This window comes from Anser cygnoides, chromosome 1 (genome assembly GCF_040182565.1).
Source record: "Anser cygnoides isolate HZ-2024a breed goose chromosome 1, Taihu_goose_T2T_genome, whole genome shotgun sequence".
Taxonomy (NCBI): Eukaryota; Metazoa; Chordata; class Aves; order Anseriformes; family Anatidae; genus Anser; species Anser cygnoides.
Window position 1 is genome coordinate 181508579 of NC_089873.1, and position 60948 is coordinate 181569526.

General features: G+C 44.6%; 3 protein-coding genes across 3 annotated transcripts; 1 reads left to right on the top strand and 2 right to left on the bottom strand.

The window, feature by feature from the left end:
* Nucleotides 1–10647: 10647 nt before the first annotated feature.
* NUFIP1 (nuclear FMR1 interacting protein 1) lies at nucleotides 10648–34617 on the bottom strand. Its single transcript, XM_048046932.2, has 10 exons — nucleotides 34356–34617; nucleotides 34115–34203; nucleotides 33007–33111; nucleotides 32317–32379; nucleotides 31934–32010; nucleotides 25626–25718; nucleotides 21592–21857; nucleotides 17554–17682; nucleotides 15809–16041; nucleotides 10648–12892 (listed from the first exon to the last, which is right to left on the bottom strand). The coding sequence occupies exons 1-10, from the start codon at nucleotides 34576–34578 to the stop codon at nucleotides 12554–12556; spliced, it is 1617 nt and encodes a 538-aa protein (XP_047902889.1). The 5' UTR covers nucleotides 34579–34617; the 3' UTR covers nucleotides 10648–12553.
* Nucleotides 34618–34740: 123 nt separating this feature from the next.
* On the top strand, nucleotides 34741–46386 carry GPALPP1 (GPALPP motifs containing 1). The gene is made up of 8 exons (XM_048046933.2): nucleotides 34741–34883; nucleotides 36735–36879; nucleotides 37909–38004; nucleotides 41284–41392; nucleotides 42288–42422; nucleotides 42657–42821; nucleotides 43353–43448; nucleotides 45615–46386. The coding sequence occupies exons 1-8, from the start codon at nucleotides 34829–34831 to the stop codon at nucleotides 45831–45833; spliced, it is 1020 nt and encodes a 339-aa protein (XP_047902890.2). The 5' UTR covers nucleotides 34741–34828; the 3' UTR covers nucleotides 45834–46386.
* A 6872-nt stretch (nucleotides 46387–53258) lies between these two features.
* Nucleotides 53259–60706, bottom strand: LOC106035024 (GPALPP motifs-containing protein 1-like). The gene is made up of 5 exons (XM_013179554.3): nucleotides 60495–60706; nucleotides 56535–56669; nucleotides 56170–56320; nucleotides 55491–55596; nucleotides 53259–53299 (listed from the first exon to the last, which is right to left on the bottom strand). Exons 1-4 carry the CDS (start codon nucleotides 60558–60560, stop codon nucleotides 55586–55588), a joined length of 363 nt encoding a protein of 120 aa, XP_013035008.3. The 5' UTR covers nucleotides 60561–60706; the 3' UTR covers nucleotides 53259–53299; nucleotides 55491–55585.
* Between the last annotated feature and the right edge of the window lie 242 nt (nucleotides 60707–60948).

A 60948-nucleotide genomic window follows, 5' to 3' on the forward strand; every position in this document is an offset into this window, starting at 1 on the left:
AGAACCTAAATCCTGACTCCGGTCCTTCTACGGAGGGGGATGGGGCTAAAAAAAAGTGGAGTTTGAAGTAGCCTAGTATCCAGCTGTATTTTATGCTGGTTTTATTGGAGCTCCTGTCGTTATATATCGGTGCAAATCCAAAGGACTCTCCTAAAAGCTTTATTTGCTTTGCGGTGAATTCTTTATCCTGCAGAAGACCAAACTAAGAACAATGCTAAGTGAACTACCCAGTCTTTCCCAAGACATACCACGGGCATTTTCAGCTTCAGTATCCACAAGTGTAGTGTGATGCTTTTGCCTTTTAATTAACCTAAGCTAGAGGAAGTGAAGATCTGAGCTCCTGCTCTGATCTCTGATGGGAGAGACCAAGAGCTGAGGCAGAGCTGCTGCCACCTGCCATACCCCCAGCCATCAAGTCCCCATCACCATGAAAAAGAATGTGCTTTCTTGCCATCAGTGGGCGAAATCAGAGCCCTCGTGCAATTTCTGCCAACAATTACTTGATCACCCTGTTTCCGTGAAGGTCTGATGATTGCAGAGCAGCGCCTCTGCCAGGGGATTAACCTCTTCCTTAAAAACAGAATGCAACAGCTAAGAAAAAAAAGGTGAATAAAAACACCTTAGAAGTACATGATTTGTTTTTATATCCGAGTACTAAAATTGCTTCGTATCGAACAAGCCAGGCTAATAGATATGGCAAATTAAATGCTAAGTCAAGGCTGCCTTGGACCGCTGCTGCAGCTGTTAGTCTGGTTTTTGAAGCCACCAGCTTGCGGGGCCGGACGAACACAGTTTGCTGGATGCTCTCACGGCTCGTGGTGCAATGTAAGCACAACACTTGGAATATAATCCACCAGTGTCCCCACGCCAGATCCCATAACCTACTTCCTAGGCCTGCTGCCAGTGTTGTGCTATGAGTCACGAAGAGAAACAAACACAAGGAATGTCAAATTAAATAGGACACAAGGCTTTCGCAGTATTTAAAAGCGGAGCAGTTGTGCCGCAGCGTACAAACCTCCCTGGACTCCTCTTGGACCGATTCTCATCTGGGTAATAAGAAACATCCCTTTAATTAGTTCCACCTAATGAAATTCATAAGACAGGGAGTGGGAGTTTTGCTCCTGGGTAGAAACCGAAAACTTCTCTCCGCTCGAGCTGCCCGTTTTCTGCAGCAGTCATTAGCAAATTTTATCAAATCTCTGTGTTAAACAGTAACAACTATTGTTTGCCCAGAACACAAGTCCATTTATGAGCTGCAACACGACACATCGTGGAAACCCCAGACTGAAAGGCACTTCTTAAAAAAAAAAAAAATAGGACTGGCAAGAAAAAGTAGTTTCAAATTGTCAAGAACAAACAATGGAGAAACTTCTACCTGACCTTTCAGGTTACTGTGATCGGAGAGCTTCCTGTATCTTTGTGGGGTGGGGAAAAATAATTTACTTATTCCTCCTTCCTGCCAGTTAAGGGGCAACCGTTGCCTCTCCAGCTGAAGCTCTGGGTGGTTCGTGCTTGTGGCACCGAGGCCAAGCAGAAGAAATCAAGGAAGCCTCAGGACTCCCATTTGCTCCTATGGAAATATTGACCCACAAGGGTCCATTTAAATCCACTTTGGTTACGTCTCTCATGTCAAAGTAATATCCATGGCTACAAAGAATTTCACTGCAGGAGAGAGAGTGCGTCCAGAAAGAGCATGCAATCGTGGCTTATTGATGACCGAAAGCCCGAAAGAACAAAGTTTGGACTTTCGGGTGCAACACCAGCACCCTGCAGAACACCAGAGTCCTTTATCAGGATGCTGCTTTGCAAGTGCGGATCACAGAAGACAGGGAAATCGAAGCCCTGCCAGCTGTTTTCCTTTCCAAACTCTTTTGCAAGGTGTCATGGCTCACCGTGCATTTGTGGTTGCCCTTCAAGAAGGTAGCAGAGGAGGGGGAGAAGGAAGGAGCGGATTCTCAGCTACCTTTGGAGACAGCAAAAGCACAAAACACCATAGAGACAAACCATCGGGATGACCAGGATTCCAGTACCAACTCTTTTCAGCGCCCGCTGAGGCCCCTTGCGTGCTTTCCTCGAAGCGGCCGCTGACCGACACGTTCATCCTGTTGTTCCACGCTGGGGCCCGTAATTACAGAGCCTGACTTACAGGGTTAGTTATAGCTACTATTATGGGAAACTGCGACGCTGGGCACAGCTGCAGCGCTCGCTGATGGGGGAAGGAGGGAGGAAGACGCACACTGCAGCCTCTCTGCCGGTGCATGAACACGCGCTGCACGGGGCAATGCTAACGGAGGAAAAGGAGGAAGCCACAGCCCCCCAGGGTCTTCCCCAGACTCCTTCCCACTTATAAAGCCACCATTGATTTGGGCTGCGAGGAGTAATTTTCCATTTTAGGGCTGCGGGGTAATTTTTTCAGAAAGTTCAGCAGCAGCTCAACCCCTGCTCTCAGGACCTGCTGGAGAAAGGCACTGGCACAGAGCGTATCTCCCCGTGGTCCCGCAGGATCTAAAGGACTGCTTTGCAAGCAAGTTATCGATGAATCCTAACTCACGAGGCTCTTACCATGACCTGAATCCCTGCTGCCTGCTAGGACTTGCTTTGCTCTCCAGCCTCCTTACTCCTGTCTCCACGCTGTTGAGATAAAAAGCTCCCGGCAGCATTGCTCAGGGCCTCCAAGACAAACTTCCTGGGGCTTTGGAGTCCTCCTACCTTCAAACCGGACCCAGCACTCGCTTTTAGCCTCGAACACCTGCAGAGGGCGGTTACGGGGGAGCACAAGGGTCCCAAGGCTAAATTTTGAAGGAAGCGTTTTGATGCAGTGACCTGCCTAAAACACCACGCAGCCCCATGCAAATGATTTGATCGATTACAAGTTGCGTCAGCCCCACCCCACTGGACATTTCTGCCTGCAGTGGTGCTGACAGAGCACCCGTCAGCTTCATTTCTGAGAACCCATAAATGCAAGAGCTAAAAGGTCATCGCCCTCATAGGGGAAAGGAGGGAGCCTATTTTTGAAGGCCAAAGTGGCTCTGTTATCAAAATCAAGGTACTCAAAGGAGCATACGCTATCCCCTAAAGTATAGGACAGAGTGGTTATGGGATTTTCTGCCTCGGAGATCATTACGTGGCACCTGGACGGGGTCCTGGGCACCCTGTGCCGGAGGGCCCTGTTGGAGCAGGGCTTGGGGCCGGGGACCTGCAGAGCTCCCTGACAGCCTCAGCCGTGCTGTGGTGCTGTGACACCTCCTGCAGAAAGGTCTCGGGGTGAGACTTCCTGCAGGGGTCTCCATTTCAGCTGCACCAGAGGGTGGCCCCTGGCTCTGCAGCAGCCGTGATGTATTTATTACCCACCCAGGTACTGACCAGCCTCCGCGCATCAGCTTATCTGCCAAGGTCTGCTCCCATGACCCTTTGTCCCTGTTAGCCTGCTGAATTTATGTGCTTTCTCTGATGTATCGCTACATGAAACTGAAGGTGGGGTTTTTTTGTTGTTTTTTTTTGTTTTTTGTCATTGCAGTTAAAACCATTAAAAAAAAAAGGCAGAACTGTCTCGCTTGACCAAGGACAGGTGAGATGCAACCTTACTCTCTGGTTTGGAATATATCACATATCAGTTGATCAAAGCGGCTTTAGGAGCTGCGTTTTTAATATAAATTTGGAAGAGCTATAGGGAAAAGTCAGTGCTGTCTCAGGGGACGCTGGCCTGAATTTAAAGAGACCTTTCAGTTATTGGAGCTCAACTACCTGAGTCACAATGAAAATCTCTACTTCAGTGATTCTCAGTAGGTTTAAAAAAAAAAGCAATATCAAAGTAGGTTTTTATTATGGTTAACCCTTTTGAGGCTTGCAGCTGGAATTATGGATTTAGGCATATGTTTAGATACAGTTGCTGGCTGCTGGTATAAACAGCATTATTTTTTTTGAGTCCAGAAACTGATGGCTGGTTGCCATCTGCCTCTGGGGTCCTTTCTCCCAAGAAAGAGCAGGTATTTATAAGCCAGCACCCGCTCATCTGCTTGCCCTTAATAGGGCAACACACTCCCAAGCCCATATATCAGAGCTGGGCTGGCTACAGAAACCAAGCCACCTCCTTCTCCTGCATCACACCCCATAACGTCTCCCTCAGCGGTGGCCAAGATCCCGCTGAAGCAGCCCAAATTTCAGGCTACTCAGCAGCCCCAGCTCTCAGGGGAGCACAAGACGTGGGCTGGAGAAGCCTTTTCTCTTGTTTCTCCCCGGAGCTGTTAAGAACCAAGACGCAGTTTTGCAAGAGGGCAGCTCTTCTCTGGTTATATCCCCACCACCCCGACCCCGAGCAGAAATCCCAGGCCCATAAAATTAAGTAAGCCTCTCCCACCGGGCACCCTTGGACCCCACGCTGGGATGCTCTCAGTGAAAACAAGAGGCTCAGAACAATCCCTGTACAAATGCAAGCACTGAGGTTCCCCGGTCCCAATTTTCTCCTAGCTGCAAGACGAGCTGCACCGGCTGCGGGCGTAGCACAGTAACCTATTGAACCAGATCACAGCAGCTAACTACAGAGAAGCCTAGCAGACCGTTGGAAATTAAGCTAAATATAGCCACACATTAAAAAAGAATGGTAATTTAAAGCTCTGAGCCTAATTCATCAGAGAGTAGAGAGGCGTAACGCATGGGATGTCCTCCAGATGATGCAACTGTGAACCGTGGAGCTTTAACCAGCTCTCTCCAGAGCTACAGAGAGGAACGAAGGGCCTTCACTGGCCCGAAGGACATTTCTGCTGGGGACCCTACCTACCAGATACAAAACGGGACCCTCACAGTGGTCCCACAAGGTTAAATTAGTTTGCACAAAGACTTGGGGGGTCACAAGCGATCCTCCCTTTCCAACCCCTCTATACTGTGTGAATTTCCTTCCCGTGATAAGGACTGAATTACTCTGGGAAACTTCAAAGCCATCACAGAGCTCGTGTTTGTTGATGTTTGTGTGCTTTGAGTGGATTTTTCGCTGCTTTTCCCAGTCACCACACGACAGTCAATTAAAAGGCACTGCTCTGTGTAGCCTCTGCTGCAGCATGAAGTTTATTGTCCTATTTATCACCATCGCGCTGCTTTGGGCTGAATTATTTATAGCACTGAAAAAGATGAATTCAGTGGTAAATCCAAACTGGGTCACGCGGATGTCTTCTCAGCCTTGTGCTTCGGAAGTCTGGGCTTCGCTGGCTTAACTGGGTGGAGCACAACCAACCTCACCCCCAGCTAAACCTACAGCTGCGTGCACCCAGAGCGATCCCTTCCTGCCCATCCCTGGCACTGGGTTGGATGTGTAGGAAGCAGATCGTCCCCACAGACGACTTGCCCTTGTGTTTTTACCCATGCAGACTAAAATATTGGGATGCAGGAGGTCACTGCAGCACCCTCAGCAAGAAGCAGGGGTGCAGAGCAGCACCGCTAGCACAGGGTATGGCAGTACAGCACGAGCACAGCAGAGGTCAGTGGTGCTGCCAGCACCCCAGATTCAGAAAGCATCCCCACGGCTTGAGACTTTAGTTCTGAGCATAGAAGAAGTGCTACTTAAGTATGGGGTTTTTAAAAGCATTTCCAGCTCTAAATCTTGAGTTTGGTAATCCTCCACCAAGGACAGCCGGTGCTCCACGCCACCTCTACCTTGGAAAATGACAATTCAATTGTTTCAAAAATCAGAAGAGGCGATTTTTACATGCAGGTTTTTCTGCACCACCACACACAAAATGCTCACACCCGGGGGCTCCCCCTGGTTATTTTCCATGCCAGAAAGTGAGGAGCCCTCCTGCGTGCACCACTGCTACCTGGCCACCCTCCTGGAAACGGGGCCATCGATGGCCATCCCATTTACCAAGATGTCTTCATTGCCCCTGCCAGGGAATCTGGAAACCATCTGAAATCCCAGGAGAGGGCATCACTGAAATGCATCCTGGAGACTAAGGCACCAGGTAAGAGCTGGTGAGGTTCCCACGAAGGGCAAAGAAACATTAACCAGGGCTTCAGGTATGAATCATAAATAACGTCAGGGTCAAAATGCACTTTGGGGCATGTGTCAGCAGTGTATTTGGCACACCTTCCTCGCCACTGCTGGGGAAACTGGAAATGTGCAGCAAAGCCTCCTGACCTAAGAGGTGATAAATACCAATTTGTAATGCCAAAAGAGGTTTTATTTTAATTAACCTCTTAAGCATTGAAGTTTTATACTATTTTACCAATATATACATTTGCATGTAATGCATTTAAATTCAGTTCAAAAATACCTGCATGAAGTGAAGCGCTGCTCCCTCCACTCCTTAGAGAGCACTGGACATGCTGACTCTGGTCGTTGTCAGATTTTATTTGGAAGGTATCACAAGGTTTTGGAGCTCTTGTGCACAGACGAAGGTCACAAACAAACGCTGGGTTCTCAGAAACACCCATCTGAAGCTGAAATGGAAAACATGTTCCTTGCCGTGATACCAAGGGGCAATAAAAATGAATCTTTTTCCTGCCCTATTGCCATTTTCTCTCCATGTTGAAAGGGCAAGAGAATTTCATTCTTTTGTAAGAAAATCTGTAGTAACGGCATCATCTAATACAACAAAAGAAAAGACAGGCACAAATTTTATGATGAATTAGCCTATAGAAAAGTTGGGAAACAGCCTCTGATTTTAAAGAAGTGCAATGATGTTTTGTGGCCGTCTGATGCAATCACCTTCGCTCCAACATTGCCTGGTACAACACTGACATCTTGCCCTCAACAGTCAAAATCTCTTGGCTAAGAGACCAAATAGAAATAAAGAGGAGGGTTCGCATTTAAGTACAGCAGGATGAGGAGTTTTAGCAGCAGCAATCTCGCTGAGAAGCATGGTTTGAGTAATCCCACGGCTATTTTCAAATTCAGACTGAAACTACTTAATAGCTGCATCGAACAATGGACTGCAGACCAGATTCACTAACCCAGGCAGCTGAGGCAGCAGCAGACAGCTTTAATTAGCAGTTTAATTGGGCAAAGGTGGTCATCCCAAGGATGTAGACCATGGTCTTCCTGCCCAGGAGCACTCCAAGCAGCACACTTGAGGGGGTCACCTCCTCCCACACCAAGGAGGACATGCTCCATCTCTCTTGGCCTCTGTTTAGGCCTCTGTTTAAAATGGAAGAACATCTTCATGCTAAATCCTAAGATATTGGTGATCTGAAACCAAACCTTCAAAAAATTTTACGCTCTGAAAATAATCTGAGGTTTCTTTACAGTGTCTTATGAATTGGACTACTTCAGGATTCTTCAGGGCTTCACTGTAACTGAAGAAATCCTCCTTGCGCCAGTCCGTCCACGAGCCATTCCCATGGGAAACGCAGATATTTCACCCCACGTGCTTGCAGAAGCAGCAGAGTTAAAAAGGCACCCGGTCCTGAGCCAGTCACAGGACCAGCACAAACAGAGAGCAGCGATTTTCCTTTATCTTCCCCCAAACCAGGGTTACATTTACACCATTCAGGCAGATCAGCAAGTATTTAAGCACTGTCTTGTACTACAAAGTGAAGGAGACTTTTTTTTTTAAACACTGTGCTGAATCCTCTCACCCAAAACAACTTGCTACTGTGACCACTTAGAGTTTCAGCACTTCAGATACTCCTCAACATAAATTTATTTTACTCATCTGGCACTTATTTTGCACAAGAGCCCATGCCCATACATAGTCTATACAACTTCCTTTATGTATACATTAAAGAAAGATGGAAAAAATTAGACCATGCCAAAAAAAGCTGTCTTACTAGACAGGAGCCACTGCCTGAAAGGGTGTATTTAGAAATCGAAGAACAATTTAGGAACGGAGTCACAAACAAAAGCCAGAAGAGTAAGGAGAAGCAGGGAGAGGGGAATTTTCTTGTAGGTATTGAGCACTTCCAGACTGCATCAATAAATAACCAGACGGACACAACTCTTTTTCACCTCCCCAGGTAACAGCAATACCTAACACTTACGTAGCATTTTTCATTCATCTGTCTCAAATTGCATCACAAGGAGGATTAGAGCACTACATTCAGCTTTCCTCCCTGCAAACTGATGCACGGAGCTGAAGCCCAAGGTCATGCAAAGGCAGGCACTAGAAACCAATGTAGGACATGGACTCGAGTCCGTTGTCACAGATGCTGGACCCTGGTGTCTTCTCTTCTACCCCATGAGCGGTCTGTCAACTCCGTGTGGGCAGCAGAAGGGGGTTCCTGCAGAGCAGAGCTTCCAAATCTGTTGTCTACACCAAGAAGGAATTGCAAGCATTGCAGCCACTTCAGCCCATGGTCTCACAGAAGAACTGAGGCCGGCGGGCACCGCTGGGGATCATCCCATCCAGCCTCCTGCTCAGAGCTGGGTCAGCTACAGCAGGTTGCCCAAGACCACATCCAGGCGGTTTTTGGACATCTCCTAGGATGGAGATGCCACCACCACTCTTAACAGCCTGTGCCAGAGTTTGATCGAATTCACAGTTAAAGTTTCTTCTTATGCTTAAGAGAAATGTCCTTTTAGTACCTACTGCCTCCTGGCCTGGCGCTGGGCACCCCTGAAAAGAGCCTGGCTGCGGCCTCTGCCCCCACCTGCGGGGATTCACAGCCCTGGGTGAGATCCCCCTGAGCCTCCTCTTCTCCAGGCTGAGCAGTCCCAGCTCTCCCAGCCTCTGCTCACAGGAGAGGTGCTCCAGGCCCTTCCTCACCTGGGTGGCCCTTTGCAGGGCTCTCTCCAGCATGTCCATGGCTCTCTTGTACTGGGGAGGCCAGAACCAGACCCAGTACTCCAGGTGTGGCCTCACCAGTACTATGCAGAGAGAGAAGATCACCTCCTTCAGTCTAAGGACTGATCCCAACCCTTTGAACTAGCATTTAGTCCACCTCCCCGTCTGCCTACTGGTCCATACCCCATCAGTGATGCTTTCATGGGAGTGTCAAAGGCCTTGTAAAGACACAACAGGCAACATCCACCACCCTTCCTTCAGCCACTCAGCAAATAATCTCCTTGTAGAAGACCATCCAGTTGATCAAGCATTTCTCCTTCATAAATCCATGCTAATTCCAAACACCTTCTTGTCCTTAGTATTAGGAAGGAGTTGCCAGGCTTACCAGTTGCCAGGCTTACCTACCACACCACCTTCCCTGGCATCAAGATGATGTTGACTAGCCTGTAGATCTCCAGATCCTCCTTCCTGAAGATAGAAGTGACATTTGCATTTCTTCCAGTCCTCAGGAACTTACCCAATTTCCACTTGCTTTTAAAGACATTCAAGAGCAGCCTCACACTGACGCTGGTCCACTGCAGGCCAGATACACCTAGATAGCTTGGGGATTGCAATATTCCAGCCCAAACTTCTGCCTTTGACAGAATGACCTGCCCGAGTAGTTTATACTTGTTCCTCAACACCTTTAAAACACGCAAGACCTGCTAAAACTGTATGACTTAATCCTAAATAAGCCAAGTCATGCCATGAAGTCATTAACACAAATGAGGGGAAGCAGAGAGGCACCCAGCTGTGAAGAGCTGACAGGGGATCAGTGCTGACAGCAGGGACAGCACCTCCCTTCTGCACAGGGCCAAACCATCCTCCTCAGGTGCTCCTGATGCACGGATTGCAACATCAACATGTTAAATCAGGCACAAATACCAGGCCTGACCAAGTCATACTGGTTGGGAAAACAAAAACACACCACTTGTTCCTCTTACTCCTCTCAGAGCCACAGACAGGAGTCACTGGGCCATAGCATGACTTTGCACGCAGTAAAGCCTAGATTGCCCAGGTTGCACCATCACCAAAATTGAGTAAAGAGCTATGAAGTCCGATTTTTTCCCCTCTCAACTGTTCTAGCTCAATTGATGAGATGGATTTAAAAAAAAACTAAAAACACAAAGCCCAAGGGTACTGAATTTAAACTAGGCACTCACAACTACATTCTCAGTGGCTAAGTCACAAAAGAAGAAAGGTAAAAATAAAATTTCAGAAGTGTGAAAGTTGTCACTGGAATATTTTTAGCTGAAATGAGTCACAAAGCCTGAGAAGTAGGACTTTTTTTGCAGTGCTAATGGGGGGGAAATTTAAAAAAATCACAACACAAAAACAAAGTTAAAAGCTACAGAGAGCTTAAGACACCTGTTGCTTCTGACATGATGCAAAACCAAGTTCTTTTTACACAGACAGAGGTATCTGAATATAACAGATTAAAAAAAAACCCTTTCAAACCAGAAAAGAACAGGGAAGTCACAGGGACAGGAGAAGCCTGTAGGTATTTGACTGTGCCTAAAAAAGGTTGTCATGGCAGCTTTCCTAACCAAAGGCTGAATTTGAAGTTGAACATCAGGAAGGGCAACATGAAGTCCAAATGTGACCTAGAAGAATAGGAAAATAGAAGTGGGAAACAAGAAGAGAGAACTTCCACTTGTTGACCATGATTGCAGTCCAGGATTTAACAGAGCCACAGCACATCTCCACACATCTGCTGCAAGAAGTGACAGAAAAGGTTCACTCAAAACAAGAGCAATTCTGCATAAACCAATGATTTCCTAAGACCTGTGTTGCATACACGCCAACCTTGTACAGGCCTTGTACAGGCCCCAGAAGAAGCCCACCTCTTCTTACCTACTCAGAAAAAAGGATTAAAAAAAGATTTTCTTCTGACAAAGCTTTTTTTATGTGAAAGTTTAATATCAAAGTCTATGACAATAGTATAAAGAATTCAGATTAAAGGTTTGGTTTTTTTTTTAACACAGGGCAGAGCATACAGTCAAAGAAAGCTCTGCCATCAACTCAACAGGGATAGAAGCACATTCAGGGTTGATTAAAGTGCAGTTTCATGGCAATTCCAAGACCTCCATTTCTTTTTCCTGCATGTGTGCAGTTGTTACCCATGTGTTCAACAGCACTGGTACCAATCCCCTCAGAAATCAGGTTCTGCCCAAGTGCCAAATCTCTGTGGCTGAGTCCTCTGCTGCTATTTCCATGGCAGTAGAGATCTAAGAGCCATATCCAATTCAGTGTGATTGAGATGGCTTGTGGGACCATCATGGGAAGAATGAATCATCTGCCTTGGAAGTATGTTTATGATCACTGCTCCAGTCTATTTACACATTCTTGAGACACGCAACTTTTACAAGGGTGTTGATATTTATATAATTCCATAAATTTAGACAGTGCATTACAAACACAATATGCAGTTGTAGCTACAAATAGCAGAGCAGTGGGACAGAGTTTTCAGCTACTTCTCGTTTTCTATACACCACAAATGAGATGTATGGCACAGGTTAAAAGTTAAGGAACTAGAGGACTGAAAATAGTTATTAAGCAACAAAAAAAGCCACGTGAGTCTCCCTGTTTGAGGTGGTGGAATGGAAGGCTAGACTCTACCCAAAAAACAAATAAAATCAATCCCTGAGAAGGTAATTCATCTCCAACATTTAACCATGACTAAAAGATGAAGTGCAGCAAAACATTTTGAAGTGGAGGATTTGATAATAGATCATGTTCATGACATGGTTTCCATGTCAGTGTGACAAATTAGCACCTGCACAAGGACTCAAATGCAGTGTTAAGACTGAACTCGTTTCTAAGCCTTCGCTGATTGGTTTGCTTTGTTTTGGTTTGTTTTCTAATGTTCACAACCATTCATGTATGTACAGCCACACAGAAGGATGCACAGATTCATGAAAAATTGCTAGATAATGTACAAACATCATAAACATAACAATGTGCCAAGGAAGACTTTTTCCAGACTAATAAATTCCCAAAGTATATTAGAGGGACAAGCAAGTAACTTAGTAAACTTTTCCAACTTAGGTAAGTTAAACTTAGCATTCTCAACACCAAGAGCTTGCTTCAAGAGTTAAATTGGTCTGGTAATGACTATAACAGGGGTTAAGGCCTGTGATTTAACAATGGGTACCCGAGGTCAAACATCAATCTAGCACTGACACAAGCAGTTAGCAGTTGCTATTTTTATTTTTTTATACTTTTTTAAAAGAAAGGTTCTTGCATCAGTCTGCACCCTCATTTCTATTTCTCTGCTCAACTCAATTAGTTCAGAGAAGGGGAGACTCCTGGTGCAAGCAGTACTTTTAGAGCCAGGTCAGTTATCTCTGCATCTATACTTCAGACCAACAACAAGAGAAAATGCAACAGGTACCACTTCAGAAGAACATTCAAATAATTCGAGACACTCAGATACTCAAACACTCTAGGCCATAATTTCACATAAGGAGGATCCACCCTACCCTAACACTGCTTTGGCTCTGGCAATGGACTGATGCTGTCCACAAAGGAAAACAGAGCAATAAAGCTCCAAAGCAGGGATCCACACCTACTCTAGGAAAGATCACTGTCTCACTGCTGCTTTTCAGCCATGGGGAAACGCAAGTACTCAACGCAGCTGCTGTTTTCACAAGGAAATGGTAACCTCAGGCAGAGCAGATCAGAAACATGGTTTTAACGGTTCTCAGTATACACTTTAATAATTATTTTGTTAGACCGATGTCTTTCAGAAGTGTCAGATAGAAAAGCTGAGCCTTTGCTTTATTGTCCAGCACAGTTATCTCCTACAGTGCTTCTTCACACTGAATTGCTGGGGTTTCCCACGTCTCCTCATCTGCTGGGTGAATTATCTGTGATGTCTGATCTACGGGTGCTTCCTCACCATGGGCTATTAATAATTCATCTTTTTCTCCTCCTGCTAACTGAAGGTCAGAGCTACAAGAACGATTAGATCCATCAAGTTTGTCTGTCAAAGTCTCTGCTGTAGTTTTAGAGGGTTGTCCAGTCTCTGTTCCAGCTTCGGGTTCTGCTTTTAAGTGAAGTCCAAACACATCGTTTCGTACAATGTACCGAACACACTGCAGAATAACATTCCTCTCGTGCCGGATGTCCTGGGCCAGTAACTGCAAAGAAACAAAAGACCCGATGACCAGGAGAAAACAAATATGATTAATAGAAGTAACTCAGTCAGGTCTCATGGAGGTTTGTTTTCTTTTGCAAGGGGTGTGTGCACAAGGTAAGAGATGTACTGTCAGCAAAAGGCCCAGCACAGCACACACGAGGTGAGACCAGGCATCTGGAAAGGAGGCAAGGAGGGAGCTGCCCTTTGGGGAAGCAGCAGCAGGTGCTAGAGCAGCACGGGTTGGTCAAACACCACTCCTGCAACAAGAGAGGCTCAGAAGGGCCACTATACTACTGACAAATGTTCCACTGAAATGGATGAAAACACTGAAGCGCCCAAAATGAATGCATTGAAGCGCCATTCATTCAGCACTGTTGATGCACCTGAGGCAGGCTGAACAAGCTGACAAGTCTCCATATATGTTTTGGATTAAGCTGTCGGTCTCAGTTTGCACAGGTGGCATAGAAAAATCAGTGAATATATCTAAATACTTGGAATTTCCTCCATTCTCTCCCAGAGTAGACCCAGATGACGATATTCTCATATTATGGACAAGACGCACCCAAACTAAAGAATGCGTTCCAGGCCATGGGCAGTGCAGCAGGGTAGCAAGTCTGTTGGCATCTCTTAGGCTTTGCAGGTTATACTGTATCTGTAATTTAATAACCCATGCATCTTTTATTAGCTAATACCTATGAGTAAAAGATACTTATAAATACACAGAAAGGGCATTTTTCAACACCTACTAGACTGGGGGGGTTAAGTAGCAGCGACTATTTTGGGATATAATCCACCAACCTAGGTCTAACAGCTTAAACAAGGAGCTAGAAACCTTCCTCATTTCCTTCAGCCTCAGTAAAGTTCATTTCAGCGTTAAAAAACAGCCAGGAGGCTGAAGGACATTTCGTCCCGGTGTCAGAAGAACTAACACTGAATATGCTACAGGTTTAGCTAAATCTGTGGCTACTTGATCATTTGCAAGAGACCTGTATTGCACTTCCTAGCTAGATTGGGCTTGTGAAGTCACAGAGAAGCATGCTGCTGGAAGTTTCAACAATGGCCTAGCCAGGCACTTTACAGTACACATTTGTTTTATTTCTGTTTAGACTATTTATTAAGAGGTGTTGCAAGCAGCTCTCACCAGGTATTACCAGCACTGGCACCCGTAATGAGCTTTCATAAGCCTCCTGCCTCAACCAGTAGCTGCACAGCAGGGCAGGGAAGGGGCAGCGTAATGGGATTCTTTCTGCAGGAGAATGCAGGAGAAAATGTTCCCAAGTGGCCTGATAAAGGCACAGATGGGACACCACCACCCCACCTACTACTTAAATGCATTGATAGATAACACTGGAGCAATGCAATACAGGCCTTATTATTCTGGTAGCATTGCTAAACACGCATTGTTAGCGTGATTATAAAAAACACATTTTAGGAGTGCTCAAATTGACTGTCTAATAAGTGCCAAGACATCTCCACAGCTATTTTCCTACCTTCTACCTCCCCTCTCCTTTTCTTTTTTTAGAGCATCATTTCACTGAGGTGACATCTTTTTCTGAGCCATACTACTACTACACTTTCTGGACACATTTTCAGCAGTGATTCACTATGAAGTTTCAGCCTTGCTTCCTCAAGGTTTTTACGCAGCAAAAGCCTACCCGCAAATCTCAAGCACCCCTCTGTGATTCACAGCCACAGTACACATCCTTTAACAACAATTTTAAACAGTAGAAGGCCAAAAAAATGCTATTTTAAAAGTGGGTTACACTGGCAAGCTACAATTCAGACTTCCTTGTTCTGCCAGCATCTATAATACCTCTCCCAGCATGCAGGACCTTCATATGACTTTTTTCCAGAGTCTTCACTGCTTTGATCACCAACGACTTTGAAGAGCAAGAGATAAAGACAACTGCATGCTTAGGGAGCTACACAAAGGGCAAACACTTCTCTTTTCAGTCGCTAGCAGCTTTAATTCTTGGCAGCAAATGTAGTATGTGCTAAGAGGACTATCAAGGGATTTCTCCCAGATCTGCAGCTTGGGATGTGCCTTCCCCACTATCTCTTGCCTAAACATCCTGTGCTGTATCAGAGCCCTGATGTCAGTGGCACTCTGCTTTCTCCTGAGCTCTGCCCAGAGTTTTCCTTTGGCAGGGAAGCTTTATGCTGGCTATTCACAGGATCACAAGTGTAGCCTACCTCCTCTTGCCCTCCTGGCCAGTATTGCTCTGAGCACTTAAATGCGATAAAAGCTTTAGCTAAGTTTTATCTGTAACAAAGAAAGCCAAAGTTCCGAACAGGGTGCTTCACGCTGTTACTTGGAACAGAACCGTGACACCTCAGAAATCCCCCTACAAGTCTCTTTTGACCCTTCTGACACAGCCTGCTCTTCGAGGCACCCGCACTATCACTTCCTCAGGTTGGTCTCAACATGCCTACACAGAAATCCATGCATGTGCAGGCTGCAGCTCTACAGTTCGAGCCACCACCACCCTTAAGAAGATGTCTGACTGCAGCTGAAGAAACTGTCTCCTCAGTCAGGTGGCTCAATAGCAAAGCTGAGCGCAAAGGGAGAAGGATCAGCATCAATCTGACAGGATCACATACAAACACATTACAGAACATTACCACAGAAAGGGGAGAGGTAAGAAGAAAGGTTTTATCCTTTGTGCAGCTCACTTTAGGCACACGATTAAGTTGCCATCTCTTGCTCACCAAAGCCAGTCGTTACCTGAACGCACACCAGGATACTTGTACAGCTGTTTCAGCATCTACACTTGGAGGGAAACGCTCCCTCGGCTATTTTAAGACAGGGCCTTTGCTCCAGCTAACAGACTGCTCTAACTTCCTGCAGGGGAGAGGAGAACCACTCACAACAGTGCTGCTCTTGTGCAGCAAGCATCGTTTTAGTGCTAAGACTCACCATTTCCAGCAGGGTTGGACGACGCTTTGGAAGGAGAGGTAATGGTTTCTTTGCCCGTTTATCAGGGCCTCTGGGGGAACCTGCATTTGTACTTGAGGTTCTTAACGTTGTGTCCACAGATTCTGGATGTTCTTGATTCAGCTTTGGATTCTGATGAACTTTAGTAGTTTGAGGCGTATTTCTGAGCACAGCCTGGTTTTCCTCAGCTTTTGTTGCAATCTTGACGGAGACTTCTAAAAAACACAACAAAAAACAGTTATCTCCTAGACTTAGCATGCTTATATCCCCACGCACTGGCAGCTCATTAGTACTCCTCTTACTCACATAACCTGATGTAAAATATGTGCAAGGTTTACTTGAAAGAAGGGAGGCTTTTGTTTGGGTTGGATTTTGGTTTTTTGTTTTTGGTGTTTAAATGCAAAGAATAACCTCTAAACAGTCATAGAACAGTAAATGAGATACTTAATACTTGTTTTTTTCAAGGAGGTGTGGTTGACTTTAAGATGTTGAACAAGATTTTCAGCTCTGCCTTGTGGAAGTACATTGCTTCCTCTTCACAGCACAGCTTGCCGCAAGCTTGGCAGTTGAGAAGTCACTACACTGGGGCAGAAAATGCCCAAGTTCAATTCCCTCCTTGCTAGATGCCCTCTGTAACTTCAGGTAGATCATCAGGGGCAAGAAAGGCATGGTAATTAACTGCAGACCAAGGAGCAGCATGTACACACTCAGAGAAGCACAAAATCCAAGCACTACAGAGTGCAAGTCTTACTGCAAAACCCAGAAGCCTTCTGGGAAAAAAGCCCTTAAGGACATGGAAATCAGTTCACTGTGAGTGTATAACAGCACTTTCCTGGCTCTATTCAAACATGATTTGAAGCGAGGCTCAAGACAGGCTGCTCTCCCTCCTCTCCAAGAGCATGCCCCTAGAAGTCCTGGGAAGTTTGATGATACACACCCTAACCAAAGAAATTTTTATGTCCACCCTTCAACCCAGGTCACAGTGCTGAGAAAAGGCAAACAAAGCAGGGAAAGAAACCCACTCAATCTTTCAGGAAGCTCTGCTTGAGACATTCTGAAGAATGCTGTAGGGCTAGAAAAAGGCCAGGAATTAGATGTGGCACAGCCAAAGTGGACAGGGTCACTGCAGTGCACCAAGTGACTGCACAAAGGCCCTGCTCTGTCTGGGTACTTCTCCAAGACCAGGAGTTATCACTATACTCGGGAATTAGTAATGGCTCACACCATAAAGTAACCCATTTAGTGCTCAAACTGGGAGGAAGGAAGAATGGGGAAACAGACTGGGAGGAAAATGACATACGCTTTCACTCCTCCCTGCTTCTTTATGCATGACTTGTACCAGTACTAGCATGCCACCGAAAGCACACTGGAGAGATCTCACAGACTGCAAAAACACCCCTGTGCATAACCTTTAACAAGCTTCTCTCTTTACTTCTGTTGATTTTTAAGCTTATACAAGACAGCTCTGAATTACAGCACCAGCAGACAGACCCAAAAAAAAATCAAGGCAGTTCCGTAAGCAGATGTTTTGGAGATGCAGCCAATGCCACTGATCTAGCATTATATTAACAGGTGGGCCAATGCTTACATGCTGCGTTTTATTCTGCAACACCTATGCTTTATTGAGAAGTTTTTTCAGGAAATTTTGAGTACTCATTGCTTGCAGTTTACACTAGCAACGTAAAGGAAAAGAGGGAAAGAACAGCAGGGTACGAGCATATACACACCTTCAGGCTCACTCTCAGAGGCACTGCCATAGTTGGCTGACAACGAACTCAGGGCTGAGGTGACCTGCTTGGGAACAACAGTCATCCCCAGCTTCCCATCTTCAGCTGCTTCTTCATCCTTGTCAGAGTCTGTGGGGGAAGAAAAGCCAAGAGGGATTTTTCCAAGTTCTCCTGTATGAACAGCCACCTTAACTGATCATGACAGAGTGATAGGCATCATTGCTCAACACTGTGGATTGATACAGAGCATACCTGCATACTCTCCACAGATATTTGGTGGAAAATCTCTCACCACTGATTTACAGTTAGCAGAGCTATAGAAACAAAGAGAAGGTCAAGTTCCCTGAACAACAGCTTGGGTTTTCTTCACACATTAAACATAATTACAGGTTTTATTATAAAGCTCAGGAAAAAAAAAGGGGATTTCATAATGTGTTTTGAAGTTTCGCTGGATTTAGCCCTGTGGAGGCAGGGGTGGGGATGCAGAAAGCCAACAGTTTCACAACAACAATTAGCCTCGTGCAAAGCACAAGCAACAAAAATTCTTGGACAGCAAAAGTTCATAAGGGACATTTAGGGCCTACACCACAAATTGGACAAATGTTTTCAGCAGGACTTCAGACTGATACTTAAATCCCCACAGAGTGTTGTGAGTAAGTGAGGTATTGCAGTCTTACTGTAATATTACTGCTACAAAAAAAGAATACCAGGAAAATAGAAGAGAGGCAAGCAGCACAAAAATGATGAAACGGAGCATAGTAAGAAAATAGAACTACCAAAAAAACATTCTAAAAAATAAACATGCAAAATTGTGATGGCTTTAGTTTAATGCAAAGAGTCTATATGTGTTAAGACCTTGGAAAGACACTCAGTGCTGAGGTTAAGAAAACTAGGAAATGCTTGTCAGTAATACACATTCGGATATATGTAACACTACCACAAACATTTTGAGAAACTAGCCTCTTCGGACTACTGGAAAAGACTGGTTGCAGTCTTATTTTCACAAAAAGTTGTGCCCTCTCCCGCCCCTCATCTGTTTAAGCTTGAATATCACACCCCACAGGAAAGCTGCTCAATATTTTGTAAGCAGATATGCTGTAATAAACACTTTCGAGATCTTTATTTTTAAAATCACAAGTGTTTGGCTATTTTCTTCTAATATATCATCAACAATTGAGCTCCAATAAATCAAACTGACATGTTGTATGGTAGAACAACTTTAGCTAAATACACAGGTGTTTATCTAAAACTACTTATCTGCCTCTTTTCCCTCAGTACTCTTTTTTGAGAGGCTGATTCTCATTAGTTTAGTAGTCACATCAACTCCCAAACATACTGGAAGTTCATGGAAATGCAGCGCATTTTCTTAACAGAGAACATACTGCACTCACATAAATTTAAGCAATTGTAAAGCTCTGACATTTACTCCAAATTATGTTGATTCATAGCTGCTCTCTACTACCACATTCAAACTGGGAAGTGCACACTGGGGTCAGATGCCTTTTTTACACTTTAAGTTTAAAAACTATCTAGTCATACAAGTAAAAATCAGTTTTTAAAGACTTAACATTACGAACTTGGCTTTTTGGCAAATTAGGAAGACACTTACTGCAATATATTGTCTATTTGACAGTACCTACCACACTGGGAGGAAGCATTATGAACTACTAAATAGAGTTGACTGTTCCTGGTCAACAGATGCCCCACAATTTTAGACCTGACAGGCTGATCTTCTTACCTTGTTTCTGTTTATAAATTAAGAGAAAAATGTCCTTTTCTTCATATCATTCAATTTCTTTAGCTTTGAAGGAACTGGATAATGAACAGAACTTCAGCGAATGCATTACGCAAAAAGGCATTGCCTTGAGAGAAAGGGCTGCTGCTGTTTGAAAGGTCTGAATGCTCCAACAAAATGTTTCTATACAGCAAAATCATGGCCTTCAGTGGTATGATTTTAAAAGAAAATGTTTATTCTACTTAGCTGTATAAAAATGCAACTGCTATTAATAACATGTAATAACGCTTTCCTTTTCTACCTATTATACCTAAAGTTACTAACTCTACTTTGGTATAATTCAAATTTCTATCATTAAGCAAAACACAGATGCTGGGGAGAAATGCAGTTCCATTTAATCGCCCTTTGTTTCCTAACTAGCCAAGATTAGTGGAATAAACAAATTGCATAGGGATGCTGAGCTCTTGTTCCCACTAATTGAAGATTATGTTTTCCAGAGGAGAAACTCCGCATCCGAAGTCTTTCCAGGGGATGCATTCTAGCCTTATTGCTAAAAATAGAGTATAAGCCAGCTTACTTGCCATATTCTAAGAGCACTACATCATTGCTGACTATATTATAAATAGTTGAATCAGTGGTGTTTATATTGCTGCCAGCACAGGGAAAACAAAACATGCTCATGAGAAAAAAACCTAAGCAGCAATACTTTAGAAAATATACACACGTGGAAAATAAAGAACTATATAGATAACTTAGCAAAAACTGAAATTAAGGGAAAAACGTTTACATTTTAGTGTCATTTAAATGATTTAACTCATAGAAGGAAAGACATTGTTTTCATGTTCTCAATGTTAAAGGACACAAAGGGATATTAAATAGTCTTTAAAAATGATTGTTTTCACACTGCTTGATGCTTCCAAAACCCTGGCTAGCAGGCAAAACTTTCAGTACCTTAATTCAAAACCAAATCAGATGGTATTGTTTCTCCCCTACCATTGTGCCTAGCTCGTGAGACTCCTCCTCACCCCAAAACATAGGTAGCTAGCCTCCCAGTCTTCACCTTCCCTGAACACCGCAGCAAAAAGAAACTTGTGTCTTCCTAAGAAATCTAGCTCGGACCAAAGACAAGCACCACCAAATGTACAAACACTTCCACACATCATCTTCGACACTGTTCTATCTCCTGATACCAATCCCTATGGTCTCCTTCCCAAAATTACTACAATATCAATTCCTTAAGGCTCAAATTATTTTCCCTTTGCTGCCCTTCCATACTAAGTGTTTTGAACAAAAAGGATTCCTTATCTATGGAGGCTATAGATAGAATAAAATTATGGTCAAGTATTTGTTGGAGACAGAATTGAGGTGTTCCCTTAAGAGCCCAGAAACCCTCTTCAATTTGATAGCTAAATATTGATTTAAAGCTAGTAATGTATTTGAAGATGTGAAGCCAAAATAAATATCCAGCATGGATATTTTCCATATTCAGGACACTCCTACATCCTGTCTCCCCTCTTCAAATTAAGATGTTTTTGATAAAGGAAATCTGATGCTTCAAACATCTCAAAGAAAAAAACACGTAAGAATAACTTGCTAGATTTTCTGTTTATAATATGATTAACATGGCTTGCAAGCAAACTTATGTAGAAGTTCTTAATGCTGGCAGCATCTTAAGCATTGTGTCAGCTTTTCTAAATCAGAATTTTTCACCTTCTTCAAATGACTTCGTATTTTAGGTTCTTTACCAACTAGGCCTGTAACAGGAAAATAGGGCAGAAGCTCCCTGAACTGCAAGATTTGCCCCATTTCCTTTAGATAAAACACAGACCCACTCCATAACATTCACTGTGAGTTTTCTTAGAAGACCACGTCCTGAATCAGGATACATCTGTACAGAAGTGTCCATATAAAAGGAAGTTCTAAATGCAACTTTTAGACACTGGGATGTTGGCCTATATTCAAAGTTACAAAATTTTGACCCTACTGACCCTAGAACTATTTTAGCCACAAAACTGGACTTTTTTTTAATAACAATGAGAAGATAAGTATGACAACAGGCTCTGTGGTATTATTATTGTCCAAACATACTGGAAAACCTTTCATTAGATTTCCTTTCATTAGTTTTCTACTAAGAGAATTTATTATAAACGTGCCCAATTAGCCCTCTTTCCAACAAGGACTAAGTTTGTGTGTGTTTTTTTTTTTTTTGTTAAATCTCCAGTTCCCCCTAGAAGCTGCTAGCTGCACAGAACATTAGTAATCATTTCAACAGTGCTATGTAAAGTTCAAGTTTTTCATCTTACCAACATCACTGTTTGCCAGAAGACTGAGAGGGTCCACGTCCTTCATGCACAGCTGAGCCTCCGAAACAGGCTGCTTTTCATGTTCTTTTTCACACGTGCTGTTTTCCGGTCCATTAGCTTCATTTTGATTTCTTTGTGATGGTACATTGTCATCGCCACCATTTTTCTTAAATTTCTTCCAGAACTGGCGCTTCTGTTTCCTCCTCTGCCTTCCTTGCTGCCCAGGCCTCTCATCTTCTGGAGCTTTCCACATCCCCTTCATTTTGCTGGAAGAGAGAAAGGAAGTTCACAGAAATGACAACCTGCAAGAATAAAGTCACCAAACAGCTCAGGCCCACATTCAAGGTACAACAGCATAGAACAATGCAAGGGACTTCCTCCAGCTCAACAAACACGTGGTAACAGACCACACACGCAGTCACAGCTCATCTCACTGGCAGGATGTGACCAAGCCAGAACCTCAGTGAAGAGTTTGAAGTTGACGAACTTTATCTTTTAACAAATGTAAAGGGCTAAGCAAGCTCCTTGATCATCTACCATGTGAAGACAGGGTTTTCATTTCAGATTACAAAGTCAATAAACATCCACTGCACTTAAACAATGAAGTCACTGAAAACAGGCAGAGCATATATGGAATTAGAAGGTAAGCATCTACTGTTAGCATGCTTCCACTTCTGAAGTATTTCTCCAGTTACAGTTCAGTGAAGAATCAATTGCAATGACTGCCTAACCCTTGCCTCCAACTAACATGCCATTCATCTCTTCCTCCGATGGAAAAGGAAAGAAAACTTTCATCATGACAGTGGGGTTTAAAGCAAGTCCTAAACTACAGAATGAGAACAGCATGCTAGTTCCACTAATCTTCCAGGCTACCCTACAAACCACATTTATAGGAAGGTACCTGGACAGCCTAAAACTCATCAGAATCTGAGACAGAATAGGTGTGGACATCAGAAAAGCAAATATAGAACTGAAAACATAAGCCTCCTGAAGATATTTTTCAAGTAACAGAAACTCAATTAAGCAAAAACCAGACTACAAATAGTCATCAGCACGTTACAACCACAAGAGACACAGAAGATCTGACAGTCTTGAATGAGCCCCATGGTTCGTTTGGCTCAGTGCTCTCTCCCTTAATCTCACCACCAGCATAGCTGAGATCCTGTTAGCTAGGACCTTAGAGTTAGCCCTAGTCACCAGTGTAACACCATGCTCAGTCAAGAGCTTCTTCCTGACACTTCTCCCTGGGTCTTGAGCCGTTTATCTTAAAGGCCAACCCCAAAGGTACCTTTCTAACCTGGCACCTTGTCATTGATAAGCAACCAGCAGAACATCTGGTTTTCTGTGCAAGCAGTCACATTGATCTTTTTCCAGCATTCAGGAATACACTGCTTAGGGACCCTCTCCAACCAGAGATGCTCACCAGACACTAATAGTTGCGTCTCATGCTGTGGGGTGCTGTGTAAAATTTTCAGTTTCCCCAAAGACTTGCAGAAAGGTGTGAATGTTTCGTGAAAAAGAACTTCCTTTGGTTTTCACTCTGATGAATAAAACAGTCATTTGACAACTGCTCTTCCTGGAGTTAGAAGAAACACTGACTATTCTATTTATCTCTTCACACCAATGCAAGTTTTTAAATTGTCATACAACCCTTCTAAGCCACCCACCTCTGTTTGCAAAGAAGTGTTTCCATTTGTAACTCATGCTTCCCTCTTCCATACCTTTTCAGTTATAAGCTCTTCTAGAGAAGGACCAGGCATAGCATTCAAAATTGCTTTATATTGTGACAAAACACTTTATTCTCCCATCATTTCTTGTTTGTCTAGCACTGATTTCTCAGCCGTCACCGATACCATCACCCACCTTAGTTCTCCTGTGATTCAAGAGAAGCCACCACCTTCCTGTGCATCAGCCTCTCATCCACAAAGTGAGGCTAATGTTATCTCCCATAACTCACCTCCATTTAAGACCAAATTGTACAACAGGGCTCTACGTTCAGGATGTTGTATGACATGGGTGCTACTGAGCAAATATAGGCTCAATTAGACATTCCATCCTTAGCCAAGGGTTAAAAAGCCTTGGATTTCCCTGGGGCCTCAAACGCCCAGGAGGAAACCCCAAGGTCACAAATATCCCAACAAACTTAAGTCTGGCATCTGTCTTCCTCTACTGCAAGCTGTACTCTTCACTGCCTGTCCAAAGGGGTGGAAGAGCCACGCTCTATTAATTAGCTGTTGCAAGACACCACGCAGACTGCCAAAGTGGTCCTTCTGCATCTCTAATCTCACACGCAGGGATGCCGAGAATTAGCAGTTGTAAAGCACTTCAGAGAACCACAAATGGTAAGTGCTGCAGAAGTGTTAAGTATCTAATCCTTTCTAAATCTTCCTTAGCTATTTGCTTTAATAGTACAGCTTGCAGAGAACAAGCTCTATTCTATTTTTGCCTCCTGCATCAGTAAGTTTGCCAGATAAGCACCAATTCCAGAATCTTTACTGCTGATGCACCAAGCAGAAACGACAGGTCTTTGGACAGTAGATGAAGCAGACAGGGCTAGCATTTAAGGGGAAAAAATACCAAACTAGTTTCTAAAATCAACCAGAGGTAAAAGTCACTAAGTGGAAGCAAACAGCAACCAAACAGTAGGGTTTTTTTTAGGGCTTTTTTCCTCCCTAACAATTTTCCAGCTATAAAAGTACTGACACATCTAATAGATAAACATGGAATTTCTGACTGACATTTAAGACTACATATGGCATCTGACTCACAGTTCACTAGAAGAGCTACAAGAGTTACCAAATAAACCTGCAGACACCCCACAGTTTATTACTCTGACAAGCAAAACTCATCTCTGCTTACAAGAATCTCCAAACATAATTCCACATTTGTAGCTTTGGCCCCTCGTGTCCAAAGCACTTCTGCACCTTTTTATCTTTTGAAGGAAAAAAGATGCTACTTCAGTCTTTTATAAGCCTTCCCTTCCAGAATCATAAGGCAACTGGTTGGAGGGGGTGGGTAAACATCTGAAGCAAATGCAGCATCAAGGTAACTTGCATTATCATCTTTTAACAAATCATACTAGCCTCGCACAAACCCTATCCTGCACTAGTTCACCTGATTAAAAACGGTGCAAGGTTTTTTATTTTCTTTATTCAAGGAGATATATTCAAGGAGCTTTTTGTCAACAAGCTCCAGCTTCATTTCCACATGGCAGCAAGTTTAATTTAGCAAGTCTCCCTTCGAAGTAGGTCCACTCCTGCCTTCTGGCCCAGTCATTCCAGTTTAAACAAGTAATATAACAATCCACCACTCCTAGATTATCTAAAAGTCTTCCCACAGGCCCTAAAACAGAGCTAATGGAGTTGGCTGTTTCCATATAACACTGACACTGGGGAGAGTAGAAAATGAAGTAATAAAAATAAAGTGAGAAGTAATTCACAGTACGAGAGAAACAAAAATCCAAGAGGACCAAGGACTGGGCCTGTAAGAAAGGTAGCAGGTAGATAATGAAGATGGAGGGTAGAAGAAAAAAGCAACAAAAGCACTGCTTAAGCTATGAAAACAGTTAATTCTTCCTCTGCTCTTCATTTAAAGTTTGATTTATCATCTGAAAGTAGAGAGTTAAGAAGCCAAATGCACTCCTAAAGTCTCCCTGGGCCATTTTCAGGCATAAGAGGATTAGACCACGTAGCTTCATTATGTTCCATCCCCATTATTTCTTTTTCAGAGACCAAGGTTAGGGTGATCTAACAAGTGGCCACTAGAACATGCTTTTCTCAAACAAGCCGGAGTGCAGAATTCAGCAAGAACATCAGGTTTCTAGACCAATTATTGTTTAATTTAACCGAAGTGGACTATGAAGCACTGTAAACAAAGGAACATTACATCTGCAATTTGTCAAGTGACCTGTACCCTGCTAAAGTCAGCTAGATGGTGTGAACAGTGAAAGCACTGAGTACTTGGACACCACAGTAAGAGAGCTTACTTTCTTCTTAAAGAGTTCAGAAGTAACAGCCGTGTTTCGAAATGCTTACCCAAACTGTGGGGTAGTCAGGACTTCTCCCCTTTCTTCCTTCTCCATCTGCATCACCTTCTTCTTCTCAATGTTCGCTAATGTAGGAAAATTTCTAGGAGGAAAAAAAAATCACTTGTTCTTAAAACTTTCACCGTAGTTGGTCAATTCACCCTTTAACAAACCAACATCTGCTATGAGCATAAAAAGGTTTTAAGGTGTTTCATAGAAGGGTAGCAGACTGCTTCCTTCTTCAAAAGGCACGGCAAGGAAAAGAAGCCTGAGTATTTACGCTTAGTTACTTCAATACCAAAAAATCCACTAAATTGTCATTATTAGATTTACCTAACCAAACAAGCTACAGACAAACAGTACAGTCATGCTTCTGGACCCTCTACCTACCCCTACACACAATAGGGCATGATTTAGTCCAGCAATTTCATTTTATGGTGCTTTAATTGTAGTATTTGAAGGATCCTGGGGTATAGCATTCCTTTAGCAAAACAACTGCCCGACTCTTTTGCAAAAAAGGTTACAAGAACAGCTTCTGGGTGCACAATTCCCTTAATAGGATAGATAAGGAAAAAACCCACAAGCTTCCTCAGTACAGTGCTTGCATACTGACCTCTATTACACCAATATTACTGCCCCCTTTTCTTCCAGTTTCAAGAAAAATTGCTAAGTCATGCAGACAAAAAAACAAGCCTACTGTTATAACCATCTCACTAACCACCCCTCTCTTCCCACTCCCCACCTCCCTCACCATTCTTCCCTGCAGATGAACACCACGCTGGTTCTAACATGCAAGGCCTCCTGTAAATTGCTGTCAAAGCCTTAACTGGCTACCCTGGCTGCTCTGTAAACACCAGTTAGCTAAATCCCCGCACTCTGAGATAAAGGTAGGAAATGGGAAACACCCCCACCCATCTCTGGAGAACACCACGGAGGATCAATATTTGATAAGTCTATTAAGCTCCGTGTTATTCCATTTTCAAACAGCTACTTACTATAATGTAGCTATCAAAAGGGACTCCTATCTTTAATTATTTAATCTTATCACACACATCTCCTCCATTTTATAGCAAGAACATTAAGCTTCACACTGATGCAAGACAGCTCCAACCACATACCAAGAGAAAAAGATGAGAAGTATTTTCTGAGACACACCTAAACAGAACTTGTCTCGTTCAAGAGGATTTGAGTATGGGCTGTCAAAGTCTATTTTCATTGGATTTCTCCCAGAAAATTCACCACACAGCTCAAGTGAGCATAGGGACATGATGTTTCTCTGTTCTTCCTCATTAGCTACATTTCTTCATCCACCTTATAAAACTCCCAGCAAACAGCAGGTGTGGAATGAATTATTTAATCTCGAGAGTTTCACATTCACAAAGACCCCTGTGCTTGGCAGCTCTCCACAGTTTTAGGATAAAACTTAAGATGCTTTCCTTCACAGGAGTAAGGTCCACAGGAAAAGAGCTATTTAAATGAGTTACCTATGCTCAGAAGAACCCCAAGCTTGTCTTTTGTCTTAGGCACATTTTTATTTACAAGGACATAAGGGAAGACCCTTAATTCTGGGGAAAAAAAGAAGTCTTCCAAGTGCTCCTGTAGTTATGCTGATTGAAGACATATTCAGACACGCTCTCAAAACGTGGTTTGAGACATGACTGCCTCCCACTCTCATTCCTCTGAGTTACCACTCCCTCCACTGAGCCACCATAAAGAACTCCGTAAACGCTTTCAGTTCGATTCAGTGCCAAGACAGACAAATTTCTCTTAGAAAGCCTCTTCAGTTGACAGACAGGAGCTAACAGCTGTAAAAACTTCAAATGTGAAGTCTCAGTATTCCTGCAAAAGTATATCTGATAGCACCTGTACCCATTATCTTCTCCAGCTTCCCCTGACTAGAGGTTCAACAGCATTTTACTCATCTTTACCTTGCCTGCACACATAATAAAGCATACAGCAGCAGCTAGATCTATCCAAAGAGGCAACTAGATCCACATCATCCCAAAGTGGAGACTGATGCCTACAGCACAAACACCATGGTCTTGAGGCACAACTACATGGTGCAGCCTCATAGTTTACAAAAAAATCAATGAGAACAGCTACAAAGTACTCAGGGTAGACCAGAAAGATTATTTTTTTGATAGAGAATTCTTACTCAGGAAGGCTAAATTTAGGAAGACTGCTCCTGAACATGCGTAACAACGTAGAATGAAGGGCCCGTGCTCAGTCTCTCCACATTTAGGGCTACATGTAGTACCTGATGAGCTGAGCCAGGTTTATATCCTTCTCAGAAGGTATGCCCTCCTTCCCCAGTAAGATGTGGTTCTTAAAACATTAGCTGCGAAAGAGAAGTAACCCAGCACCCAGGTCCTGTAAACAGCTTGTCACAACTTTAATACAAAAAGCCTTGTCAGTCAACACAAAGGCTTTACAAATCCCGGTGACTTCTTGTAGAAGAGGGAGTTAAACCAGGCCGTGATGGACAGACACTGACAGAAGTCAGTACTGCCCAAGGCAGCAGCCCCGTTTCGTAACAGCTGCAGATTCCACCCAAAGATGCTTCTATAACCACATGGAAGTTTTTCCAGCATAAGGTGTCAAGATAACACTAGAAAACTCAAAGGCTAAGATTACATCTGCACCAACAAAATGATATGCAGGTAAAGGATACTCTAAGCTTCCAGAGAAGGGGAATGGTAACATTAAGTGTAACTAACTCAGTGTGCCTTAGCAAATAGATTAATTTACTGAAAAATCATGTATGACATAGGCTAGTGCACTCGTAGTCCAGCATACTCCATCTTGTCCACATAAACCATGTAAACTAGCTCTCAGGAAGCACTGGGGATAAAAAAAGCTTTGCCAATGCCTAGCTGAAAAGAGACCTGAGCTGTTTCTGTGGCAGTTTGCACTGAATTTCTGAGTCCAGATCTATACAAATCGATCATCTTCACGGGAACAGCACTGTGACCAAATTGGCTCGGTAACTTCTTACGCTCATCTCAAATTGTACACATACAACCAACAGCAAAGGGGGCACTGATAGCTCAAAGGGGACAAACAGCCCACAGGGAGCTGATACAATCCCCTTCCAAGGCTCCCAGGCATTTTATCAGGCGCTGCATCTCTAGGGTGATTTCACCATGAGGCAGTTTTATTACCAGTGCATGGCAGCAATTCCAAGTACTTATCCCATCCACATCCACCTTAATCTAACAACATTCAATCCACTTGGCTTTGTCTTTAGCTTTATCAGACCCTAGGAAATTCATTTTCCTTATTATGTATTGAACTGCTATGAATGCACCACCAGGGAGGATGCCAAGCTATTCGAGAACTATCATTATTCAGCTAGAGGATCACAAATTAATAAAAAGTGGTTTGGCTGACAGCACCGGCCTTCGTTCATTAAGCACATGCTCAGCCTGTCAGACAAATTGCAGGCTTGGACTGCTGTATTTCCTTAACTGGACCAAAACCCAGCAGATTATAAAAAGCAAGGGGGGCAGGCAGAATTTAGAAGCAATACATAAGATAAAGTCGCCAGTGTTATACTAGAACCTAAAAAAGAAATAAGTTTAGGTATTTGCTTCAGCATCAGAGCAGCTTTGTCTTATTTCCTGATAACCTTTCTAACAAGCTCTTCTTGAGCAAACAGCTGGCCTACCAGGGCTCAGATTTCACTTGGAAAGAATGGAAGACAGCAATGTCACATTCTGACACATTAAGGAAATGCACTGCTGGTAATTCCCTCTAAGCTTGCATTTAAAAGTGCTGAAGACAGCACATTTCCCAGCAGTTAGAACAGACAGGGCGAATCAGAACAAGAAAAGCAATTGTAATCACCAAAGCCAGTGTCAGAGTCCACAACCAGTTGTCTGCAAGACAGAAAAACTCTTCGATCCTGTACAATTTCATCTCTACCCCTGTCCATTTAACTCCAGATTGCTTGCCTTATCAGGTTCAGTAGGCCAAAACCCACTAAAAAGCCTTCAGATCGCTCGCCTTAACAGGTTCAGTAGGCCATAAGCCATTAAAAAAATTTAGGTAGAGACAAAGACTGAAAAACAGCAACCAGGGCATCCTATAGAAACTGAGAGTGGAAAACGGCATTCTCACCTGGCATACTTAGTGCAAAGATACTCATCACCAGCTTGCCCCTCTCCCTTTCCTCATCATGAGTAATGCTGCACTGTTAACACAGGTTCTTTCCAACAGATGTTAGCCAGAGACAACTGAGCAACACAGCAGCTGAATAAAAAGAAAATCTCAACTCTAAGTAATTTATAACAGCTTAAAGAACAAGCAAGACAGAAGCGTTCAGGATGCAACATGGGAACACACACATTAAATCATCACAAGCTAGATAGAAACAGACTACTAATGACCTAAAAAGATTCTAGAAGCTCTGGTCAGAGCTAAGAATGAAAGAAAAAGCATTTCTCCTTTGACCATAAACCAAAGCTGTCTACTAGTTCAGACTCCCTCTGGTGTCCCCCTTTTCTTTACAATGCAATGTTTACTGCCAGTCAACAACAGGTCTTCAGCGCTAAGCTGCTGCTTTGCTGGAAACCCAATTAATGCCTCACAAAAGCTTCCTTTTCTTTTTTAAAGAGAAAGTTGGGACGACTTCCTCGCTGTGCGAAGAGTAACACCAGCCACCCAGGCAGTCATTCTACACGCATCCCTTACAGCTAAGCAGGAAGCCCAAACAGCAGCGGAGGTACCCAACTAAGCCACCGCACTACCCCATCTAGTGGCCGCGGTTCAGAAGGCCCTCATCCCACACTGCCTTTTCCCTTGGTGGTCATGACTACACCACTTCGTTTCCATTTGTTTTACCATCCTACACAAAACAAAGAGCTTGCAACCTTGTACCACAGCCAAATCATACTCATCTGTAATAAAAAACCAGTATCTGCCATAAGAGTCTCTAGAAAGTCAACAGAAATACTCCCAGGCAGAGCATCATCCTTACAATTAACCACAGCCATCAGTCACAGCACCCAATCCCCAAGCAAACAGGACATAAAACGTGACTGTGCATGCAATGCCTGCTTCCCTACTGTCCTAGTACACAGTACAGCATGTACTCACACACCTTGAACACCACTTCAAAACTTAAATCTTAGAACCAGCCACTCTCCTACAACATCCCAAAACACAGTAGATAAGTTGAAAATGAAGAGACCCTGCATGCAAGTATTCACTTTTCCCTTGAGGCCCACACTTAGTTTTGTAACAGTAGCCCCGAGACAGAAATCTAAGGACATTGTAAGAAATGTCCTTAAGACATTTGTCCAAAGGACTAACTGTCATGGGGGGGTGGGAAAAATTTAGAACAAAAGCCACTAAAAAAAGCCCATCCCTGTTTTTTTTTTAAGTACATTTTGAAAAAAGGAAACTTTGGAACAAAAACTCATCTTGCACTTGCACAGACCACAAGCAACTTCAGTACAGTTAACTAAGGCATTTTAAGTATGTTTCCAGATCAAAACAAGCTGTTATAAACAGACACCATGTGATTCTCTTCATTTGAGAGAGTAGAAAGACAGTGCAGGTTATTTTCATTTAAAGAGACCACCAGTACAATGCCAAGGCCAATCATCAGTAACCCTGTAATGTAATTTATGTCACTTTCCACTGTGCATACAAGACTCTTGCTCACAGAAGCAAACCCACATACTGCTCACTCACAGGACTGTATTCCAAGTCAGGGACAGAAGTGAGGAAAACCTACATCTTTCACCTGCTGAATATTAGACTTTCATTTGAGGATTAGACTTTCACCTGTTTTACTCCGAAGAAGTCACTGGAATAAGGTCTATGAAAGTACAGTGAATTTTTAAACACTCCAGTGCTGGTAAATAAGAAGTCATACCACTTCACATCACAGAAGGTGAAGTGAGAAATATCATGTGCATGTGAACTTTACCTCATACCCTAGCTACAATGCAAGTCAGTCTGCTTGAGGTATCATTCATGGATTCTGTTTTTTCATAAGAGAAGCGTCAAGCAATGCAGGAATCTCTTTAAAAGAACTCCCAAATAGGATCTACTGAAACAACAAGGAATGGGTCATCCCCCTAACCTGGGGCACCCAAATCAAACTTTTGGGAAAGCTGACTCCTCCTCTGCAGCCTTCTGTTACAACCATCTGACCAATCTGCATGCAGCCAGCCCCCATCCCCGCACAGGGTAGCTGGTACCTCAGGAGTTCTGCAGCATCAAACGAAGCTGCTTACCGTCCTTCAGGTGCCATCCTGCTACCGCTCAAGGAACGTACAGTAAAACAAGCTCACAGATCACGATACTCACTTTTTTCTTTCTTCTCTCCATTTAGCTATCTCTTCTGGACTATCTAATTTTATTCTTTTAGCACCAGGTCCATGTACCTACGGAAAACATTTCACAGGTCTTTTAAGGGGGACTGGAAGAACACAAGAAAAAAGCAACATGTCAATTATATCAGCATCACACTGCTTTTGTCTCCAATAGCATTGAGGCTGCAGACAGCAATTACAGAACAAATCCATTAGGAAACAAAGTATTGAACATTCTCATTTGTAGATTTCTATAACAAATTCAACTCAGAGGTGCTACATAGTCATTCCAGACAAATGACAAAGCCCCAAAAGAACAAAAAGGGCAGATGGAAAGAGTGTACAGATTAGTTTTTCAGGGCCAGCTGGGATACCTACATTCTTCCAGTGAATCTGAACCAACTTCTCATGGGCATTGAAACTGCAGCCTTCCTCTGTGCACTGCAAGGTAAAGGGAAGAGGGTGAACATCAGATACAGCACTTTATACAGGCAAATCAGAGCAAGCGTTTAGGCACAGGTCAGAGTCAGTGCCAGATGACTGCACAGCTAGCTGCGCAGAGCTTAAGCCACAATTCCAACAGACATAACTGAAACCAGTTAGCAGGGTTAGTACACTTGTAACTTCCATACAAGTTTTGAATAGCCAGTGAACATGCCTGGTAACTGGAGAAAACATGAAGTTAAAATAAGAGAAAGATTTGCAGGGCTGTCTAATTTCTAACCTCATTACTTCTTTGCAATAAAGGAGTTGATTTTTAAAGTGTTTTTCCTGTACAGCATTTTCACACAGGTTTTTAACATGGTACACCAATGTCACTGAAGTAATTCACAGTGCTGAGGTGAATTAGCAACGACTCACAAGAATGACATGAAAGTGACTTTAGCAACAAAACCAAACCCACAACTGAGAGCTCCCCCATGACAGGGATCAGAAAAAGTCTCCTACAAGACTTTTTGTAGCTCAGGAATCTTTGCTAAGTCTCCCATTCAAAGCATGACCGCAGCTATCTACTTAGGCATGAAACCAAAAATCAAAGTGTAAAGAAAAGAAGCCAAGCTCATCAACCTGTGTATGTTGTGAAACATGTTCATCATACTTCTCCTGGTTTTTATAGCCACGGTCACAGGTATCACAGTAGTGGGAGAAAACCGGCTCCTTTTTCTTTTTGTTCTAGGAGGAAAAAGATGTATCAGCACAGTAGTAAAAAGACATTTCCATTATTAATTAACAAAATAATGCTTGCTGCAAGCACATCAGGCAGGCACAGATTCAGCAGCAGCTGGAAGGAGGAGGGGGTACAGCACAAGTCTCCTAGCCATCCAGTCAGTCCATGCCTGTTCTCACATGACAGGTAAGAGGAGCTCAGGGGGCAGCAGAGATCCTTCCCTCTCCCACCATACACAGCAGTGGGATCAGGCTGTCAGGCCCTGAAAACACAGCAGACCACTAACGTAATTTATACCATCAGACATCACCACAATACAAGTTTTTATGGAGTTTACCTGTTTTAGGGTAGGAAATTGGGTTGGAAAAGGCCTTAAAGATCACCCAGTCCCAACCCCCTGCCATGGGCAGGCACACCTCCCACCAGACCAGGTTGCCCAAAGCCCCATCCAGCCTGGCCTTGAACACCTCCAGGGATGGGGCAGCCACAGCTTCTCTGGGCAGCCTGTGCCAGGGCCTCACCACCCTCACAGTGAAGAATTTCCTCCTCATATCAAATCAAAACCTACCCTCATTTAGCTTAAACCCATTCCCCTTGCCCTGTTGCTACATTCCCAGACAAAGGGTCCCTGAACAAGCCCAACTCCTGCAGCCTGCCTTCAAAAAAGACATGCTTCAGCCCCTTGACCAGCCTCATACCCTCCTCTGGGCTCACTCCAGCAGACCCATGGACTTCTTGTGCTGGGGGCCACGGAACGGAATGCAGTACTCCGAGTGGGATCTCATGAGTGCTGAGTAAACATGGAGAATTGTCTCCTGCAACCTGCTCATCATTCTTCTTTTGGTAATCGTGTATTTTCTCTCTTACAGAGATATTAGAAGAAAGCACAGGGTCCCCACGAGGACACAAGCCCCACGTGGCTGCCACCTTCACGGACTCACACAACATCAAAGATCGGAAGCGACCCCTGGAGGAGGCCAGACAGCCCAACCCACCACCCATCCTTACCTTCTGCTTGCCGTTTCCACCCGTAGCACGCTTACAAAACGCGGGCGCTTGCTCTCCTTGCCAATCGTGAGGAAAACCTCCATTCCCACCTTAAAAAAAAAAAAGGAAGGAGAAACGGAGCGGTGGGTGTCCGGCACAGCCGGCAAAACCCACGCGCACCTCGTCCGAGGGCCTGGAAGGGGGAGGGACCGCGGGGAGGACGCGGCGCTGGCTCCCCCCCCCCGCCCTCAGCGCCCCTCACCAGCGTGCGGGCCCCGCGGGGGGTCGCGGTAGGCGGGCGGGTACCACGGCGGCGGGGCGTAGCCGTCGTGCGGCGGCCAGAAGCCGGGCTCCCAGGGGGGAGGCGGCGGGCAGAAGAGCGGCGGGCGGAGGGGCGGCGGGTACCAGCCGAAGGGGCCCACCTCGGCCAGGCCGGGCCCGAAGCCTCCGCCGCCGGCAGCAGCGGCGCCGCCGCCCGCCTGCATCCTGCCCGCCCGCCCGCCCGCCGCCGCACGCGCCGCCGACTTCCGCTCTGCGCGTCACTTCCGGTGCGCGGAGCACGCGCCGCTTTTAAAGGGGAGGAGGGAGGGGCGGGGCGACGGGGGGCGTGGTCACACCCGGAGTGGGCGTGGCCAGTCCGAGAGGGCACGCGCTGCCCTGAGTGGGCGTGGCCTCGCGCTGAGGGGGCGGGGCGTGCTTGGCGCGCATGCGCCGGCCCCGCCCCCGGCGGCCGCCATGCCCCGCGAGCTGCGCGCCGCCGCGCCGGACCCGGAGGAGGACTGCGGCCGCGGTGAGCCGGGGGGGGGGGGGGGGGGTGGAGTCTCCTTCTCTGGAGATATTCAAGGCACGTCTGGACGCCTCCCTGGGCAGCCTGCTCTAAGGAACCTGCTGTGGCAGGGGGGTTGGACCCGGTGAGCTCCGGAGGCCCCTTCCAGCCCCCCGCCTCGTGGCGGCTCTGTGAAGCTGGCCTGAACCTGGCACTGCTGGCACCGGCAGCAGGGAGGTGCTGGGGGATGGCTGCGGGTAATGGGAGGAGAGCAGGGAGGCAGGAGGAGGGGGTTGGCCATGTCTGTGGTGAGGCCGACAATGTGAGGACGGCTGCTTCTGGCAGCTGTGAGACACTCAGCTTGGTCTGACCCACACTGTGGTTGCATTTCTCCATTCTCCCAAGCCTTTCTCCTTTATTCCTTTCACCACATCCAGCTGACTCTTCCTTCCCCGCTCCCCAGGCTTTAAATGCCAGTTTCCTCCCAGAAGCCGTCTCTGTCCTTACTTTCTTCATAGTTGAACCCCTTCGGCTGTAATTCCACAGACAAGCAGCTCTTCCAGGGGAGCGCTGCTTTCAGCAGCGTTACTGTTACGCCTGTTAAATTCCCTGCTCGGGTTTGTTGCACAGCCCACACAGGCGTGCTCCTTGGCATAACAGAGAGAATAGTGTGAAGGAACCGAGCTAGGAAGCATTGATGCTGGTCAGCACATCAGTGGGACCAGCTTCCACCTTAAGTTCTCAGACCATAATCAGGGACTTTTTGAGTCTTTATATCCATTTATTTATTATTCTTGTTTGTTCCCTCTTATCTTGAACTTGCTTTACTTTTATAGGGTGGGGTGTTTTATTATTTGGCATATTCTTTTCCTTCTTGGTACTGAAATAGGTTCGTATGTCCTGGTTAAGGTCCGTCCCATTAAATCAGAGAAGAAAGTAAGTGGCAGATCTGTCTGGGTGCTTCGTAAACTAGTAAACTGCCCTTGTTCTGTGTCTCTTGCTAAAGACAGATAAAAGCTTTGTAAAGCTCGCTCGAAGGTCTCGGTTTTCGCCGAGCCTTCGTCAGCTGACAACGGAACCTCAGCCTGCATCAGGTATCATTTTGTGCCATCAAAAAAAAAAAAACCTCAGCTGAAGGGGTAATTTCCTGTTACCCTTCATTTATGTGGTTTTATCGCACCTCATCTTTTCATCTAACCCTGTTCATAAAGCTAACAACGCCTTTTCCCCACCAGGCATCTTTTTGTCCCGTCAGTCTCAGGCTTGACGCTCAAAATATCAGAAGGAGGGATGGTGTCTGCGCTGCACGATGTTAAATCAGCCCTTGTTCAGCAGAGTCCTTAACTCTGTGCCTGCTGTTTTCTCACTCCTTGGCTTAGCATGACTAAGGCTGGAGTGAGAATAACCCTAATTGTTAGAGCATTCCTAGAGCAGGAGGGCAATTAAATTCCGGTAATGTGTGGTCTCCCGTGCTGTGTATATAAAAGTTATGGGCCTCTTCACTAGTCGGCTTCAAATGCTTTATTAATATAATCAATTCTTTGAAATACACCAGTTTATACCATATGTATTGTAAATCCCATTAAGTACAACAGGCCCTTCTGCTCCTGTTCCAGAAGATAACCAACGTACAGAAGACACCTCACAGCAGTGCCTTAGCAAGATACTGACGTGACGTGGGAGGGTTGTTCATTGCATGATGCAGAATGAAGTAATACAATTTTATACGTTTGTTTAGGTATCTTCTCTAAATCCTAAACAGAGCAAGGACTGAATAAACTTAATTCTGGGTAGATGTGTGTTTTGGGAGTACCAAGACAGATAATACTCATGTGAAATGTTTAATAACTGTTGTGCATACCTCTGGGTGTTCAGTTGCAGGACCAGCACTGCCTCCGGACTACAGAAGCAGCAGTAGCTCAGAAAGTCCTGACAGTGATGACGACTCAGAATCTCTTCCGCTACCCAGAGACGCACATGGAGACTCCGAAGAGGAGCCAGAAGGAGCTTCAATGCCCAAGTGAGTCAGTTCTTAGGTTATTTGTGTTATTACACTGTAAAATGTTGCAGAAATAGCGACTGAAATGTGTCTGTATAAAATGGGAGAAACTGTGTTATATAAACAAAAAGGTAAACCCTGTACCTACATAAAACGTGGTGGTATGTTCTCCGTGTTCTTTGGGGTCAAGAATGCTCAGCCGACCTCTGTGACTTGGTAGGGTGGAATTAGGATATTTAGGGCAATCTGGTCCGTGTATTTTCGTGTATGAATTTCGTTCTGCAATTAAAGTAATAAATTCCTTAATGTTTTGATTGTGCTGAGGACAGGCTCCACTTACAACGCATGTAAGTATGTCGTACTTGAGCTTAGCCTTGTTTCTAGCACGCTTACTCATAAAATCATAAGAACTATTTAGAGGCAGGAATTTACACATTCAGTTAAGCCAACTTGAATCAAAATTGTTCAGTAAATAACAAGAGTCTGCACATGCTCTCATTTCGGGGGGGTCAATGACTCATGATTGCTGTGCTAAAAACTTGTGTGTTTGTTTTAGACCTTGTGTAAGGGTCTTGAAGAACATCATTCCGTCTGAGAGTGTTAGAGTAAATATTGCTCACTTTCCTCTTGCTGTCTTACTCAGCAGCTTTTCAGTTCAGTAGAACGGAACTGGGAAAACTACCAGCCAAAATGCAGACGGCGTATAAAAATGTACAAAGAAGTGTGCTGAATTTAAAATTACTTTGTGACTAGAAAATGGTATTTTACCATGATACTTTACTTCCTTCTACTGCAAAAGCGCTCCTCATGTTTGCTGTTTTTTTTTTTCTTAAATGTCAGAGCATTTTTGGAGTGAAGCTTATGGTCTCAAATTTTTAATTGCTTCAAATTATTTTGGATCCTTTTGTACTGTTTCCTTGGTAGCAGCGAGATATTTCGTACATAAGACTGAAATCATTTTGTTGGTTTTCTTTTTTTTCCCCGTCTTAAAGTGTAGATAATTGCTATGCGTGTCAAGGTAATTAGTAAGTGAAATCTTTGTGTTTGCAGAAAGCCAAAAAGAATGGAGGAGAACGATGATGATGATGGCTTTTTTGGGCCTGCTCTTCCTCCCGGATTTAAAAAAGAGGATGATTCTCCAGAGAGGTAATTAAAACGGAATTATATTCAGGAACACGATTATTTTAGATAAAATATTTTATGGCACTGCTACAGAATGTTTCAGTTGTACACTGCAGATTTAGGTGATCGGATAGAATTTCTTCCTCCACATTGTGAGAACAAGAACAGCATTCCCTTGAAACAGAATGCGCGGCCCTGACAGTACCGTTTGGGAGGCCGGAGAGAAAAAGAAAACGTGAACTGTCAGATGTGTATTTTGAGGGTCAGATTTCTTCTGTTTTCTGTCATAGGTCTTGGATCAGTGCAGGGAAAACAAATCGCTGGTACAAGGACACCTACGTCTGCACTTCTCTCTTGGGCTGGGAGGGAGCAGAGCAGTTCACAGGATCACAGAATTGTAGGGGTTGGAAGGGACCTCAAGAGATCACCTGGTCCAACCCCCCAAAGTTCACCTCTGTGCGGAGTAAAGCAGTGTGGGGCTGCAGGAATGCTCCCTGTTTAATGGCAGGTAGTTAGGACACGCTTAGGAAAGACACCTGTTTATGGGTTTTCTATTCACGCTGTGTCTCACAGCCCCTGGTTGTACATCGCTCACTGCACTTCCTTCTGTAACTTGAAGTGATGAGCGATGTGACAGCAGCGCTGCCGAGGAGGCGCTCGCTGACAGGAGGCACAGCGGAGGCCCTCGCTCCCTGTTAACCTTCCTCAGAGCTGTCCCTCAGGAGCTGGCAGATGAAATCAGTCCATCCGTGCCCGTCGGGTACGAGTGCTCAGTTCCAGGGAGGTGGCTCAGGGTGCTGTCAGGCTGTGTACAGCGTGTGCTGTCTGCGGGGAATTCTCACGGTGGGATTTGGGTTACTTTGGATACCTTTCTGCCGAGCTCAGCAGCAGTTCAGAAAACCTGAATGTGTTTGGCTGAGGTTATTTGGAAGTATCCTTTCCATACATTTTTTGACTGTGCCTCGCTGAAACTGAGGAAACCGCTTGTAATTGTGGGGTGTCCTGCTCAGCGGGCTCATTTGGTGCTTTCACAGCTCCAGGAGGAACCAGCTCTCTTCCTGACATTTCATATGCACAGTGTGTTCTTTGAATGTTATAAAATGCAGGCAGTCACTAAAAAATAACATGGTCCCTAATAGGGCACCACAAAGAAGTGCTTTTAACTTGGAGCCTGAGTGATGGAGGCAAACACCAGGCTGTGCGTTGCAGTATGTGGATGTCCTGCTGCTTAGCTCGGTGTGACATACTTGTTCTTGTAGAAGAGCTGTTGTTCCGTGCTATCCTTTCCAGACGTGTTGAAGCAAACGTTCCCGATTAAGAGCAGCTCGAGTGGCAATTTGTGGCTTTTCAAAATTATTTGAATCATTCCAGTGTAAAATACATATTTGTGAACTGGTTTTCTTCCCCTTTAGAAGGGATGTTGTTTATCGATGGTATGCGGAAGTCTAGTACTTGTAAATTTTCCAGAAGTATTCGTGCATCAAGGTAAAGAGCAAAGCTTATCTTAAAATGTGGAAGTGAGCCATCAGGAGAACGCAGAAACGCCCATCTTCTTGCTTGCCTTAGCAAGGAATCGGTGTCCAACACCAAGCAATTATTCTGTGCCATCTGTGAAATCCCAGCTGTATCAAAGGAAAGCTTAATTCATGGTCAGTTAGAGCTTTTCTTCCAAATGCACACAGATGAGTACCAAAGTTACCAACAGCAGGAAAACAGATCTCAGATGTTGCACAAGAGCCACCTCACCTGTCCCGAGGCTCTCTGGATGCCCAGGGATCCCTCAGGATGTGCCAGCTGCGCGCTGCTGAGCAAAGACCTGAGCAGCAGGGTCACTCGTGTGGAGAAGGAAGCACAGAAGTGGCGAGCGTGGGAGGGGTGAGCATGGGAACCGTTTTGCTGTTCCTGGGAAGAGCCCCTGCGCTGTGACAGGCAGGGCAGAGTCCCTGAGACCTCCTCTTTTTCACAGGTTGCAGAGTTTCCCACAACTTTGGTGTTCTTACACGTTTGGGTAGAAATCTTTCGGTATAGCCTGGTTTAGCTCCCTTAGCCTGCAAGTTAAAGGTGCTTGCTGACTAAAATTAAAGGATGATTCTGGCTGTACCTGTATGGGGTTAACTTCAGTCTCTTAATATTGGGAACCTAAAACGTGGTCTTAACAAGGAAAGAGAAGGGATTAGAGGAAAATTGAAGCTCTTTCTTCTTCCCAGCGGCTGGGGGCAGTGGCGCTTCAACTTGAACCCCCTCTCGCCTGGGTTTGGAACCTCACCGCTGCCCTTGCCGTGGCCCGAGCTCACATTCGCGCTTGTGGCTGGCTCACTGGCAGGGCTTGCTGCTTTTGGTTTCTCCCCCTCAGATCCTGGTCATAACATCGCTACGGCAGGGCCGCACTGGTTAGGTTATCCTTCAGTTCAGAGACCATAATGACAGTAATTCAGCTCACGTCATGTTACGTTTGACTGCCCAAAAGCTCAGAGAGTGGAGATCATCCTAAATCAAGTCTTTGCCTGAAGTATTGTGGGGATTCTGTCACCTGGATATTTCTGCAGGTGATAATTGTTTGGGTTTTCATAAGCTTTGAGGAATATGATGGCAGATTATTAAAAGAGCTCTTTCCAGTACAGCAGGCACAGTTTGTAGTCTGCTTTGAGCTCTGCTCACCATTGGAAATAAATTCTCACCTTGCTGTGTTCCTGGAGATAGCTTAATTATCACACTGCTTGCCGAGTTGCTGTCCAAAACCAAATCAGTGACGTTAAAAGGCATCACAAAACCTTTCTTCTCTCTTCCCTCCTCCAATGGAAAACAAACTTGAGAGCAGTTTGCTGATGCTGTGCCTTAAAGGGCAGTGAAAGTGTAGTGCGAGACAAGAATGAGCAAACGCGGCTTTTGTGCTGGAGAAAGAGCAGCGTGTGTTTGGCCTCACACCTTTCCTTGCTGTTGAATCTGGTGAAGGAAGCTGGGGAAGAAAAGAAGGGCATTTCCTTGACGATGTGCCACAACTTTCCCAGTTTTCTTGCATTCCGGCTACCTGCAGAGGTCCTCACGGGAAATGGAGAGAGACTGTTCTTACGAGTTCAGTTACTTCTGTGGTGAGCTCACAGGAGGCACACTTGCCTTGGGAAGGAAGGAGAATTATGCTTCTCTTAAAAGTTTGGTTTTTATTTATAAATTTACTTATTCTAAATTTTTCCTGCAGGAAAATGTTGTCATTTAATGTACCGTCCCTGTTGGCTATGTTGCTTCCTTTGCTTTTTTTTTCCCAAATTGAAATATATTTATATATCTTTTTTCTTCCCACTTCAGGCCCATTATAGGTCCTGCATTACCACCTGGCTTTAGGAAGACTTCAGAGGACACCGGGAATAACAGATGTTCCCCTGGACCATCAGCTTCCTCCAAATTCTGCAATGAGGTTTGTGAAGACGGAAGTCTTTTGTTTTAGTATAAGGTATTAGTGATGATTAAACAGGTAGGAACCCGAAGAAGTCTACTAGGCATGCTTTTCTGCATGACAGTTTAATTTTAGACCAGCAGGTGTCTGACTTATTTTTGCCTGCATCGAATGCAGCAGCTTAAGTAAGCCTAAAAAAGAAGCAGGCTGGTCTGGTGGTTGTGATTTTGCTGTTAGATGGATGATGCACGGAATGCAAGAGATGCAGGCATCCTAAATGGTAGTCAGAGTGGTTCTTCCAGATGCTTTTCCTTTCTTTACTTTGGTGTGTCGTGTCATGTCTTTCACAAGTGAACATCTTAGCAAAGTTCAGATTTTTGAAAACAATAAAAAGGAACGCAACCTGCTAGAATGAAAATACTGACCTACAATTCAAGGCTTTACTCTTTTCTTGATGGGGGCAGGGGACAATATGAGCTCGGGACAATTCTCCATGCAATGTTAAATTGGGATCCTTATGGTGGGGATGCATCCAAATGTTGCTAGTGATAATGAAGCTGGGAGCACCAAAGCTGTATGTCTGTGTGTTTCTGATCTGTCTGCACTCTCAGGGGCTCCACGGCTGTGTGCAGGGCAATGGGCAGTAGCAATACTCGGTGTTGCCACTGTGTTTACCAGTGGTTTTGCTTCCAATTAGAAATAAGAGATGCTTTTGGGAGCCTGGAGCCTGAGTATCCATGTTCAAGTGCTAGACCAGGTCTGATACGGAACTGTAGTCTAGGCTTGTGTTATGTGACAGGCAGGGGCGTTAGGCTGATCTGCTCCTCTAGACAAAATCATTCCAGTCCTGTGAAGCTCAAGTGTTTCATCAGGGTCTTATCAGCGTGACTGAGGGAAACGTTTTGTTTTTTGGAAGGTAACAAGTAGCAGCGAGGAAGAAGACGACATTATAGGCCCAATGCCTGCCAAAGGACCAGTGGAGTCTGATGTGACTAAAGAATTTGAACGCAGAGCTCAGAGAATGAAGGAAAAACTTACTTCAGCAGACAGCGTAAGTTGTGGTTTATTGCTTGTAATGTTTTGTTGCCATAGTGTTTTGTGTTTCTCTTTGCCTGCCTGTGTCTGCGTGAGCCCTGTCACTGTTGTGCTCATGACGCTAAGTGTTAAGGCAAAAAGAAGTTCCTGATTTCTGCTGGAAGCTGAAAGATTCAGACAGTAGGTTTTGCTTATCTGCTTGTGGTTTTTTTCACTCTTTTTTTTTCCCCCATTACTTTCTTTTGTAAAGGATGAACCCAAGCAGCTTACCAGGGAATCATGGATGACAGAACTTCCACCGGAACTGAAAAACTTTGGATTTGGCCCAAGAACATTCAAGAGAAGAGCTGATGACAAATCGGGTGATAGATCTGTTTGGACTGATACTCCAGCTGACAGAGAGAGAAAAGCCAAGGTGAGCATTTATTCATTTGTACATGTATTTATATATATATATAAAATATATGATCACTTTATATATAAATATATTGATGTGTGTATTTATATTCACATATATGAATTTATTTTTGTATATACCATTTTGTATATATACACATATATACTGCCCTCAAGTATATATGCAGACAGTTATTATATGTGTTGTTGGCACTCTGTGAAAACAAAGCTGAGCTGTTCAAAGAAAAAAATATTTTCTTGCTTTTCCTCTAATGACTTGCTAAAACTCCTTAATTGAGACTTTAAAATGATGGAAAGGAAATAACCAATTGAAGTAATACCGTTATTCATTTGCTCCCTCTCCCTTCTGCAGTAGTTGATTACTCTGTATCAGGTCATCAAATTTCCAGTTATCCAGCAAAAAATACCTGGTGGTTTCTGCCCTTCAGATTTAATACAAAATAAATATAAATTTTATTTATTTTATTTTTTACTTTGGAAGTTCTGATAACTGTAGTGATAACTGTAGTCATTCACTTGCACTCATCAGGAAAGAGAAGAGACAAAAAAGTCGTCCAGTAAGGATAACGAAGTTGTATTATCTGGAAGAGACAAGAGACTTGCTGAGCAGGTGACTTCCTACAATGTAAGTGTAACAGCAGCATGCTTCCTCGTAGTGCATTTCCTTCCAGTCTTCACTCTCTTCTTGTTCTTGCCAGCACTGCTGCTTTCCATGGTGATGCCACTATGGTCTTCCCTTTTCGGCCCCAAACCTACTGTTTAAGTCATTAGGACGTTTACCATTAAGTTACATGACTTACGGGCTTACAAATCCAGAGCTATTAGCATACTGTTTAAATTTCTTCTGTATTTTCTGTCTCTACTATCATTATGAAGGTAGGGGAATAACTTTTACATAAAGCTATGGGTTTTGTTCTATATCATCGCAGAATAAAACACACAAATGCCAGCCACATAGCCCATGCCCCAGAAGGCAAAGGCAGGGACTGGAAAAATTGCCCACTGTAGCAGAAGAGCAGGTTCGAGACCATCTGGGGAACCTGAAGGTCCTTAGGTCACGTTCCATAACTCCATGGAATGTTATAAGATACATCCACGTGTCCTGAGAGAACTGGCGGATGTAGTTGCTAAGCCACCGTCCATCATATTTCAGAAGCCATGGCAGTCCAGTAAAGTTCCCACTGACTGGATGAGGGGAAACATAACCCCCATTTTTAAAAAGGGTAACAAGGAGGGACCCAGGGAACTGCAGGCTAGTCAGTCTCACCTCTGTGCATGGCGAAATCATGGAGCAGATCCTCCTGGATACTCTACTAAGGCACATGGAAAATATTGAGGTGATTGGTGACAGCCAACATGGCTTCACTAAGGGCAGATTGTGTCTGATAAATCTGGTGGCCTTCTACTACGGGGTTACAGCATTGGTGGATAGGGGAAGAGCAACTGACAGCGTCTACCTGGACTTGTGCAAAGGATTTGACGCTATTCCTCACAATACTCATGTCTCAAAAAATTGGAGAGACGTGGATTTGATGGATGGACCACTTGGTGGGTAAGGAATCGGCTGGATGGTCACGCTCAAGGAGTTGCAGTCAATGGCTCAATGTCCAGGTGGAGATCAGTGACGAATGGTGTTCCTCGGGGGTCAGTACTGGGACAGGCGCCATTTAACATATTGGTGACACGGACAGTGGGATCGAGTGCACCCTCAGCACACTTACCAGTGACACCAAGCTGTGTGGTACGGTCAACACACCGGAGGGAAGGGATGCCATCCAGAGGGAGCTGGGCAGGCTTGAGAGGAAGCTTTGTACCTCGTGTGTTCAACAAGGCCAAGTGCAAGGTCCTGCATCTTAGCCGGGGCAGTGCAAAGGATAAATAGGGGTTGGGCAGAGAATGGATTGAGAGCAGCCCTGAGGAGAAGGACCTGGGGGTGTTGCTTGATGAGAAACTCAGTATGAGCCAGCTCTGCTCTTGTGAGACCTCACCTGAATTGGGGCCACCAGCACGAGAAGGACATGGACCTATTAGAACAAGTTCAGAGGAGGGCCATGAAGATGGTCAGCCCGGAGAGGGGAAGGCTCCAGGGAGACCTTACAGCAGCCTTCCAGTACCTAAAGGGGGCCTACAGGAAAGCTGGGGAGGGACTCTTGGTCAGGGAGTGTAGGGATAGGACGAGGGGGAATGGCTTTAAACTAAATAAGGGGCGATCTAGATCAGATGTTAGGAGGAAATTCTTCCCTGTGAGGGTGGTGAGGCACTGGCACAGGCTGCCAGAGAATCTGTGGATGCCCCATCCCTGGAGGTGTTCAAGGCCAGACTGAATGGGGCTTTGGGCAACCTGATCTGGTGGGAGGTGTCCCTGCCCATGGCAGGGGGACTGGAACTGGGTGATCTTTGAGGTCCCTTCCAACCCAAACCATTCTGTGATTTTGAGATCTTGGGAAATATTGCTTCTGTTTCTACTAATCTTGACAGAGCATCTTACTTACTCATTTTGCATTAATTTTGTAACTTACCTTCACTGGATGCGGAGATTGAAGCACGCTGTGGGTATTCTGAACATCAGTCACAGTGAGTTATGGGTGTTGTACTAGGCATAGCCAGGACTGATGACACGTGCTTTCTGCACTCTGCATGCTAAATTGACCGTTCTGTTTTCCTGTTCCTAAGCTTTCTTCTTTTTTGGATAATCCTTGGCTTGATAATTCCTGGTCAGTCTTTCTACTTGGAAAGGTTGCAATGTTAACATTTTGTAATACGTTATTCCCTCCTCTTTCCATTTTTACAGGAGTCCAAGAGATCAGAATCTCTCCTGGACATGCATCAGAAAAAAATGAAGAACAAAGCATCTGAAGAAAAGACCAAACCTCAGGAGAGAAGGCCGTTTGACCGAGAGCAGGATCTCAAAGTCAATCGATTTGATGAAGCACAAAAAAAGGCCCTTATAAGAAAATCCCGGGATCTGAATAGTAAATTTGAGCACAGTAAAGGCAATATGTTTTTATAAGATAAAAGCATGAAGCTTTTTGGAAGTGAGTTAAAATTTGAATGCTTAATTTTTTAAGTATTTTTCTGTAAATATTTGTATGCAGAATAAATATCCTGATGTTTAACTAGTATTACTTGTCTGTAAATACTCTGCTATGGAGGACCAACTGTAGTAAAGCTAAGCTGATAAAGGAAAGTGCTGGTTTTTAAAAGAAAAAAAAAACTTTGGAAGAAAGAGAAATAATGTGAACTTGCTAGATTTTTTTTTTAGTGTAAGAAAGAATTAAGCTGTACACACACCAAATCATTTCTGTATTTTAGCAGGAAGACATAGTAGTAGCAGGAGAAGCAACAAAGCCTCAAGACTTGCAGATTTCATTATAAAATGCTGGTATAGATGAAGAGAAACTTGAATTTCTATTTGCAGGGCCTATCATCAGAAAATTCATCTCTTTTAAGCAGATACTATGTGAAAATTGAACCAAACTAAAGCTTATTTTGTCAGCTGCTTTGCAGAGCAGAACGGCTCTTTGGTATCGAAAAGGAAATAAATTTGATATTTTAAAAATGTACCTCCATGCTTAGAGTTCTTTAGCTCTTACAGGTGTGGCTGCGAAACCGAGTTGTGTTACTTATTTAAAACACACAACTTTATTCATGAGGCCCTAGCACCTTGTTTGGAAGTGTGGCCCATTTTGCATGTGAAATACCCGGTGGGCTAGTGTAATTTGAAGAATTGCTCCCGTACCGTTGGCATGCTCACATGATGAAGTGGATTACAGTGCAGCCTTTTCTAGACCAAGCCAAATGGGATGGGGCTCTTTTTCAGCTCTTGAAGTGCTCCTGAAGGTGAAGATCCCTGCTGCGACCTCTGCTGTTGAGCCCCAGGTGCACAGTGTTTTGTTTTTCTTAGAGGTCTTTTGAGCGGGGCAGTGTTTTTGGGGTTGGGGGTTTGGAGGGATTTTTTTCAAGACTTAAATTTTGACATTGTTTCTAGGGGGCTTTTTGAGGTTGAAGGTTTTTTTTAGGACAGTTTATAAGGGACCAGCATTTTTGGGGTGTGGAGGGCTGGGATTTTTTTGGGGGTTGTCATATTGGCATTGATTTTTTTTTCTTTTTTTGGGGGGTGAGCCAGCCATTTGGGGGCTGTCAATTTCAAGATCTTTTTAGGAGGACTGACTTTTTGAGGCATTGGGCTTATTTGGGGGTCTTTTTAGGGGGCCAGAATTTGGGGGGTTGGGTCATTTTGGTCCCCTTTTTTGGGGGAGTTGGGGTGGCTTAGGATCCTTCTTAGAGGAGGACCAGCCTTTTTGAGGTTGGGCGTTTTGTGGGGGACTGGCCTTTTCAGCTTGGGATTTTTTGCAGGCCTTTGGGGCATTCAACACTGATGGGGTTGTCTTCCGTGGGAGAAGGGGAGCCCCCCAAAGTCCCAGCACCCCAAGTTAAAGGAAAGGCCCAAATCCCTTTGGCAGGCCCTGAAGCATCTTTTCTGGGCCCCTCAGAGCACAGAACAGGCCCGGCCTGCACTGGCTCTGGTGGCCGCAGAAGGTGGCAATGTGTGGGGCCTGGGCTTCACCCTTGGGACATGGTGTCTGGTGATAAGCAGGGTGCTTCAGCATGCCCGTAAAAGAAATACCCATAACTAATACTGTTCAATGTGTATGCACACTGTATGCCTCCCTTTTGTTACGTTTATTAAACGTAAGTTTTGAAATGGTGGTGTCATGGCTCTGAAGTTCTTCCAGGTCGTTTGCGATGGGAGGGGAATTTGGGTGGGTTTTCACCTACTCGGGGGTCATTCCCAGAGCCAGGAGGTCGCCTGCCCCCAGCCCTGCTCCTCCCCAGGCGCAGGGCTCTGCACTTCTCCGCGTTGGCCTTCAGGAGGTTCCTGTCAGCCCCTTTCTCCAGCCTGTCGAGGTCCCTCGGGATGGCAGCACAGCCCTCTGGTGAATCAGCCACTCCTCACAGGGATGAAACCACCACAGGTGGATGACAAGGTGTTTGAAAAGCCACCAGGAGAGAAGTTGTCAATAGGCGACTCTAAAAAGTCACCTTTTCTGAGGTGAGAAATTACTGGATCAGGTTGCCCCAAGAGGGGACGGAGTCTCGGGCACTGACCGTTCCTGGCTTTTGTGCAGCTGGTTCTGCTCTGAGAAGGGCTGCTGGACTTAGATCCCCTCTGTACGGCCCTTTGTGCCCTAGTGTATGACTCGTTCCCCAGCACTGGGAGCTTTTCTGAATGTCTAGACTAAGCTTCCCCTGTTGCACTTGGAGCTCATTATTTCTTTGCTGTTCACTGTGGACGTGGAAAGCATTTTATTACCTTCAACTCTGCAGTTTCACTTTATCCTTTTACTCAGAAGGATCCCTTTGCTTTGTCGCCAGCGTGCTCAGCAACCTCAGGTCATTCAATCTGGTCTCTTAGCTCCTGTTTTCTAGACCTCTGGTCATGCCTATTGCTCTCTGAATCCTCTCCTGCGTGAGTTCAGATATTCCTTGAAGTGTGGTGCACAACAGTAAAGGCCATACCCTGTCTGAGACTACACCAGCACCAAGCCGAGCATAACCCTGGCTCGTTATGCAAGGCATTGCTCACGTGGCTTGAAAGCAGGCTCAGTGTGACATCTCAGGTAGGGCAGTCTGTCTTCTGAATTGCTGGCAAGCACCTAGCTAACCGAGAAGGGCAATGCTTTTTGTATGCCTGAAGGAACAACAGCTAACATGGAAATATTCTGAGTGTGCCCACGGGGTGCCCGGGGGGAGCTCCAGACCTGTCGCCCCCACATCTTCAGCTCTGCTCCACTGCGCTGGGTCACAGAGACACCTAGAGCAGAGCTGGGGTCAATCTTCCTTGGAGATGGGCACACAGGTGGCTTGTCCCAAGCATCAAGGCCAAATCCCCTCCCTTGCCACGACTTTACGTTGGTGAGGACAGTGCCCTCATAGACACAACTCTTTTCTCAGACTCGGGTGGATCGCATCCAGCCTTGCAGCTGTGAACACATCCAGCATCTCATGGTGGTCCCAAGAATATGTATATCCTGATTTTAAAAAAGCCACGATGGGGATGGGTTTGGGGCACATTTGGAGTTTGGTTTTGGATTTTTTTTTTCTTTTTCTGTTGTTGTTTGTTTTGAGAAGAGACCAGAAGTTATCAAGAGTAGACTCAAAACTATCTCCAAAGATATTCAGGATGTGATGATGGGCATGGGACTCCTTATGGGATGCGGAGGGAAAAATATGTTTGGGATTGCATAAGCCTTATTACGGGGTGTTTTCAAGGAGTGTTCACGACAGTACCTGATGATGGCGGATGGATTAAAGGTGGCAAAAGCAAGGGACTGAGGTGCGTTGGGAAAGAGTTTGGGGAAAAAAAAGAGAGAAACGGGGATAAAAGAGGGAGGTCTGTAAACTTCTCTGAGTCCTGCCTGCGTTTGATCACTGCGGTCTTGTTCTCGTTCAAACCTGTTTCTCGCTGCCTTCAATGGTGGGAGAGGGTTTGTGTGGGTACAGTCAATGTCATGCTGGGCCAGTGGGCGAGCAGGGAAGAGGGATGAGCTCCTGCAGCAGGGCTGGGAGCCTTGGGGACTTGTACATCCAGCAGCCTGCAGTGCAGGTATTATATATATATACGTTATGTGGTGCATACCTTATACTTTATATTATATTCAGGCAGAAAGTGCTGGGCAGCTGTGTTTAGAATTGCAAATAGCTGCAGGTCTGGAGCAGCATCAGGCTGCGTGTGGTCCCAGAGGCTGGCGTTTCAGGTCGAGGCCGGGAGCGGGGAGAATCTCAGCCACGGGCTTTATGCGCTGCCCCAGCCTTATTAGCTCCAGCCAGAGCCAGTGGGGGAGATGCATTACGCCCTCTCACACATTTTGTTGCCGATAGAGAATGAGTAGGTTACAGAAGCATTTATATAAATATATATATGAATATATGTGTGTATATATATTTCTTCCAAGTACTATGGAAAAAGGAAGAACCCTTCAATTTCCAAGCGTAAGCCCCACTAGCAAATAAATGCAGTGCTTCCAAGGCTACCACTCTGCTGCAGTTTGGATGTGCCCAGCCACCCTGGGGACAGGGAACACAGCACTTTCTACAATGAAAACTGAGATCCATGCATATAATCACAGGTTTCCAGGATCTGCGGCAACCTCTTTTGGTATTCCCAGCTCTTTTTAGCCATTTGCCTCTTCCAGGGAGTGACCTCTGGAAAACATTAATTAAACTATGTCAGCAGTGGTGGGAATGAAAGCCATGCAGATACACATCTAATGGGATTGAAATCTGGTGGCCTGAACACGTGCACAGCCACTGTGGCTTTAACAGTGCAATCTTCTGATAGACCTTTAATCAACGTGGACAGGAAAGAGCAGCATCTTCTCTTCCCAGTAATATTTCATGGCAGAGCTTATGGTATTACACATCTGTGTCTTCAGCATCTCCTAATGTGAATTTTGCAAATTTTTCATTGAGAGAGGGGCACAGCTGACACAGAGATCATCCTGCTGAGAAAGGGGCTGCTGCCTGGGCTAAGGAAGGTGGCCATCTACCCACAGGGCTTTCGTAATGTTCCGTACATCATAAAGGAAGTCAAGGGAGGACAAAGAGAATATGTAACTTGCCCCAAGGCCAGGAAGTCATCAAGCTCCTGGTCATGTGGACACATGCAAGAAACAGTGGTTAAACTCCTGGGAAGTGAAGCAAGGGCAACATTAAACAGCTGGAAAACTGGGCAAGAATCTTTTTTTTTCTTAAAAAAAAGTCTGATTATGAGAATTGCTTTTGCATATTTATGTTTGGATTGCTTGTTTGAAAGAAGTCACAGCTGCAGCTGCTCCTGCCAAACTGATAAACAGTCTGAGCTGCTGTCTCCTAGAGACCTTAAGTTCCCACTCAAAGACTTTTTTTTTTTTTAAAAAGGCTCAATTTGCCACACTGATTCAAAATCGGTATAATTTCAAGAGCAATGGGATTTGTTACTGGTTTGAAGACCAGTGTAAGAAGACAAACAAACAGACCCACAAGGAAGGAGGATGGGCTGATGGAGGAAGGGCTCTCGCCTGCTCTAGTGCTGGTGCTTCAGGGGGATGCAGAAGTGCTGCTCCAGTGGAAGACCAGCTCTGCATGGGCAATACAGCAGTCTTTACGTCGGGATTAAAGACGACAGAAATGCCACATTTGCCTGAATTTTTGCTCAGTCCCCACCTCCCATTCCGCAGACAGAGTCAGAAGCATGGGGACGACGTGTCATTCAGGAACGAGTCAACTGGGGCCGGTGCTTTCCTTCCTTGCTGACTTCAGCTAATGAGACGCTGTCTTTGTTAACAAGCAGCTGAGAAAAACCTAAAGCTGCTGGCTGAGAGAGACCACATAACGTCCTTTTTCCAGCTGCTTTCCATATGTTAGCTGAAATTCACACATTTTTCTAGCTGTGCAGGTACACCGTGCTACCCCGACAAAGCTGGAGAAAGGCGAGAGGAAGAAATGCCTTAGACTGTTGTTCCAAATGAGGCCTTGGGTTTATTTAACACACATTAACTCTCCAGAAACAGGTGTTCAAATTAGGAAAGCAGAAATTTTTCTCAGGCAAGAGTATTGCTAATCTATCACAATTTTCCTGGATCAAGCATTAAGGTAGCTCAGTACGGAATACGCCCTGAAGATAGATGAAAAAAAAAATACAGTGAGTTTTCTTAAAATGTCTTTTCTGCCTTTAATTTTCCATGGTAACAAGGCAGACTCAGAAGTTGTTTTTTTCTTTTGTTTGTTTTAATTAGCATATAATATTCTTTCAAATTCCCCTTAGACACCCACTGCAGCATTTACTCACCACCTGCCAGCCTTCTCTTCACTGCCTTCACCACGAATTGCCTTCCACACCTATTTGACACCTCAGAAGGAGCGAACCTTACTCTCAAACAGATTTTTTTTTTGTGGTAATATGTAAATAAAAGTCTGCACCGGCACAAAACAAAGGCAAATGCTTTAACATCTTGGCTAACAGGCTTTTCACATCCGGGAAAAGCTTCCTGGCATCTTGCTACAAACTGGTGTGCCTTGGTGTGCCTCAAGCCAAGCAGCCGCTGGGCAGGCTGGCAGGGCAGAGGAGCAACAAAGCCCATTAAACAGGTGTGGGGGGCTGCTTACCAGAAACATTACATACTAATTACAGCGAGAGCCTTCCATGAAATAAATTCTGTTTTTTTTCTAAAGAGAGTCTTCAAAAAATCACCCCTAACATTTCTGCTTGGCCAAATTGTAGAGGACAGCTCATCTCTTCACACAAAAGCTTACAGAGCTTGTAATTTACTGAGTCGCTGTTTATTTTAATGACTGTTCTAGGCAACAGCTTGGCATTGGCGAGAAGAGATTAGTTTGTTATTAACACAATTCAGAAGCTCGCTCAATTTACACAAGGTAATGAAAAGCTTCATTTGAACTCTCCACAATTCCAATTTTCCCCTAACTCGCAACGCAGATTTCATCAAGTCTTCGAGAGGCTGCTTCGCAACAGCAGCAAGAATAGAAAAGATTAAGATGAGAGAAAACACGTTCCTGACTCACATCAAGGCTTTGCTGATCAGAGCCGTGCATCCCATGGAGCGAGGGGCAGCGACTGCAATGTGATGAGCACCGTGCTAACCAAAAAGTTGCTGTCGGGGCTCCCCTGGCAGCTCTCCTCTGGAGCAAGAGCCCACAGCCTCCACTCAGCACGTCCTCGCAGAGGGCCAGAGACCACCTGGGGCTGCAGCAGGAGCAAGCAAACAACAGGAACGCAGCTGGATGGTGATTTGGCCATCTGCAGTGCCTGGTGACAGGTCCTGCATTTGGACAAGGGAACGAGAATGAAAAAGAGCCTAACAGCAATAAAATCTTAATACAAGCAGCCCTCATTTGTGCAAATGTTCCTGCTAATGATTTGTCCGAACAAGTGAAAACTACTCCATGTGCTTGTGATATGAGCTAAGCTTACAGCAACACCTGATCATGAACTAATTTCTCAAGGCAGTCGGCTTTCCACAAGTGGGCATGGAGATCATTCTTTGCAAACCAGGATGCCTGAGCTAGCTGTGTGGTGCTCAGCCTGCCCACGCTGCAGCTGCCCACACAACCCCAGCTGAGCTGTGCTGGCTGCATGTCTCCTAATTACGCTCACCCACCGGGTATTTCACATGCATACAAATATTTACAGAAAAATACTTAAAAAATTAAGCATTCAAATTTTAACTCACTTCCAAAAAGCTTCACGCTTTTATCTTATAAAAACATATTGCCTTTACTGTGCTCAAATTTACTATTCAGATCCCGGGATTTTCTAATAAGGGCCTTTTTTTGCGCTTCATCAAATCGATTGACTTTGAGATCCTGCTCTCGGTCAAACGGCCTTCTCTCCTGAGGTTTGGTCTTTTCTTCAGATGCTTTGTTCTTCATTTTTTTCTGATGCATGTCCAGGAGAGATTCTGATCTCTTGGACTCCTGTAAAAATGGGAAGAAAGAGGAGGGAATAACGTATTACAAAATGTTAACACTGCAACCTTTCCAACTGGAAAGACTGGCTAGGAATTAGCAAGTCTAAGAATCCCCAAAAAAGAAGAAAGCTTAGGAACAGGAAAACAGAATGGTCAATTTAGCATGCAGAGTGCAGAAAGCATGGGTAATCAGTCCTGGCTATGCCTAGTACAACACCCATAACTCACTGTGACTGATGTTCAAAATACCCACAACGTGCTTCAATCTCCACATCCAGCGAAGGTAAGTTATAAAACAACACAGAAGAGATATACAAGATGTTCTGCCATAATTAGTAGAAACAGAGGCCATATTTCAAGACAAACATCCAAAATTCATGCCCACTTTCTTGTACACTTTCCGTAACCATCTGGTCTTGGTCACTGATAGGGGCAGGAACAAGCTAGATAGCTTTCTGTTCTCACCCTCACACTCTTAACTTCTTGGTGTTTGAGTCACCTGCTACAAGCCCTCAGGACATAAGTCACAGGCTTCAGCTAACACGTGTTTTGCAAAGCTGGGGACTTCAGTTGTGTTTGATAAAGAGCATAGAATCATAGAACCATTATGGTTGGAAAAGACCTCCAAGATCATCTGGTCCAACCATCCCCTACCACCAGTGTCACCCACTAACCCATGTCCCTGAGCACCACGTCCAGCCTTTCCTCGAACACCCCCAGGGACGGTGACTCCACCACCTCCCTGGGCAACCCGTCCCGGTGCCTGACTGCTCTTTCTGAGAAGAAACCTCTCCTCATTTCCAGCCTAAACCTTTACGGTGCTCTCCCAAAACTACGTGGCCCCTACTTTGCTCAAAGTGTGTTTATGTATCGCTATGTAGTCAAGTCCTCAGACTCTCCAATCAATCACTACAAAGCAGCCCAAAGGCCAGTTAAACCCATTCTCTCATCAGAAAGAGTGTAAAATGAGCAGCTCTGTTTTCTCATGAACACAAGATCTTTATTTAGACAGTTCATCTTCCCTTTGACCTCTGTGCAAACCCTTAGTTCCTCACACACAGTAAGAATTCATATATGACAGAAGAAAGGATTCTCATGGAAAACAGAAAATGGACAGTACTAACACACAGTGTAACTGCATCAACACTGACAGAATTGCACTAGAGAATGTATATGGCATCAGAACTAGCTAAGTAACTCTGACAAACTCTTACAAGAATTAAAGCTTTTGTTTTAGGAAAGTGTCCTTGACTACAGTCAATGGAGAAAGAAAAGGAAAGAGGAGAGCAAAAAAACTTGTACAGTACAAAATGCATAGCTTTACATAAGTTATTCTACCATCTTCATAACAACAGTAGAGGCAGTAAATACAGAAGAAATTTAAACAGTATGCTAACAGCTCTGGATTTGTAAGCCTCAGAGTCAAGGGATGTGATTTACTGAACTACAAATAAATTATTAAAAGTGGCAGATAAACTCCAAGCCTTTAATATAAGCCAAGGTTGCAATTCTCAAACTAATTATACTCTCAAGAAACCTGACTTCCTTCCATAAGGCTTCAGGCCATAAAAACCTGGGAAGAACAGGTTAGAGCAGCTGTAAGGCAGGCAATGCTCCATATACAGGGTTGGCAGCCAGAGAAGTGAGAGGGAATTTGACATGGAATTAAAGTTTTTACTAATCAACATCCGTCTGTGAAAGTTACATGCTTCTGCAGAGATTGAGAAAAACTTCATGTAATAATGCTGTTATAGTGAGGTAGTTGATGACAGCATTGATCTGCTTAGCCCATGAAGCTCCTTTTAGATTTCTGTATGTGTCGTCCTAACAGCTCAACCTTTACTTTCTTTTTTCTTCAGGATACTTGGGATAATATTTGAGTCAAAGTTATCTACTTCCAGCAAACAAGTCCTGATGCAAGGGTCATTTAAATAATATACAGACACAGACTGTGGTTTGGTGTGTAGTGTCTCAGTTTATCAGTATATCAGTTTCCAGCAGCAGCTTAAAAATGCAATCCCACTCTTCTTGAAGTCAATGGCAAACGTCCTAATGACTTAAACAGTAGGTTTGGGGCCGAAAAGGGAAGACCACAGTGGCATCACCATGGAAAGCAGCAGTGCTAGCAAGGAGAACAAGAAGAGAGTGAAGACTGGAAGGAAATGCACTAAGACGAAGCATGCTGCTATTACACTTACATTGTAGGAAGTCACCTGCTCAGCAAGTCTCTTGTCTCTTCCAGTTAATACACTTTCTTCACCACCTTTCGATAAGGTGGTCTTCTTCCTCACTATTATCTGTTACCTTCCAAAAATAAAACAGTTCTCTCAATCACACTGTTAAATGGCTGACTTTTTTGCCTCTTCTCTTTCCTGATGAGTAGAAGCAAATTACACACTATGGTTATCAGAATGTCTGAAATAAAGATAAATCTATATTTATTTTACTTAAATCTGAAGTGCTGAGGCCACAAGATAGTTTTTGCTCAGCTTGATGAAGAAGAAATTGGACACATGCATTGGAAATTTGATGATAACTGACTGCTGCAGAAGGGTGAGGGAGTAAATAAATACCAGTGTTACTTAAAACAGTTATTTCCTCTCCTTCATCTTTAAGTCTCCATTACTAAGTTCTGGTCACTCGTTAGAGAAAAAAATGAAAAGAACTTTTTTCTTTGAACAGCTTAGCTTTGTTTTCACAGAGTACCAGGAACATATATAATAACTGTCTGCATATATACTTGAGGGCAGTACGTGTATAGACATATATGTATACATATTTATATGAATATAAATACACATGAATATATTTGTACATATAAAGCGATCATGTATTTTACATATATACAAATAAATGTACGAATGAATAAATGCTCACCTTGGCTTTTCTCTCTGTCTGCTACAGTATCTGTCCAAATAGATCCAATGCCTGATTTGTCATCAGCTGTTCTCTTGAATGTTCCTGGGCCAAATTCAAAGCTTTTCAATTCAGGTGGAAGTTCTGTCATCCATGATTCCCTGGGAACTTGCTTGGCAAGAAAGTGAGTGTAAGAACCACAAGCAGATAAGCAAAACCTACTGTCTGAATCTTTCAGCTTCCAGCAGAAATCAGGAACTTCTTTTTGCCTTAACACTTAGCGTCATGAGCACAACGGTGACAGGGCTCATGCAGACACAGGCAGGCAAAGAGAAACACAAAACACTATGGCAACAAAACATTACAAGCAATAAACCACAACTTACGCTGTCTGCTGAAGTAAGTTTTTCCTTCATTCTCTGAGCTCTGCGTTCAAATTCTTTAGTCACATCAGACTCCACTGGTCCTTTGGCAGGCATTGGGCCTATAATGTCGTCTTCTTCCTCGCTGCTACTTGTTACCTTCCAAAAACAAAACGTTTCCCTCAGTCACGCTGATAAGACCCTGACAAAACACTTGAGCCTCACAGGACTGGAATGATTTTGTCTAGAAGAGCAGATCAGCCTAACGCCCCTGCCTGTCAGATAACATAAGCCTCGATTACAGTTCCGTATCAGACCTGGTCTAGCACTTGAACATGGATACTCAGGCTCCAGGCTCCCAAAAGCATCTCTTATTTCTAATTGGAAGCAAAACCACTGGTAAACACAGTGGCAACACCGAGTGTTGCTACTGCCCATTGCCCTGCACACAGCCATGGAGCCCCTGAGAGTGCAGACAGATCAGAAACACACAGACATACAGCTTTGGTGCTCCCAGCTTCGTTATCACTAGCAACATTTGGATGCATCCCCACCATAAGGATCCCAATTTCACACTGCACGGAGAATTTCCTCTGAGCTCATGTTCTGTAAGGATGCTAGGAAGATTAAGAATTAGAGTGGCATCTATAGTCTAATTACAGTCTAATCACTTGCTTTTGTCATTTGCTTCTTCAATCGCTGTTGATACCGCTTTCTGAACAATGACATTATTTGGAGAGCTTTTGGAAGAACTGACTTTGAACAGGACTCGATGTGAAGAAGAATCTCTGGGGTTGCCAGGGGTTATACAGAAAGCTCATGGGTGCCTCTGAGCTGAAAGCAGCGCAGACCTGGAGAGAGGCAGAACCAGACAAGAGGCAGAACCAGACAAGAGGCAGAACCGGGTGATGCTGCAGTGCCTTGGAAGCAAAGCTAAGGAGCTGACATCTACAAAAGCGAAAAGATGCAGCCTGAGCGTGGGTGGCAGAGCAATGGGAGCAGGATGCTAACAAGGCTGTACGCTCCGGATGCACAGAGCATTACTTGGGAACACGAGGTGGCAGCAAAGAAGTTTTAGTTCAAGCTCAATGCTGCTGATGGACGGCACACCTTGCTGCTGTTGAGGGCTTTGGGCTAAGGAAGTCAGAAAATAGCAGGTGTGAAACGACTCCTGTGCATGCCTTTTGCTACCCTGGCGTGCTCTGATGACACCGGTCCGAGCTAGCCAAGCCAGTCGGCTCCATCTGCCTGCAGGAGTCAGCAGCTGTGAAACAAGCAGAGAAGGCAAGCCTGCAGGTAGCAAGAGACACAGCCACATACGGACCACAAGGTGCAAAAAGAGGCGTAGCAAATTCAGATGTTACCTGTTGCACCAAAAGGCTCTGAAAGGCCGAGGATGGGAAGAGATAACCAGGCATTTGTAAACATGACCAAGGCGAGTAGGTAACACCAATTTCTCCTGTAAGTTTTCTCCAAAGGATTTACAAAGCCCAATTTTCACTAGCTAACTACCACTGCAATAGCGCTTTTAGAGACTGGGGAGACTGCATTTCTGCTATCTTTATTTTCTAAAGAAGGAGCTGGTGGAGAAGGGGAATAACTACCTTGAGAAGCCAAGCTAATAAAGCAATTCCCTCTCTGTGTACAAAGAAACAGAAAAACACAAAGATATAAAGCTCTCATAATAAATTGTGTTGTAAAGTAGTTAAGGATGAAAGACACTCCATGCTGGGTTTTAATTGAGGAACCACATCTCATTTCCTTTCTTATTGGTCTCAAGTTCAATTCACTCCATTATCACCTGACTCAAACGAGATGCAATTAAACATTAAAAAAATACAGCCCCATGTTTCAAGGGGAAATCGATACGAAGCCAAGAGTCAGCAGGGAATAAGCTGCCTCTAAAGGTGTACTGAAATACAAAATAGTGAAATAAGATTAAAACAAAATACAAAATTACTCATCCTAGTCAAAGGTTAGAAAAATAAAAAAATAAATTAACAAGAAGAGAAAACAACAGTATCATAAACTAAGTTCTATGCAGCAAAGCTGATGCTAGATCTGTTCAGGGAAAAAAAAAAGGCTTTTCTGTTGTTTGTAAAATACAGGAACAGACCAGTTTTGACATCCCTACCTCAAGAGATCTGTCATGATGATAAATTGCTTAATCGTTATTTGGCGATACAAGATGATGTGTATCTTAGAAGTGTCAGACGATCATTCTTCATGATAGATTATGACAACTCTCACTGTAGGAGGCTGGAGAATGACACACATCGCAGACACAAATCAAAATTAAACTTTCAGAGCAGCCTTTGTCTCATTCCTTCCTCATATGCCCTTTAGCATCTGGGGGTTAAACATTTTCAGTATCTTAGAAATAAACAGAATGGCAGTGGAAATAAAAATTAATTGTCACAAGCAGGTTTACGAGGTGCTTCTCAAGAAGGTTGTGGGTTTCTCCGAGGTGCCACTTGCCACCTGCCAGCCCTTTGCAGGTGATACAGATCCCTCGGAATGGTACCGGGGGCCCTCCTTTAGGGAGCTGAGGCCAAACACACGCTGCTCTTCCTCCAGCACAAAAGCCGTGTTTGCTCATTCTTGTCTCGCACTACGCTTTCACTGCCCTTTAAGGCACAGCATCAGCAAACTGCTCTCAAGTTTGTTTTCCATTGGAGGAGGGAAGAGAGAAGAAAGGTTTTGTGATGCCTTTTAATGTCACGGATTTGGTTTTGGACAGCAACTCGGCAAGCAGCGTGATAATTAAGGTATCTCCAGGAACACAGCAAGGTGAGAATTTATTTCCAATGAGGAGCACAGCTCAAAGCAGACTACAAACTGTGTCTGCTGTACTGGAAAGAGCTCTTTTAATAATCTGCCATCATATCCCTCAAAGCTTGTGAAAACCCAAACAATTATCACCTGCAGAAATATCCAGGTGACAGAATCCTCACAATACTTCAGGCAGAGACTTGATTTAGGATGATCTCCACTCTCTGAGCTTTTGGGCAGTCAAACATAACGCGATGTGAACTGAATTACTGTCATTATCATCTCCGAACTGAAGGATAACCTAACCAGTGCGGCCCCGCTGTAGTGACGTTATGATCAGGATCTGAGAAGGGGAAATCAAAAGCCAGCCACAAGCACAAACATGAGCTCAGGCCATGGCAAGGGCAGTGGTGAGGTCCCAAACCCAGGCCAGAGGGGGGTTCAAGAAAAGCTCTAGCTTACCATGAATTAAGCTTTCCTTTAGTACAGCTGGGATTTCATAGATGGCAAAGAATAACTGCTTGGTGTTGGACATTGAGTCCTTGCTAAGGCAAGCAAGAAGATGGGCGTTCTGGCATTCTCCTGACGGCTCACTTACACGTTTTAAGATAATCTTTGCTCTTTACCTTGATGCACGAATACTTCTGGAAAATTTACAAGTACTAGACTTCCACATAACACTGATAAACAACATCCCTTATAAAGGGGAAAAAAACCTGTTCACATATATATATTTACACTAGAACGATTCAAATAATATTGAAAAGCCACAAATTGCCACCCGAGCTGCTCTTAATAGGGAATGTTTGCTTTGACAGCTCTGGAGAAGGTAGCACAGAACAACAGCTTTTCTACAAGAACGGGTCACACCAAGCTAAGAAACAGGACATCCACACACTGCAGGGCACAGCCTGGTGTTTGCAACTTTTCTCCTAGCTTGGAAAGGAGCTGCCCTGGAGTGAGGAAAAGTAGGTAAGCACCAAAAACCCTGAGCTTATGGGACAGGTGAGCACCTGGATTGCCGCTCGTCTCTCTAACCTTCAAGCTACAAGCTAGCTCTTTCTCCCTCCCCAACCCCTCTTCTCCTTCACACGCTTTGGCTTTACCACAGTAACATTGGTACAAAAAACTACGAAGGCAGCCAACCTCCCCTGGCTGCTATTACAAACTCCCCGCCGTCAAACACGGGGCCCTCCCGCAGCCCCCGCTCACCTTGACGAGCCACATGCCGGTGTTGTGCTTGGCCCCGCTCAGGTCCAGCTCGCCCTTCTCGCTCATGGCGCCGCGGCACGGCCGGCACGGACCCAGGCGGCTCCGGCTCCGGCTCCCGCTGCTCCCGCCCGGACCCGCGGCCCCGGCGCACCGACGGCGGCCCGCGGCGCCCAAACTGCTCCGGCCGCCGGCGGCGGAGACGGGGGGCGGAGGCTGCCGGGGCCCGCCCCGCCGCCCGGCCCCGGGGACGCCCAAAATGGCGGCCGGGGGGAGGGGACATAGGGAATAAGGTGAAACAGCACAGGGAAAACCCATGTGATTGAGACGGTTCATTAAAAAGTTACATCACACTGACCTCCTTTCATTCTGGCCCCTAAGATGGGTGTCAAGCTACAGCCAGAGTTTCAACGCTGACTCCTACAACATTTTCCTAAGTGGCATGTGGAAAGCGGTC

Bases quoted from the DNA above. Each gene is read 5' to 3' on its own strand.
- NUFIP1 (XM_048046932.2), bottom strand. From the start codon at position 34,578: ATGCAGGCGGGCGGCGGCGCCGCTGCTGCCGGCGGCGGAGGCTTCGGG. The intron at 32,011-32,316 runs GTAGGTATCCCA...TGTTTTCCGTAG, and splicing joins TTCAGATTCACTGGAAGAAT to GTACATGGACCTGGTGCTAA. The intron at 21,858-25,625 runs GTAAGCATTTCG...TCTCTCTTCCAG, and splicing joins CTGACTACCCCACAGTTTGG to CAAAATGAAGGGGATGTGGA.
- GPALPP1 (XM_048046933.2), top strand. From the start codon at position 34,829: ATGCCCCGCGAGCTGCGCGCCGCCGCGCCGGACCCGGAGGAGGACTGC. The intron at 38,005-41,283 runs GTAATTAAAACG...TTCCCACTTCAG, and splicing joins GAGGATGATTCTCCAGAGAG to GCCCATTATAGGTCCTGCAT. The intron at 42,822-43,352 runs GTGAGCATTTAT...TGCACTCATCAG, and splicing joins ACAGAGAGAGAAAAGCCAAG to GAAAGAGAAGAGACAAAAAA.
- LOC106035024 (XM_013179554.3), bottom strand. From the start codon at position 60,560: ATGAGCGAGAAGGGCGAGCTGGACCTGAGCGGGGCCAAGCACAACACC. The intron at 56,670-60,494 runs GTGAGCGGGGGC...TGTTTTTGGAAG, and splicing joins CCGGCATGTGGCTCGTCAAG to GTAACAAGTAGCAGCGAGGA. The intron at 56,321-56,534 runs GTAAGTTGTGGT...TTTCTTGCCAAG, and splicing joins AACTTACTTCAGCAGACAGC to CAAGTTCCCAGGGAATCATG.